This window comes from Lipotes vexillifer, unplaced genomic scaffold (genome assembly GCF_000442215.2).
Source record: "Lipotes vexillifer unplaced genomic scaffold, Lipotes_vexillifer_v1.1 scaffold583, whole genome shotgun sequence".
In the NCBI taxonomy this organism is placed as follows: Eukaryota; Metazoa; Chordata; class Mammalia; order Artiodactyla; family Lipotidae; genus Lipotes; species Lipotes vexillifer.
The window spans coordinates 1,771,820-1,835,682 of NW_006784184.1; the positions used below are offsets into that span (position 1 = coordinate 1,771,820).

The 63,863-nt window shown below is 47.3% G+C and overlaps 3 protein-coding genes across 4 annotated transcripts in view; 2 read left to right on the forward strand and 1 right to left on the reverse strand.

Annotated features, from left to right (window-relative positions):
* PRDM10 (PR/SET domain 10) overlaps positions 1–3,529 on the forward strand; it is a 36,637-nt gene extending 33,108 nt beyond the window's left edge. Inside the window, exons 16-17 of the mRNA XM_007456587.1 lie at positions 1–90; positions 3,297–3,529. The exon at positions 1–90 is cut by the window's left edge and continues 14 nt beyond it. Coding sequence (XP_007456649.1) covers positions 1–90; positions 3,297–3,494 — 288 coding nt within the window. The 3' untranslated portion in view covers positions 3,495–3,529. The remainder of the gene's footprint in view (positions 91–3,296) is intronic.
* Positions 3,530–9,657: 6,128 nt separating this feature from the next.
* NFRKB (nuclear factor related to kappaB binding protein) lies at positions 9,658–43,395 on the forward strand. Of its 2 annotated transcripts, none has more exons than XM_007456589.1 (25): positions 9,658–9,825; positions 11,767–11,968; positions 19,316–19,443; positions 20,075–20,249; positions 20,713–20,850; positions 21,605–21,678; positions 22,503–22,587; positions 22,958–23,138; positions 23,711–23,819; positions 24,022–24,148; positions 24,396–24,461; positions 27,702–27,781; positions 27,888–27,934; positions 31,763–31,823; positions 32,231–32,405; positions 34,188–34,294; positions 34,780–34,903; positions 35,083–35,162; positions 35,256–35,476; positions 35,575–35,842; positions 36,467–36,673; positions 38,646–39,413; positions 42,154–42,260; positions 43,021–43,156; positions 43,270–43,395. In XM_007456589.1, exons 1-25 carry the CDS (start codon positions 9,691–9,693, stop codon positions 43,393–43,395), a joined length of 3,927 nt encoding a protein of 1,308 aa, XP_007456651.1. In that variant the 5' UTR covers positions 9,658–9,690. The 2 variants fall into 2 exon arrangements, with proteins under 2 accessions (XP_007456651.1, XP_007456650.1); XM_007456588.1 differs by having other exon boundaries at positions 9,691–9,825; positions 20,749–20,850.
* Positions 43,396–47,949: 4,554 nt separating this feature from the next.
* TMEM45B (transmembrane protein 45B) lies at positions 47,950–53,603 on the reverse strand. Its single transcript, XM_007456590.1, has 5 exons — positions 53,423–53,603; positions 51,050–51,256; positions 49,802–49,986; positions 49,152–49,297; positions 47,950–48,061 (listed from the first exon to the last, which is right to left on the reverse strand). Exons 1-5 carry the CDS (start codon positions 53,601–53,603, stop codon positions 47,950–47,952), a joined length of 831 nt encoding a protein of 276 aa, XP_007456652.1.
* Positions 53,604–63,863: the final 10,260 nt, after the last annotated feature.

Consider the following 63,863-nt stretch of genomic DNA (forward strand, 5'->3'; position numbering starts at 1 on the left):
ATGATGACGCTCCCCCCGGGTCAGTTTGTGATTACAGACAGTGGCGTGGCAACTCCGGTCACCACTGGCCAAGTGAAGGCGGTGACTCCAGTAAGCGGTGCTGCTTGGAGGGTTTTCCTGTTCCCCACGCTGCACCACCCTCGCCCTCCCCCATCTTCTCCCAAACTCTTCCCGTCTGAGTTAGAGGCAACTCCCCTGTATTCCTATAATTTCTTGTGGTGCTATATTATAGCACCGTTTTTTTAAAAAATTTTATTTCTTTTTTACTTTTTTCTTTGAAGTGTAGTTGATATACAATGGTGTGCCAATCTCAGCTATACAGCAAAGTGACTCAATTTTACGTATATATACATTCTTTTTTACATTAAAAACTTCTGTATTTTTTAAAATATTCTTTTCCATTATGGTTTATCCCAGGAGGTTAGATATAGTTCCCTGTGCTATACAGAAGAACCTTGTTGTTTCTCCGTTCTAAATGTGATAGTTTGCATCTGCTAACCCCAAACTCTCAATCTGTCTCTCTTCCTCCCCAGCCCCCTTGGCAACCACAAGTCTGTTCTCTACGTCTGTCAGTCTGTTTCTGTTTTGTAGATAGGTTCGTTTGTGCCATATTTTCTTTAATTTTATTTATTTTTTTAACATCTTTATTGGGGTATAATTGCTTTACAATGATGTGTTAGTTTCTGCTTTATAACAAAGTGAATCAGTTATACATATACATATGTTCCCAAATCTCTTCCCTCTTGCGTCTCCCACCCTCCCACCCTCCCTATCCCACCCCTCCAGGCGGTCACAGAGCACCGAGCCGATATCCCTGTGCCATGCGGTTGCTTCCCACTAGCTATCTACCTTACGTTTGTTAGTGTATATATGTCCATGCCTCTCTCTCGCCCTGTCACAGCTCACCCTTCCCCCTCCCCATATCCTCAAGTCTGTTCTCCAGTAGGTCTGTGTCTTTATTCCTGTCTAACCCCTAGGTTCTTCATGACATTTTTGTTTTTTCTTAAATTCCATATATATGTGTTAGCATACGGTATTTGTCTTTTTCTTTCTGACTTACTTCACTTAATATGATAATCTCTAGTTGCATCCATGTTGCTGCAAATGGCATTATTTCATTCTTTTTTTATGGCTGAGTAGTATTCCATTGTATATATGTACCACACCTTCTCCATCCATTCCTCTGTCTATGGACATTTAGGTTGTTTCCATGTCTTGGCTATTGTGAATAGTGCTGCTGTGAACATAGGGGTAGCACAGTTTATTTTAATTATTGGTTTACTATCTTTTCCCAGTAGGCAATTAATTCCTTGAAACCTAGGTCTTTGTCTTTATCTCTTTGTCTTCAGTGCTGTTGCACAGGAGGCTGGGCTATAGCAAATGCTCAATAAAGATCTATTCAATTAATAACTGTAAGGAACCTCCTAGATCTATATACATATATATACATGTAGATAATCATCTTTTTAATGTGCTTCTTAGAAAGCATATGAGCCTTTGTGACTGTTGGTCCTCAATGTTGATTATATCTGCTACCTCTGTTTTTATCTTCACTGGTTTCAATGTTGAAACCAGTCAATGTTGATTATATCTGCTACCTCTGTTTTTATCTTCACTGGTTTCTTCTGGCCTGCCTCTGGAAGACAGAGTATGTAAATTAAGAAAAATACTCTTAAGTGACTAGGGATATTGAGATGTTCCCAGGGGAAGACTATTTCCCAAGAGGCCTCAAAGAGTAGCAGGGTAGTCTAGTGGCCTCAGAAACCTGAATCATTTTTCAAAGCACACTGAGAGCTCACCCATTTCTCAGAACATGAATTCACATTAACTAGACATAGGAGGGATGTATAAATCCAGAGCAACACTATTGTCAATGGAAACAATAACTAATATAAAATGGAATAGTTTCATTGGCATGATCAGTGAAATTTTTTGCTCTTTGTGGGGACTCACTGACTCTACCTTTTTTTGGCCAGGAACCCATTTGGGAAACCGATTATATAGCCAAGGATGTTCCCTTCCATCTGCCACAGTATACATACAAATTTGATGTACAGTTTTGATTATAGATTCTCTGAAGCCTACCTATGAACTGCCCAGGTGTCCATGGACCCTTGGTTGAGAACCAGCTCCCTCCTGCTGGAGAAGGACCCACACAGGAAACCAAATCCTGATCAAAGAGTGGCTTGATGAGTGTGGACTCAGAACATACAGCCCTCGATAAATCAAATGGGTATTTGGCTGTGGCTTTCTCTCTGGACAGTGCTTGGAAAGGATGCTGCCCTAGTTTTCCTCTGTGACTTCTTTTTTTCTCAGCCTGTGTAGCTGACCAATTCTCCCTCTTACAGACACATTCTTTCTTTAAAAATGTTGATGTAGGGACAGAGTTAGCTGCAGGTCTATGGAGATGTTTTTTTCATGATCAGAGGGAAAATGAAGAAAAATTAAGACAATGTATGTTTTCATAAAGTTAAATTTATTCAGTGCAAAAGACTTTTATTCTAAGATTGTGTTCTTCCTATGCTTTTGAGTGTTAAAATGTCTCTCATTTGACAGTAGCATTTAAAAAATGATTTTACTTGGCAAAATAAAATTTGGGAACATTTATTCTTTTTTTTTTTTTGCGGTACGCGGGCCTCTCACTGCTGTGGCCTCTCCCGTTGAGGAGCACAGGCTCCGGACGCGCAGGCTCAGCGGCCACGGCTCACGGGCCCAGCCGCTCCGCGGCATGTGGGATCTTCCCAGACCGGGGCACGAACCCGTGTCCCCTGCATCGGCAGGTGGACTCTCAACCACTGCGCCACCAGGGAAGCCCGGGAACATTTATTCTTACTTTAATTTTGCTGGTCTTTGAAATTCGGAAGTCCGGGAACCACTGATCTTGACTTGGGCATCATTGTGCCTCTTTAAGGAGAATTTAAATCTCTCTCCTTTGATCCATTTTGTATTAATCTTAAACATTAATTGACAGATAGTCACCTTATTTTATGAATTTCTAAATTCTCAGGGACAATACCATAGCACATTTCCTTTGCCAGGTAGGTTACCATCATGATGCAAATTTCTGTCCCTGAAGTTCCTCACTGTATCATTTGGTACGATGACCAAGGTGCTCCCTTAAGTTACCTCTGTAGTCTACTTCTCTAAAGGAATTAGGTAAAGCATCTGCCATAGGTGCCTAGTTTGGTTCCCCATGTAACATTTCTTTGCATATTCCTTCTCCCCACCGTGCCCCCATAACTCTGCCCCCCACTTTAGGCCTCAGATTTGTAAAGATCTTTTTCTTCCCACTCTAGGGTCATTATGTGCTATCAGAAAGTCAATCAGAATTGGAGGAAAAGCAAGCTTCTGCTCTCACTGGTGGAGTCCAGGTTCAGCCAACTGCACATGGTGACTTGGACCCCCAGACCACCAGCCAACAGCCCACCCAGTACATCATTACAACCACCACCAACGGGAATGGGAGCAGCGAAGTGCACATCACTAAACCTTAACTTCCATCATTGAGCCAGAATCAAACAGTCACATCATGTCTTTTCTTATTCATATGTCTGGAACATCTGGAAGCTTCTGACACTTAGAACTCTTTTTTAAGATTTGTCACTCAAGAGTTTGGAAATCACGGTTTTGATGCTTATACATACACTGGGGCTTATTTTATCAAGGTCATCTTTACCAAATGGACTCTTCAAACCCTAGGAGTTTCTGCCAAGGAATGGAGATCTTTCAGGGGAAAGTAGATTTCAAGACAGAGAAACCTTGCCTTGCTCTTGAGTTGGTTTTTTAACACATAGATAAGCCTTACTTTTCCTTTGTGGAAATATTAAGCAGTGTATTGTGTTTGTACCAAAGGTGGATAAAGGATGTGCCAAGTCCATGGCCACTGGACTTGTTGATTCCAAGCCATGGCACCAAAGGTGAAGGTGCATTTTATGGGCGTGTATTAGGTCACAATTGCTTCATCCTGTGAGTTTGCATTCTCGGTAACTTAACAGAGGGAGCCCACTGAATATGAAAATTAAAATGATGAAGCAAAGGTTTCATCAGTGATGGTGTGAAGGAAAAACTGTTACCTAAATTTTTCTTATTGCTGATTTTTAAAAAACTTGCCTCTTTTGGAAAACCGTTGTTGGGCTATTGGTAGTGCTTTCCACAGACCCTGGCCCTCAGTGGACTGGGCCAGAACCTCATGTTCTGATCGATCTTACTTTATTACTCCACAACTGTGGACTCCCTGTACAAGAAAAGGATGCTTGGTGTCAACAGAATTTAGACTCCCAGGTTACAGGTTGGCCTCCCATCCTCTGGTTGTACTTGTATGAAGAAGGAGGTATTGGAGACGACAGTATTGGTACTAAAACAACTATATAGAGCGTAAAAAGCACTGAGACCTTGTCCTGCCTTTCAGGATCCATTTACCACTCATTGGTAAAGGGTGAATCCTTGCTCGTACTAGGTGTACCTGCAACCCTCGCTCACAGCATGCAGTGTATTTTAGTACTTCTAATGCTGTCTTAAAATGAACATTCTTTCAGGTTGGATGGAAAGGTGGTCCTCCTTATTGCTTAACACTTTCCACTTTAAATGTATTGCAATCCATCTGGACCTTTTGGTAAGATGACTAACTTCACACCTAGGGGAAAAATAAAAATGTGGGGAGCACGTATAATACGTTAGAGTAATTATAAGGGATCTGGAAGGAATCCAGTCTTAATATTACATTGTCAGTTGGGAGAGGGAGAAAAACTGCCTCAGTGATAGCTTTTCTTATCATTGTTCCTGTTTGGGAGTCTTATTAGCTATGAATTCAATGGGGAAAACATTTCCCTTCTTTTTACTGTACATTCCAGTTGTGCACATGAAACACTGCAGAAATCAGTATGTACTTTAACAACTTTTTGTGACATACTAATACATTTTTAGAATAATTATGGCATGGTAGAATTTATCATTACAGAACAGAAAGACCTACCTTCAGTTTCAAATGAAGTTAAATAATTTATTTTATTGACATTTCTGGGTAAAAACTGGTTCTATAAATTAAGAAGTATATAGTAGCTTCTTTATGGTAAAGATACCTTTTTGAAAAGTAAACAATTCTGTGAAGTAACTTTACTAATATGTAGACTTTATTCTTGAGACCTCATTCATTTAGTTATCCCTGACAATTTAGGCACTAAGAGAACTTGAGAGTTACTTGGTAATTGTGTTGAAAATGAAAATGGACTCTATATCTTTGGTAACAGAGGTAATGCTGATGTTTTCAATAGAAAATATTGACTCTGTGTCACAATATAGAGATTTTTGAGTCCCAAAGTCCTACAATGCGATGATTATAAATATCCTAGTGTCCAGTCTAGAGAGACTTGCTAGGTAAAGCATATTAGACTTTCCCAAAGGTCCAGTTTAGTTTTTATAACTTAAATTTGGTCCTGTTGGTTCCTTTTAAATTTGAACCAGCAAGGTACTCCTCCCTCCCCTCAGGAATAACTTACTGATTAAAATGGAAAACTATCACTGAATGGAATGTTCATTTTATGCCAGTTATTTCAAGTTTTAAAATACACAGAAGAGAAAAAGGATTGCGGAAGACCTCTGTTTCTTTCCCATCTAAGTTCTTTTTTTTCCCTTTTGTTTTTTTGTCCTTATGTGGAATACGACTCTAAAACTAATTTGTATATTATCAACCAGAGATGCAGGTGTGGCAGTCAAGCCAAACAACATTGCTTTAAGATCAGGTATTCTGTATATTTATTCTAAGGTAATGGCTTTTCAAAAGGACTTGGATTTGAAGAGATGGCAGATTATAAGCCATCTGAAGACCCAATTTGGAAAAAATGTCTGTAGCCAATGTTTATACTGTGGCCTCGCCTAAGACACACTGGCACTGTAGACTTGGATCAGTGCAGTGTGAGCATTTTGGAGTAGGTTACATAGAGATTTTACATTTTTACTGTTTCATTTGTGCCCACATAAACAGATATTTCATCCTGTAAAATTCCTGTTATTCCGGAGAAACCTATTGTTTTGATATTCTGGAATTGTTTTCTGACTTGGAATTAGCCTTTCAAAAAACTCTTAAGATAATGTAGGTCTAAAAAGCACTTCATGAGATGCTGAAGCTGACCCACAGGTTGAAAATGTTGACCCTATCCTGTTATTTAAATGTGAACATTTACTGTACATTCAGTGAGTTATAGTGTTAATAGTCTTGTGCTACTCAGCAGGTGTAAAAATTAATAAATATTTTTTTTTAATAAACATCTTTCTTGTTTGTATGTGTACAAGTTACAAGAGCTTCTGAGATCATTACTTTTTTTTTTTTTTAATAATACAACTTACATTGTTTTGACTCTTTGGTTCACTCTGGTGTGGTCAGAGACATAAGGTCAGGGAATTTATAGATGGTAATATGGAATGATGTTCCCCTCCCCTTTTACTTGGTGGTTTCTAATTCGAGACCCCTCCCAACAATCTAACAGGAACTAGGGGCAGGCACTCAGCCAGCTCGGGAAGAGCGATTGGCTTTATTTGGAAACCACTATTTGCCAACCAGGGAGGAACACCAGCTTGACTGACATGTTTCCATTTAGTGGAGAGAACTCAGGATGCTCTCTGCACTACAGGTTGGAAGTAGCTGTGAAAGAAGTTTGAAGCGGTTCTAAGTAAAACCTAGTTTATAAGTAGAAAGCGGCCTAGATTCTTAACGAGAGGAAGATTAATAAGAAAATGTGTTTCTTCGATGTGTGTACTGTCTTTCTGGACGTCGAGGGTCCAGGGACCGGAGAGAGACGGGAGAGAGAAGTGGGGCCACGCCCGGGTGGGTTGCGGGGCACAGGCTGTGGTTCGCATTCTCCTCAACGAAACTCGAGAAATCTCAAAATGGGAACTAATAGTGCACACGGCTTTGGTACAAAGACAATGATAGAGAGTGCGCAGCCTAGTGCCTGGAGCAGGCTATGAGATATGCAAACGTTAGCTAATAAAACGGCATTCACTCACTCATGGGCTCCGGAGACTCAATTCGCGGCCAGGTGACTAGCGACACCACCCTCCGGAAGCTTCTACGCCAGGTGAGACCAACGAGACGCCTACAAACTGCAACCCAAGGCCCAGCTCGGCGGGCTCACGCCTCTCTAGGTTAGGCCCCGCGAGCCCCGCCCCGCCCTGCCCCTCTCCGCCCCCGGCACTTCCAGACCCCGCCCCATGCAGCTCAGGCCCCGCCCCTCAATCCCCGCCCCTTCCGCCGCCCGAGCCCGGAGCGTGCACGCACCGACACGCCTTGCGGGAGCGAGCGCGTCAGGGAACCCGCGGGCCGAGGAGAGCAGCGGGTTCGGAGACCAGCGCCGGCGGCGCAGGTAAGGCCGGGCTGGGGCGGTGAAAGGGTTAAAGTGTTGCCGGGGAGCGGAGGGAAGGAGCGAGCGAGAGTCTGGGTCTCCGAGGGTCGCTGCTTCTGTGGGCACGGGACAGGGGAGCGGGCGTGTCGGGAGGCGGGTGGCCCGGGTGGGTGGGGGTTAGAGTTAGGCACGGTGTTGGGGGAGGGGCTGTGGGCGCGGAGGTGCGGTTTAGCGGGGCGGGACCCGGGCCTCGGGCTTGTGAGAGGCCGGCTAGGGAGGGGTTTGCAGTTTGGAGCCGGCGGTTGCTCCGGAAGGAGTCTGGGGTTTGGCTTCTGAGTTGGGGAGGGTCCAGGAGGGAAGGTTATCCCAGGTGCAGAGGAAAGGCCGTTGGGAGAGGCCTTCCCGGTCTAGTAAAGATGGACCTCTTTGGTCCAGGACGCTGCAAGACTTAGAAGTCCTTGGCTTCCGGTTTTCAGCCCTTTGGAAGCTGCCTGCTTTTTGTGTTTTGAGATCCTCTTCAGAATAGTAGCAGGGCACAGGTTGCCACTCGAATAGCTTAAATTTAGCTACACGTTCACTAATTGAAGTGAATTGAAGTGAAGCTAATTGAAGAAACTTGTGAGCAAGTTGTGAAACAGGTGATCCTCCTGAGAGTCAGGTAAAACACTGGCTTTGCAGCTGTTACCCTCTTCTGTGCCACTTCTGGCTATAAAGAGGACTTTATTCTGAGCATCAGGTTGCATCTACACTTTTTTTCTTTTTAAAAGTTTTGTTAAATGCAAATGCCATGTGCTTTCTTACCTGCCGTCAGTTATTTAGGCACCAGGGGTGTTTCAGGATGCAGTAGTTCATCATGTGCTGAAGGGTGATGGGACACAGTTGCTTGGCGACAACGCAGCTGCTTTGAACACTAATCTTTCCACTGTACCTTTACGTAGATCTGACATCTCTTCCAGATCACTTGAAATAATTAGTGCAAACGTGCTTATTTTAGTAGTAGTATTACAAGTCTGCTCTTTATCATTTGACAGTTTCGGGATGAGAAGTCATTACGTGACTACGTGAAGTTATATAAATGCATCCACCTGGAGGTTATTCATTGCAGGATTGGAAATAACGGTAGAGAGGACCGCGCCCAGCTCTCCTTCATCTTATATAGATAAGGAAATTGACAGCCCGTGAGGTAAGATTTGCCCAAAGTCACTGAGATGAGGCTAGGAGTTTGGTGTTTAACTGTTAAATGTGTGTTTTTTTTTTTTTTCCTCCTTTCTATTTGGTAGAAATCAGAGAGAAAGAATGGTTTTAGCAAATGTTTATGGAGTGGGTGAGTTCAGCCTCCCTGTGGCCCTGTTAACTGTGGCTTCAGCTGTGCACCTGATTCCAGCCATCAGCCTTATGAGATGCTCTCTGAAAAAGTTTTCCTATGTACTTTTCTAAAGGTAGCCAGCAATGTTTAGTTGTTACAGGAAGGAGAAAAATAGCATTTCATCTACATGGTTATAAGTATCAGCTGGACCAACTAAAGTGGGTTCGCCGCTGACTTTGCTGGCTGTCCTGGTCAGGTGCTTGGATCCTCCAGGGTTTATGCGGACTGATAAAGTCATATTAAGATGCTTGCTTTTCCTGATTTAAACTGAGGGTTTATCCAGGAGGTATTGTATGTAGTGTTAAGAACATGGGTTTGCCAGTCATGCCGACTTGAGTTTCAGTCCTACCTCTGGGGTTGGGCAAGTTGCTTATCTATTTTGATCCTAGGTTTTGGTATCTGTGGAAAAGATGTCATAACCCTATCTTGCACATTTATAAGAATTAAATCAGGTGTATGAAAGGCCTGGCACTTAACAGGCCCTCATTAAATAACTTAGTGTTACTGTCTGAATTTTACTACTCTGTGGATTTTGAGTGAAATTTCTTTTGTGAAGGAACAACAAAGAATTACTTGCTAAAAAAAAAAAATTATATTAGAGTGAGAGATTATTGGCCTAGGAAGTCTAAATTATGGACCGTGATCTAGTTATTTAATCTTTGAGTCTCGTTGTGCTCCTGTGTAAAATGAAGGTATAAGAAATTCTATAGATTGGGGAGTCACTGTAGAAGTATTCTGAGTAACGAGAGACCTACTGGCTAAGATCTGAAATTCAGATGAGGGTGCAGTGGTGGAAGGGAGGGAGAAGAGCTCTTTAGCTGTCGTTAGGGTGTATGGATAAGGTAGAATAGATCTGAGATTGAATATGTTCTGGGCCAGAATATTTTGTGAAAGAGCGTTAGTATCAACAGATCCCTGGGACTTCTGCCTTTCTGTCTCGAGGTCTGACTGCATTTATTTGTCTAGGCTACCCGTGGAACATAAGCAATGGATTCCTTGGACCATATGCTGACGGATCCCTTGGAGCTGGGCCCGTGTGGAGTTGGCCACGGCACGCGGATCATGGAGGACTGCCTCCTGGGGGGCACTAGGGTTAGTCTGCCCGAGGACCTTCTGGAGGATGTGAGTAGTGACAGCGGCACCATCTTTTTCTTTCTAGCAGTTCCTCTCAGCCTTTTCCACGCTCTGCAAGTTTTCAATCTTTTGTGCTCCCTTCTTTGTGATTTTCTACATTGCAACCAGAGTGATCTTTTTTTTACGTTTAAGTCTGTTTAATAGTATGATTAAGGAAGAAAGTATAAGCTACATTCTGCGTGTTTAATAACATGTAACTCGATAATGACATATGCCATATTTTGACAAGATAATTTTCAGCAGTTAGCAAAAGTTTTATATTTAAGGGCAGAATTGTGTATACCTTTACATTAGAATGTTTACCCATGTTGTGAATCATGAAACAAAGCACAAACATATTATCTCTGTCCATAAGGTAACCAACTTGCTAGTCAGTTAATAGTACCTTCCCTGGGATAGCATTAATATTGTGCTTTTGACCACTTTTCACAGGCAGTCATCATGATTATTATGGTGGCATTTATTTAGTGCTTATTATGTGCAAGGCACCAGGTATGCTGAAACGTGTTTATCATCTTGTTTATTTTGCCATAGTTCAAACATATGGACAGGCGTAGAGTATCATATGGTGAACATCTGTGCATCATTCAGTTTGGGGAGATAATTTCATTTAGTTATATTTGGTTCAGATTTTTCTTTCATAATGTGTCAAAAATTGTAGATAAAATTAAAGCCACTGTTTTGCCATTATTCCCTCTCCTACCCGAAGTAACAGGTACTGAACTTGGTGTATTATCTTTCCCATTCATGTTTTCTTTGCATGCTCTTTCAAGTAAACCTCTTCATGTCATTCATTCAGCCAGCAAACACTTGTTTTATTGAAGTACCTACTTTATCCCAGACACTGAGCTGCCAGGAATCAAGTGGTATGCAGAAACAGGTTTGCAGGGGGAGATCTTGGCCAGGGAGCCAGAGGAGCTTTGGTGCCTGCTTGCTGAGACGCCTGGCAGGTGGCTGGTTTCTGGGTTCTCTCCTGCTTAAACCCTTCGGTGGCTCCCATTGTCCTTAGGATAAGGTCACAAGTACTTGACATGCTTATAGGTCCTTTGCTCCTTTCTCTGCTGCTTCCCTTTCCCTCCCTGTTGTTGAGCTAGCCAGACGTTGCCTGAACTCTTTTTTTTATTTCATTTATTTATTTTTTAAAATATTTATTTATTTGGCTGCATCGGGTCTTAGTGGTGGCACGCAAGACCTTCGTTTCAGCATGCAGGCTCTTCTGTTCTGGTGCGCAGGCTCTAGAATGGGCAGGCTCAGTAGTTGCAGCACGTGGGCTTAGTTGTCTTGTAGCACATGGGATCCTAGTTCCCCGACCAGGGATTGAATTTGAGCCCCGGCAGTGAAGTCGTAACCACTGGACCATCAGGGAATTCCCAACAGATCTCTCAAGTTTTTTTTTAAGTTTATTTATTTGTTTATTTTATTTTTGGCTGTGTTGGGTGTTTGTTGCTGTGCGTGGGCTTTCTCTAGCTGTAGCGAGCGGGGGCTGCTCTTCCTTATGGAGTGCGGGCTTCTCATTGCGGTGGCTTCTCTTGTTGTGGAGCACGGGCTCTAGGCACGTGGGCTCAGTAGTTGTGGCGCACAGGCTTAGCTGCTCCACGGCATGTGGGATCTTCCCGGGCCAGGGCTCGAACCCGTGTCCCCTGCATTGGCAGGCGGATTCCTCAGCACTGCGCCACCACGGAGGCCCTGACCTCTCAAGTTTTGAGAATTGAGTAAAGATCAGTGGAATTTTCGTTTGTTTAAAAAACGTAAAAACTTGGATGACGGTGATTTTTGCACAACTTTGTGATTGTACTTAATGCCACTGAGCCATACACAAAAATGGACAAAATGGTAGATTTTATGTTATGCATGTGTTATCCACTTATACACAAAAAACTTCATTTTTTTTCTTGCTCACTTTCCTCCTGCTTTTCCTGATTCTCCCAGCCCGAGATCTTCTTTGACGTAGTCAGCTTCTCAACGTGGCAGGAAGTACTGAGCGCCTCGCAGCGCGAGCACCTCCAGCAGTTTCTGCCCCGCTTTCCTGAGGACAGTACTGAGCAGCAGGATGAGCTCATCCTCGCCCTGTTCCGTGGGGAGAACTTCCGCTTCGGAAACCCTCTGCACATCGCCCAGAAGCTTTTCCGAGGTGTGTAGCTCAGCATTCTTGTTTTGAGAGGACTGGAAGGTGGGAACACACCCACTTCTGTGCGTACTCCTTTCTTCGTTTTATTTTATTTTTATGTATAGACACTGACTCCAGGTGCTTTCATGCAACACTTTGCTGCCTAGGCCATTCTTTTTTTTTTTTTTTTAAATATTTTTAACTTACATAGGAAACATATATCGTAATTATATTGCTCATTGATGTGTTATATGAACTCAGCTGTGTAACCACCACCCAGATCAAGAAGTAAAACATTATTAGCATCTTAGAGGCACCCATTATGACTGGTCTTCAAAAATTATTAAAAACAGTTTACCATTTGGTTTATCACATGGATGTATGTGTGTGTGATGCACATACACATATTTTTTCTGCAGAAAACCTGACACTTTACCACCAAGCACCTCAGCGTTTATGTACCTCTTAGCAAAGACATCCTTCCACATAATCACAGTCTTAAATTCACCCCCAAGGAACTTTACATTGAACAAGTAATAGCCTAGAATATCCCGTATTCAGATTTTCTCAGTTGTTCCCAATGTCAGATTGGCTTTTATTTATTTATTTATTTTTAACATCTTTATTGGAGTATAATTGCTTTACAATGCTGTGTTAGTTTCTGCTTTATAACAAAGTGAATCATTTATACATATACATATGTTCCCATATCTCTTCCCTCTTGCGTCTCCCTCCCTCCCACCCTCCCTATCCCACCCCTCTAGGTGGTCACAAAGCACCGAGCTGATCTCCCTGTGCTATGCGGCTGCTTCCCACTGGCTGTCTGTTTTACGTTTGGTAGTGTATATACGTCCATGCCACTCTCTCACTTTGTCACAGCTTACCCTTCCCCCTCCCCGTATCCTGAAGTCCATTCTCTAGTAGGTCTGTGTCTTTATTCCCATCTTACCCCTAGGTTCTTCATGACCTTTTTTTTCCCCTTAGATTCCATGTATATGTGTTAGCATACTGTATTTGTTTTTCTCTTTCTGACTTTCTTCACTCTGTATGACAGACTCTAGGTCCATCCACCTCACTACAAATAACTCAATTTCGTTTCTTTTTATGGCGAGTAATATTCCATTGTATATATGTGCCACATCTTCTTTATCCATTCATCTGTTGATGGACACTTAGGTTGCTTCCATGTCCTGGCTATTGTAAATAGAGCTGCAGTGAACATTTTGGTACATGACTCTTTGAATTATGGTTTTCTCAGGGTATATGCCCAGGAGTGGGATTGCTGGGTCGTATGGTAGTTCTATTTTTAGTTTTTTAAGGAACCTCCGTACTGTTCTCCATAGTGGCTGTATCAATTTACATTCCCACCAGCAGTGCAAGAGTGTTCCCTTTTCTCCACACCCTCTCCAGCATTCATTGTTTCTAGATTTTTTGATGATGGCCATTCTGACCGGTGTGAGATGATATCTCACTGTAGTTTTGATGTGCATTTCTCTAATGATTAATGATGTTGAGCATTCTTTCATGTGTTTGTTGGCAGTCTGTATATCTTCTTTGGAGAAATGTCTATTTAGGTCTTCTGCCCATTTTTGGATTGGGTTGTTTGTTTTTTTGATATTGAGCTGCATGAGCTGCTTGTAAATTTTGGAGATTAATCCTTTGTCAGTTGCTTCATTTGCAAATATTTTCTCCCATTCTGAGGGTTGTCTTTTGGTCTTGTTTATGGTTTCATTTGCTGTGCAAAAGCTTTGAAGTTTCATTAGGTCCCGTTTGTTTATTTTTGTTTTTATTTCCATTTCTCTAGGAGGTGGGTCAGAAAGGATCTTGCTGTGATTTATGTCATAGAGTGTTCTGCCTATGTTTTTTTTTCCTCTGAGAGTTTGATAGTGTCTGGCCTTACATTTAGGTCTTTAATCCATTTTGAGTTTATTTTTGTGTATGGTGTTAGGGAGTGTTCTAATTTTATACTTTTACATGTAGCTGTCTAGTTTTCCCAGCACCACTCAGTTGGCTTTTAAATCCAGGATCCACTCAAGATTCATGTGTTGTGTTTGGATCTTCTGTCTCTCAGCTCCCTGAATCTAGGGCCCTCTGCCTTTTTTTCCTTGTCTTTCAAAATACACTTGTGAAGAGCCCAGGACACTTGAATTGTAAAATGTCTTGCTTTCTGGGGAGTTGTCGTCTTGCTTCCTCATAATTAGTTTTGGGTTAAACATTTTGCCAAGAAAGGAGATGGGAAATGTCATTTCTTTCTCATCCCTCCACTCAGGATATGTGATGTCATTCTTGCGTTATTGGTAGGGAGGCTTTTGATCACTTGGCTCTGTGGTATCTGCCAGAGCTACTGACTGTAAGGGCACCTTTTTCCCCCTATAATTAAGAAGCAATCTGTAGGGTGATATTTAGGGACCATGTGATAATCTAATTTTCCGAGAGCATTTGTTTTACCCAGCGGTTTTAGCATCCACTGACCCTTGCCTGAACCGGTCATTACACTGGGGATTCCAGAATGGTTTGGGGCCACTCTTCAGTCACAGTTTGCTCTCTGTCCAGTGGAGAGGAGCAGAGGACGCTTCTTCCCTTCCCACTTTCTGGGGTGACTTTGCTTTGGCTGGAGGCCCTGAAAGATAGCCCATCTTGAGTTTGTGAAACTGGACAGCTTGACAGCTGCAAAAAGACTGGAGGGAATAAGCTTATCATTTCAACCCACATTATCTTAAGGTTTAAAATGAGCATTCCCTCCTTTGGTGGATCATTAAGGAGGATTTCCCTTCTGGTTGGCCAGTGTTTTATGTCACTGAAGCCAGGGTCTCAGGTGGGATAAGCTGGTAGGCCTGGTTGGTAGTAGAGGCCGTATCAGGGCCGTATCTGTAACGCTGGCACGTTTCCTTCCAAAGCAATGTGATGGTCAGGTAAGGATGCAAACGAGAAATGCAAGGCAGGAGTTCTGCGATGTCCGGTGTCATGTTTCAGGTCCTGCGGTGATGAGGACAGTTGCGTTACCACGGTTATTGTGGTCATGCGTCTTGACTGAGCTGGCGTTGCTTTCGGGGTGCTTTTATTTTTGCTTATCTTTTCTGGTTGTTTTAAAAACTCACCTTTTCCATAAATAAGTTCCAAGTGCTTGTTGAGCTCCCTTGACTTTTTTCCTACAGGAAAGAGTTGTCGTCCTGAGTTCCAGCTTCCCACTTCCAGCCTCCCCACAGCACACTGTAGTCGTTTCCCTCCTGACCTACTTTTACTTGTCTCGGAGGAAGGATATTTTCCGTCTGTTTAAGGTTAACCTCTGCTCTTGATCCTCTCATGTTTTATGTCCTCTGGGACCTCGTTTCTCAGTTAACCATTCTACCATGTGTACTTACTCCACTCCTTTTTCAGCCTGTAGATGTGGTCAAGGGTCTCACACTAAAAAAGTCCTTAACCATCTGTCCCCTTCGTTGTCCTCTGTCATTTTCCCTTTTCTCCAAACTTCCTGAAAGGCATCCCTAGCCGCCGTCCGCTGGTGGCTGTTCCCTATGCCTGCCAACACCTTCGACTTTCTAAATTTTAAATTTCAAACCTACAGAAAAGTTACAAGAATTTATAATTGACACCCGCATACTCCTTACCAGGTTCACCAACTATGAATATTTTGCCACATTTTTTTTCTTCTCAATATTGTACTTATTACCACTATTTTTATTTTGGCTGAACCACGTGAGAGTATTGCAGACCTAAGACTCCTAATTTTTCAGCATTCATCTTTGAAGAACAAAAACATTCTCTTAAGTAACCAGAAATGATCAAATTCAGAAATATAGAAAATACTGTATTTAATTTAAATTCTGTACTTAAATTCTGTATTTCAGTATAAAATTTAACAGTGACATATTGTTATCTAATGTGTGGTCCGTATTCCTGTTTTGCTAGTTGTTTCAGTGCTTGCATCTTCCTCTGCTCCATTTCTTTTCAGTGAATGTGTAATTTGCAAACCAGCATATGGCTTTTCTGTTCTCTCCTTAGCCTGTTTGTAGCATTTGATGCCTTGACCTCCATCATGCGACTCGCCCCCTTTGCAGCTGTGGCCCTCCCTGTCCTGGCTTCCTCCTGTGCCTCAGACGCCCTCCCCGCACCCCTCTCTCTGCTGAGCCCTCATCCGCTCGCTATTCCTGCCTCTGCTCCTGCCATTAGGCCCCCTCTCCCTCCCCGCCTGCCTGCTCTCACCCACCAGCTCTTCTCTAGGGGCTCTTGCCGGGGCTGCTCTAGCCGCCATCTCCACACAGCCACCAGCGTGAGCATCTCAAAACTTTGCTTTTCAGAGTGTTTACCAATTGCCTTCACTTGGAATAAACTTCACAGCCTACCAGGCTCTGTTGCCCCCGGTTTACCGACTTCTCTTGGTGCTGCAGTCTCTCTTGCCGCTGCTCTCTGGCCCAGTGCCGCCAATAGAAATCTTACGTGAGCCACACGTTCAATTAAAAAATTTCCAGTACCGGGGCTTCCCTGGTGGCGCAGTGGTTGAGAGTCCGCCTGTCGATGCAGGGCACGCGGGTTCGTGCCCGGTCGGGGAGGATCCCATGTGCCGCGGAGCGGCTGGGCCCATGAGCCATGGCTGCTGAGCCTGCACATCCGGAGCCTGTGCTCCGCAACGGGAGAGGCCATAGCAGTGAGAGGCCCGCGTACCCGCAAAAAAAAAAAAAAAAAAAAAAAAAAAAAAAAAAAAAAAAAAAAAAAAAAAAAAAAAAAAAAAATTTCCAGTACCCACATTAAGAATAGTAAAAGCAGTTTAATTTTAATAATATATTTTCTTTAAGTTGATGTACTCAAAATGTTATTTATTTTTTTTTAAATAAATTTATTTTTGGCTGCATTGGGTCTTCATTGCTGCACACGGGCTTTCTCTAGTTGCAGCAAACGGGAGCTACTGTTCGTTGCGGTGCATGGGCTTCTCATTGTGGTGGCTTCTCTTGTTGCAGAGCATGGGCTCTAGGCACATGGGCTTCAGTAGTTGTGGCACAAGGGCTCAGTAGTTGTGGCTCATGGGCTCTAGTGCACAGGCTCAGTAGCGTGGTGCACAGGTTTAGCTGCTCCGTGGCATGTTGGATCTTCCCGGACCAGGGCTTGAACCCATGTCCCCTGCACTGGCAGGCAGATTCTTAACCACTGCGCCACCAGGAAGTCCCTCGAAATGTTTTTTTGTGTGTGTGGTTCATGGGCCTCTCACTGCTGTGGCCTCTCCCACTGCAGAGCACAGGCTCCGGACGCGCAGGCACAGCGGCCATGGCTCATGGGCCCAGCCGCTCCGCGGCACGTGGGATCCCCCCGGACCGGGGCACGAACCCGTGTCCCCTGCATCGGCAGGTGGACCTCAACCACTGCACCACCAGGGAAGCCCTCAAAATATTATTTTAATAGAGCATTTGGCTATCTTGGTGGGGGGAACTAAAGACTGAAGGAGGGTAACTTTGGAGAAGTGCAGAGGCAAAGAAGTAGAATTTTCATCCAATTTCTATATATCAGTGTCAGTAGCATTGAACTCTTGCCTCTTTTCTTGAAGGTCAGATTCCTTATTTCCCTGCAACAGGCAGCGTAATGCGGTGGCTAGGAGCGGCTCTGGAGCTCGAATGCCCGGGTTCAGACCTGATTTCCCCTTTTATTAGCTGTGTAACCTTGCGCAAGTTATTTAGTTTCTCCATGCTTCAGGCTCTTCAGTAAAATGAGGATGCAGTAGTACCTTCTTTGTGGGGGGGTTGTGAAGATGAAGTGAGTTAATATATGCAAGGCCCTCCTTATATGGTGACAGTTCCTTGTCAGGTCCCGTTCTAAGTGTTTGCTGTTGCTCGTTACCTCGGAATCATTAAAGTGGTTGGAATTAAAAAAAAAAAAAAAAAAGGAAACACCATGTACTTCAATGCCTCATTTTAGCCTTCTGAGGTTAGCTTTTCCATCTTTCCCCTTAGTTCACTTTGTAGCAACCTGCTCAAATCTAATATTCCAAAACGGACCTCTGTCATCGCAGCTCCCGCAGTGGTACGAGTTGCTTGTGTCCAGTGATCTAGGTACCATGCTCGCCTTCCTGCCCCAGCATCCAAACTAACAGCAGGTCTAATCTTTCTCCCTCGAAATATATCTGAAATCTTTCTACTGCCATTCACATAACCACTGCCCACTGATCAGCTAATATGTTCCAGCTATTCTTCAAGGTTCTGGAGATACAGTCATGACCTTACATTCTAATAGGGGAAAACAAGGTAATAGACAAGCGTTTGTTGGTATCACGCACTGTAAAGAGTGAGGAAGGGTAATGGGACTGGAAGTGACGGGAAGGATCTGGTTCAGAGGTGGTAGTTGGGCAGGGCTTCTCTGTGGAGGTGCGTTTGGACAGAGACTCAGTGAAGGCGCGACGAGCAAGCCGTGAAGTACTGGGTGTTAGTAGGAAGCCTTGCAGGCAGAGGGGACCTGAAGGACAAAGCCTCTGCGAAAAGGCAGAGGGGACCTGAAGGACAAAGGCTTTGCGAAAAGTACGGTACTTCAGGAAACAGCGTGGGCTGCGGCGGAGTGAGCAAAAGGGAGGCTGGTGGAGGATGAGGCCGCGATACGTGGGACCCACAAGGAAGGGCCCTGCAGGCCTCCTGGCGCCTTGGCTCTACCCTGGGTATGGAGGGAGAGGTCCGACCAGGCCACTGTCGTTCCTCTCCTAGATCACTGAAGTGGTTTTCTTCTTTCTCTTTTGCTCTCGGCCTTGTTATTCTCCTGCTTTAAACCCTTCAGCTGATTTCCACTGCACTCAGGATAAAGTCCAGACTGTGCTGTGGTTTCTGTGTGGTGTGGCGTCTGCCCAGTTTCACAGGTCATCTCAGCCCCTCCTCAGCTAAGCCCCTCTGCTTTCCTCACACCAACATCTCTTCAGGGGTTGGAGTGGGCACGTTCTTCCTTGCTTCAGGGCCTGCCTTAGCGCATGCTGTTTCTTCTGCCTTTTCCTTATTTTTATTTTAAAAATTCCTACTTACTTAATTTTCCTCCCGATAAATTTTTTAAACATATAGAAAAGTTGATAACCAATACGTATGATGCACATCCATAAAACTTACCTATGTTTATCAGTTGTTGACGTTTTCCCACAGGTGCTTTGATTGGGCCTCATTTTATGTCGCCTCCTTAGGGGCTCTTTTCCTCATGTCTCTCTTCTTGCTCTCTTCGGTTGTTTTAGGTTGGTTTCCTGGCGGCACGTCAGAGAGTCGAGTACTGGCTTATGTGCTTTCTGTCTCTCCTCCTGGACCGTAGGCTCCCCTTTCCCCACACTGTCCTCCCATCGGTGCAGAGCTGGCCGCCTCTCCAGCCCTCGCTGATGGGTGGCTGACAGATGTGCATGGCTGTGCCTGTTCTTTGCAGACGGACACTTCAACCCCGAGGTGGTCAAGTATAGGCAGCTGTGCTTCCGGTCGCAGTACAAACGCTACCTCAGCTCCCAGCAGCAGTACTTCCACCGGCTGCTGAAGCAGATCCTGGCCTCGCGGAGCGTAAGTGCCCCTGGGAGCTGCGTGGGACTCACACCTGGTGACCCAAAGGGGCGGATCAGGGGCAAGAACAAAAGATACCACTGAGGAAGGAAGCTGCCCATCGAGCCCCGACACGACCAAGTGCATCCTTCCTTCTTATGATACGTTTTAAGATGCATCCTGATTTCAGATACGTTAGAACAGGAACAAAAGGATACATCTTAAAATTGATGAAATATTGTAGCTTCTGTATTTACCCAGAAAAAGAGGTAGCTTTCAGGTCCGTGGTGGGTTGTGCAGGAGAAGCAGCTTGCCCTCCAGTTCATGTTCGGATGCCTGATGGGTGCCAGGCTCAGCGGCTCTGGGTCTGGGCCAGCCTTGGGATGCCTTGGGGCAGAGTGGTTCTGGCTCTTAGTGGTTCTTTAAGCTTCGGTATGGATATTCTTAGGGGTCTGGTGTAAGTATTCGTTCTCGATGGAGCAGCGCAGCACTCAGATTGGGGATTTTCCGTCATAATCAGCACAGGCCCCTTTTATTTTGAAGGAGGGAACTGAGCTTGCTAACAAAGAAGAGAAGAAAGCGTAGGCTCGGGGAGCGTGTCAGGACAAGCTGTGGCTGAGGCCGTGCCCCCATCCCATCTGATCTCTCCCAGGACCTCCTGGAGATGGCCCGGCGGAGTGGTCCTGCCCTCCCCTCCCGGCAGAAGCGCCCCTCACCGTCCTGCACCCCCGAGGAGCGGGAGTGGCGCACCCAGCAGCGCTACCTGAAGGTCTTGCGGGAAGTGAAGGAGGAGTGTGGGGACTCGGCCCTGTCATCGGACGAGGAGGGTATGTGTCCTCCGTGCCCGCACCACCTGTATCTCATCGGTCCGCACCTGCAGCTGCTTCTCTGGTTGGAGGCCATGGTAGCCATTTCCCCGCGAGGAAGCCATCCCTGTGGTTTGTCTGGGCACGTGGTGACGCTCAGAGCCGTTGGGTGGCTGTGACTGCACACCTCACCGCCCTTGGCGTTCAGGCACACGCGGGGCCCTCCCAGCAGGTGCTCTGGTCCAGTCGGCTGCTCGAGAGAACCACTCTCCCCACAGGAGAGTAATAGTGACTGTGACCTCTGCAGGTGACCCGCCACAGTTGAAGTCTCTCCTCCTGGAAGAGCCGTTGCACTGACTCAAGTGCTGCAGTCCGTCTGGGGAAGGGTCAGGAAGCAGTGGTGGAGCCTGGCCTCCCTCTTGTTGGCTTAGCCTTCTTGAGCCCAAAGAGCCACTTACCGTGTTTGCCCTGCTGGAGTCCACAGGCAGGTTGGATTTACAAGAAAACTTTTCTTTTGCAGATCTCAGCTCATGGCTCCCGAGCTCTCCAGCACACTCTCCTAGCCCTGCAGTGCCCCTCAGGGTGGTGCCCACGCTCTCCACCACGGACATGAAGACTGCAGGTGAGTGGGGCTCGGCGTGGATCTGAGGACTGCCTCGGGGTGGGAGACTGGGTTCTGCCTGCCAGGAAAGCAGAGCGGTGTTCCTTAGAATGAGGAGACCTGGGGAAGCTTTCGTGTAGCTCCACTTCTTCGCAGGTAGGTAGGCCAGCTGGCCTTCTGTACTTTGTTTTGAAATTTTCTCTTAGGAGCTTATCAGCCGGCATTTTGGCCTCAAGAAAGCAGAGTCTTAAAATAACAGTATCAGGACTTCCCTGGCGGCCCAGTGGTTAAGACTCCATGCTTCCACTGCAGGGGGCTCGGGTTCGGTCCCTGGTTGGGGAACTAAGATCCCACATGCTGCCCAGTGCAGCCCCAAAACAAACAAAAACAACCAAAAAAAACCCCCAAGATAATACTAAGGGATAATTTAATAATAGAACAAAAGGGGTAACCAGAGGCACAGCAGTTTCTTGGCATGTCTGTGAAATTAGAGACTATTTTTAGTTGGGATAGGAGTCAAAGAAGAATGTTAAGAAACTTCTAGGTGTTTTAGGAGCAGCTGAATACCGAGGTCATTGTTATTGACGAGTGTACAGAAAAGCTGCAGAGTTGAGCCTGTGACTGTTCGAAGATTGTTGGTACTTGTAGTACACAGGTCAGAAGGGAAACTCGGAAAATAACTTACTTTCAAATATTACAAGTGACCAGAAAGATGTGAATTTGAGCATTGTGGAAATGAATGACTGTCCATGTGGTTTGGTTCCTTTTCTCTCAGATAAAATAGAACTGGGGGACAGTGACCTGAAGATAATGCTAAAGAAGCACCATGAGAAGCGGAAACACCAACCAGTAAGATTGGAGGGGGTGGTCAGTAGGTTTTCAGTCTAATTCCCCGGGTCAGCTATCCTGGGATGATACAGGGAGTCACTACGTTATTAGTCCCCTTTCTTATCCTTGTTAGGGGACAGGAGCAGCATGGGAGGCCCAGTAACACTAAAGATATGTGGAGAAGATAGATGCTTTGACTTTATAAGGCACGCTTACCGCCGTGTCTGATCCAGTCTTTAGGACGACACTGCTGTGTGAATCCTTTTGTCCGTTTAGCAGGGCTTGGAGAGGCCAGGGAGCTTGTCTGACGCCTGACGGCCAGTAAGTGTCAGAGCCAAGTGTCAGAGCCTGTGCTTTTCCCACGTTTTACGTTGCTATTCCTTTGCTCCACCAAATGGAGGTAACGCTGAGCCAGAGATCATGGTGGAGGAAGGAAAGTCAGTTCATCAAGGCAGAGTGATGAGATGGGAAGAGTCTCATGTTGGGGTTAGAACCGAGTTCTGTCTCTCTCTTTTCCACTTACTGTGATGTCGGGCAAATCCCTTAACTTCTCTGAATCCCGTTTTCAGTCTTTGTAAAATACCACTTAGCAAGACTGTTTGAAGAGCATATAAGATAAGGAACGCAAAAGAGCTTTATAAACTAAATGCCACACATGAAGGATTGGAACTCAGTTCTCCCCTGCCCCATTATGAAGAGCAATAGTTTTTATCTCTGTACGTTTTAAATTCAACACAATTTCCTCAAGTACACGTAACATCTAGTTTTATCTGTAAATTGAGAAAATCAACAGTTTGAGCTCCTCTTTCAGACCTCCATAACAAATCTCTGAATATCACGTCTAGGATCACCCAGACCTTTTGACGGGGGACCTGACTCTCAATGACATCATGACTCGAGTAAATGCCGGCAGGAAGGGCTCTCTAGCAGGTAAGTGACGTCCTCTGTAGGTGGCCATCGACTGTGGTGTTAGATTACACAGGCCTCTCTACGTATTGCAAAAGGAAAGGAAACCACAGCATCCTCACAGCATCCTTCTTGCTGATAGCCTTTATATCGTTATTGCCTCATGGATTTGTAGGTGGAGAGTGAATATAAAATCAGTACGATGGATCATTGACTCTTTAAAGCACTCATTGAGTTTGGTTTAAAAAAAAATCAAAATGAAACTATATGCCTTATTACTGAGACTTTTCTTTCTTTTGCTGGTGGGCCTTGGGAAAATAATATACAGATAAGACTCCTCATTTCCTGATGTAGAAATTGCAGTTCTATGACTTGAGTTGCTTTTTTTCCCCAGCCCTATATGACTTGGCTGTCCTTAAAAAAAAGGTTAAGGAAAAAGAGGAAAGGAAGAAGAAGAAAATAAAAATGATCAAATCAGAGGCAGAGGATCTGGCGGAACCCCTAAGCGGTACTGAAGGTCTGCCACCCCTCTCACAGGCACCGTCTCCACTGGCTATACCTGCTATCAAGGAGGAGTAAGTGAGCAACAGGGGTCATGGCTCAGGGCTGTCCCCAGAGCTGGTGCTTCTTGAGAGCCCTAGGTCCCAGGGGTCCTGCTGGGGAACGTGTATGGTGTGGGCTTTCACTGAGCTTTTTTACGACGGCTAGGAGGCTTGGAGGACCTAAAGCAACCTAGGCATGTGTTCTTGGTCTTTTGGGTGGTTCTTTTTTTTTTTTTTAATTTATTTTTGGCTGTGTTGGGTCTTCGTTGCTGCGTGTGGGCTTTCTCTAGTTGCGGTGAGCGGGGGCTACTCTTCCTTGCAGTGCACGGGCTTCTCATTGCGGTGGCTTCTCTTGTTGCGCAGCACGGGCTCTAGGTGCGCAGGCTTCAGTAGTTGTGGCGCACGGGCTCAGTAGTTGTGGCTTGCGGGCTCTAGAGCACAGGCTCAGTAGCTGTGGCGCACGGGCTTAGTTGCTCCACGGCATGTGGGATCTTCCAGGACCAGGGCTTGAACCCGTGTCCCCTGCATTGGCAGATGGATTCTTAACCACTGCACCACCAGGGAAGCCCTTTTTGGTGGTTCTTATATTTTTCTTCCCTCATTAGGCCTCTCGAAGACCTCAAGCCTTGCCTTGGAATCAATGAAATATCTTCCAGCTTCTTCTCTCTTCTCTTGGAGATCTTGTTGCTGGAGGGGCAGGCTAGCCTTCCTATGGTAAGAATTTTGGAAAAGCCAAGTGTGTAGCAGTTTCAGATTGTAGAAATCTTCAGCTCTGGGTTCCCTGCGAAGCTCCACAGCTGACTTGCTTTGTGACTTGAGCAGACTGGATAGACATAGCCAGTTCGTTCTGGCACAGCCTTGGAATTGCTGGCGTGGAATAGAAATCTAACCGGGTTTTGCCTTTACTCTCCCTCAGCTAGAGGAGCGAGTTTTGGACTGGCAGTCATCTCCAGCCAGCTCCCTCAATAGCTGGTTCTCTGCGGCCCCCAACTGGGCAGAGTTGGTGTTACCAGCCCTGCAGTATCTTGCTGGAGAAAGCCGTGGTAAGGTACTTTGTTTTGTAGGGCCCAGTATTTACCCCGCTTTGTCTAATTCTCATAGTAGACTGCAACTTTACTGGTTACATCCGTTGTGGCTTTGCATGATGCGATGCCGTGCCTTGGAGGTCTCTGCTGTCCTGATACACCATTAACATACAGAAGTTATCTCGGAGCTCAGGGGTGTCAGTTATTCTGAGTTTAGCAATCGCTCTGACCTGTGTGGCTTGTTCATGGGATCCATTTCTTGCAGCTGTACCTTCCAGCTTCTCTCCATTTGTTGGCTTCAAAGAGAAAACCCAGCAGTGGAAGTTGCTTGGTGAGTAATGCACGTCACCTACCTGTCATAGTAGGTTCTCTTTCTCTCGTTTTCTCCCCGAGCTGCTTGTGCCTTCCAGTCAGTGTGTGCCAGGAGAATGTTGAAAAAGGCAATATTAAACCTTATTTTGCTCAGTAAAAGAGTCCTTCAAGAAATTCTCAGGGTCTGAGTTCACCCCCGTTGGAGTTGGCTGAGGTGGCATTGCCCTTCAGTTCTGCTGCACTCTGGGGCTGGCTGAATTGAAATCTGTGGGATGTTTTACAGTAGCACCTACATTTATGTCAACCATATCTGTGGTTTTAGGTTAATTTGTAGTAATATGATTGTTTTTCTTTCCTAAAATGGGTTTTGCTATTGAGGATAATGTGTTGGGCAGCCCTCAGTAAGCTACTTCTAAAGAACAGGTTCTTTTTCTTATAAATTTGTGAAGTTCCACTTACTGTGTAAGTTGTAGTAACATATGTACCTGAAATAACTTGGTGATGAGAGGAAGGTTCAGTGTTGATTTCCTGTGGAAATGGACAAACCTTTTTCCACTCTGTCCAGTGGTCTATGAAGAGAAACATGGAGAGAAGGTTGTGGAAGTGATGGATGCGTTCATTGCTTACAACATGGATTAACCTTCTAGGTGTCAGGCACTGTTAGGTGCCAGGGGTGTAATGGTTTGTGAGGTAGACAGCGTGCTCCCCTCGTGGAGTTTGTTTGGGGAACAAATACTCATTCGAATGAAATGACAAACTTAGCCATTCTGTAAGGGAAAAGTGCCAGTAGGGGTGGGCGTTTGTAAGGAGGCATTGGTGTGGCATGCCTGTGGAGTCCAGGAGGGCCTTCCTGGGGAAGGTCGTTTGAGCAGCGGTCTTAACAACGACTAGAGATGAGCCAGGCAGGCGGAGGGGAGGCGGCTCCCCACGGGGGGAGCCGTGTGGGTCAGTGACTCAGGGATGGTTCCCGCGGAGATCACACAGGCCTGCGCAGAGAGGATGTTGCACCTGGGTAGAGAGGATGCATGAATTTGGGAGCTTTAGGTGGTAAAAGCCGGAGGATGTGGTTGTGGATTGGGTGTGGCGAGTGAAGGAAGAGGGCAGTCAGGTGTCACTTCTGCTAGATTTGTACCTGGCGGATGGGGGTCTGCCATCGACGTAGGCAGCTGGGGAGGGCGTCCAGGCCTGGGTGAGGGTGAGGCGCGTGAGTGTAGTTGTGCACATGCTGCCTTGAGCTGCCTTTGGGGTGTTGAAGTGGACATGTTAAGTAGGCAGTGGGTTTAGAGTCCAGACCCACAGTCAGGGTAGAAAGCTGTGGGCACATGTACAGTAAGCGAAGTCAAAGGCATGGGGAGAATGAGGAGGAAAGAGGGCCTGGGACTAAGCCTCGATAAGCTCCGAGGTGGCAGAGGCTGAGTGGGGACACTGGAGAGGCAGTGACCGCAGAGTCAGGTGGAAGCTGTGAGGTCTGAGAGTCAGGAGGTGGGGAGTGGTCATTAACCTTCATTGTTCCTAAGGTTCAGGAAGGTCAAGACTGGATTTGTGGACATGGAAGAAATGATGGCTCCCTTAGAGGAGTGATTCCTTAGTGGGGTGATGCCGGTTGCAGGCAGAGGTGAGGTGAGGCCGCTCGTGAGCTGTCTGCAGCTCTTCCCACCTGTCCGGCTGGTGGCGGAGAATCGGCCACGGGAGGCTGCCCTAATAGGACCAGGTAATAAGTGTCTCAAGCCTGTGGGCCAGATGCTTTCCGCTGCGACTACTCAACTCTGCCCTGTGCACAGCAGCCAGAGACAGGGTGTAAACAAATGGCCACAAAACTTTGTTTCCAGAAGTGGTTTGCTGACCTTCACGTACACCGCAGAGGTCTGCACGTGCTACCGATCAGGCCCCCTTTCCTGCAGGCAGGAAAACGTTTCCCAGTCCCCCTGGTTAAAGAGACAGTGAGTGTGGACAGTGCTTTCTAGAGGTTTGGTGGCAGAGGGGAGCAGAGGAAGCAGGGCTTGTGTCCAGGAGAGGACTTAAGGGACAGGAGAGGAGGGGACACCTGTCACAGGGTGAATTCCTGGGGGCAGGGGCTGGCCTCAGGTGGCAGGAGGCAGCACATCTGTCCGGGTGGAGGAGGAGCCGTGGCTGCTGGGTTGCGCCTTGGGGAGTTGAGGGGGTGTGTCTGTGGCTTTCTGTGGGAGGTGGGAGGCCTACTGTGCGCGGGAAGGGCGGTGGAGAAGTGGGGGGCAGTTGCTGTCCAGCGGGCAGGGAGGCCGGCTGGCGCGGGGCTCGCCGGCAGATTGAGGGCCAGTGACGGTGGCTGTCCGCTCATTGGTAGAGGTGTTCTCTGCCTGTCTGTGGGCCTTGTCTTTGGCAGCCGGCAGCTGCCCGAGTGGAGAATATGGCTGGTTTAGGATGTGAGCTTTGCTCGACAGAAGTGATGCAGAGACGACAGAAGTGATGCAGAGACGGAAGGGACAGGTGTTAGGTATTGCTGTGTTGCTCGGCATGTCGTTGAAGTGACAGGCGTGGGCCCTCGCCGAGTGGGGGGAGTGTGAAGGGAGGGGCTGAGGGGGCCGGAAAGTGGGGTGTCTGGACCAGCAGTGCGGTGGAGTCCAGGTAACGTTTTGGTGGGCGAGGGTAGACAGCGGGGAGAGGAGGGGAGGCTGCTGCGGCCAGAGAGGGGGATGCGCGGTTAGTTGAAGGTTCCCAGTCCTGGCCGTGTGCTGCCGCCAGTTGGGTAGCTTTTTAAAAACGCTGGTGCCTGGGCCTTACCCACAGGGGTTCTGATTGATTGGTTGAGTGGGGCCCGAGCCTTGGCATTTTTAAAAGTTTCCAGGTGATTCTTAGGCATAGCCAGGGTTGAGAAACTGGATTAGGCATTTTGAAGAGTCCCATTTGGGGGAATGACAAGGTCCAGTTGTGATAGTGGGAGTGAGAGTCTGGAGTGGGGGCAGGAGGCCCCTGAGGTCACGCGACTGAGGAGTTAGGGTGCTGGCTGGACTGTCCATCCGGATGTCCATCCGGACCCTTCAAGTTAATCCAGCAAGGTGAGTGTTTAGTCCCTTCCAGTTAATTTCAAGTTAATTTCTGTGAGTGGTGTCAGACAGGGGTCCAGTTTCATTCTGCCTGTGGATGTCCAGGCAGAGGGGTATTGTGTGTACAGGACCATCGCTACAGGTCCAGGTGTAGATAGTGTAAGTAAGGAGGAAGTGGCATCCTCAGGTCATATCCTTAGATCATATTATTATTTTTTGCCTTTTTGTTCTAATAGGCCAGTCCCAAGATAATGAAAAGGAGTTAGCTGCACTCTTCCAGCTGTGGCTGGAAACTAAAGACCAGACCTTCTGTAAGGTATGGTTGTTGAGAACTACTAGCTTTCTCATTCTGGGCTTCCAGAACCCTGAGTTAGCCAAAATCCTTCAGTCCATTTACCTGTTACTGCTTTCCTTTTCTCCAGCAAGAAAATGAAGACAGCTCAGATGCCACAACGCCTGTTCCTCGGGTGTGAGTATAGTACTCTTAACGGAGGATGGTGCCCCAAGAAAGCATCTAAGTACTGCCCTGGTTGTGCTGACACATCCTTGTATGTTAGAGCCAGAGTGGGCTTGAGATGCCGGGATCCACTGGTCCTTATCTGCCTCAGCCTCCCTAAGAGGCAGCACGCTCCCAGCAGTAGAAGTGTTTTCCCCATGAGTCTCTGAGGAGGTGGGATCCACCTGTAGGTGCATGCTTTTCCCCAGTGCCCCCTTCAGTTCCTGCTGGAGAATGGGTTATGCAGCCCATTTTCCTCATTTTACCTACAAAGAAAGGGAAGTGTGAGGGTAAGTGACAGGACCCAGGCTGGGATTTAGGTCTCGACCTCGTCCTGAGCCTTTGTATCATCTTATGTGACTGTTTCCAGTCTGTCATGGTCCCTTTCTCCCCAGCTTTGTGGAGATATAATTGACAAAGCATTTTATAAGTTTAAGGGGTACGGTGTATTGATTTTATTTATATCTATATCTATATATATATATATATATATATATAAACACACACACATATATGTACATATACATATAGTGAAGTGATTACCACAGTAAGGGTAGTTAACCCATCCGTCACCTTACATAATTACCAGTTCTTTTTTTGTAGTGAAAACATTTAAGATCTTTCTTAGCAACATTCAAGTATATGATGCAGTATTGTTGACTGTAATCACCGTGCTCTTTGTTAGATCCCTAGAACTTTCTATAACTTTAACCAGTGTTTCCCCATTTCACCCATCCCCTGGTAACTACCATTCTAGGCTCTGTTTCTGTGAGTTGCGCTTCTTTTAGGTTCCACGTGTGAGATCATACAGTGTTTGTCTTTCACTGACTTATTTCACTAAGCATAATACCCTCTAGATCCATCCGTGTTCTTGCAAATGGCAGAATTTCCTACTTTTTTTTTTTTTTTGCGGTACGCGGGCCTCTCACTGTCGTGGCCTCTCCCGTTGCGGAGCACAGGCTCCGGACATGCGGGCTCAGCGGCCATGGCTCACGGGCCCAGCCGCTGCGCGGCATGTGGGATCTTCCCGGACCGGGGCACGAACACGCGTCCCCTGCATCGGCAGGCGGACTCTCAACCACTGCGCCACCAGGGAAGCCCTCCTACGTTTTTTAATGACTGAATAACATTCCGCTGTGTGTGTGTGTGTGTGTGTGTGTGTGTGTGTGTGTGTGTGTGTACATACATATTTTCTTTATCCATTCATCTGTTGGTAGACACTTATCTATCACAGTTGTTTCCATGTCTTGGCTATTGTAAATAATGCAGTGAACATGGGGGTACAGATAGCTGTTTGAGATAGTGGTTTCATTTCCTTTGGAAATATTCCCAGAGGTAGGATTGCTGGATCATGTGGTAGTTCTGTTTTCAGTTTTCTGAGGAACGTCCATGCTGCTTTCCCTAACAGCTGCACCAGGTTGCATTCCCACCGTAGTGCACAAGGGTTTCCTTTTCTCTGCATCCTCACCAGCACTTGTTATTTCTTGTCTTTCTGGTCATAGGTACTCTAATGGATGTGAAGTGATATTTCATTGTGGTTTTGATTTGTATTTCCTTGATGATTAGTGATGTTGAGCACCTTTTTGTGTACCTGTTGGTCATTCGTGTATCTTTAGAAAAATGTCTGTTCCGGTCCTTTGCCTGTTTTTTAATTGGATTATTTGGGTATTTTGCTTTTGAGTTGTAGGAGTTCCTTAAATATTTTGGTTATTAACCTCTTACACATGTATGATTTGCAAATATTTTCTGCCATTCTGTAGGTTGCCTTTTCATTTTGTTGATGGTTTTCTTTGCATAGAAGCTTTTTTTTTAAAATAAATTTATTTTATTTTTGGCTGCATTGGGTCTTCATTGCTGTGCATGGGCTTTCTTTAGTTGCGGCGAGCAGGGGCTACTCTTTGTTGCGGTGCACAGGCTTCTCGTTGCGGTGGCTTCTCTTGTTGCGGAGCACGGGCTCTAGGCACATGGGCTTCAGTAGTTGTGGCACACAGGCTCAGTGTTGTGGCTTGCGGGCTCTAGAGCTCAGGCTCAGTAGTTGTGGTGCACGGGCTTAGCTGCCCCGAGGCATGTGGGATCTTCTTGGACCAGGGCTTGAATCCATGTCCCCTGCATTGGCAGGTGAATTCTTAACCACTGTGCCACCAGGAAGACCCCTGTACAGAAGCTTTTCTTTAAGGTAGTTCTACTTGTTTATTTTTGCTTTTGTTGCTTGTGCTTTTGGTGTCATCTCCAAAAAATCATTGCCAAGATCATTGTGCAGGAGCTTCTTCCCGATATTTTCTTCTAGGAGGTTTAGTTTCAGGTGTTAAGTTGAAGTGTAATCCATTTCAAGATAATTTTTGTGAACGGTTTAAGGTAGGGGCCCAGTTTCATTCTTTCGCTTGTGGTTGTCCAGTTTTCCCAGCATTGTTTATTGAAGAGGCTGTTCTTTCCTCATTGAGTATTCTTGGCTCCATTTGCCAAGTATTAGTTGACCATATATGCAGTGGTTTATTTCTTGGCTCTCAGTTCTGTCCCACTGGTTTATGTGTCTATTTTTATGAGAGTATCATACTATTTTGATTACTGTAACTTTGTAACATAGTTTGAAATCAGCAAGTGTGATGTTTCCAGCTTTGTTCTTTCTCAGGATTGCTTTGGCTGTTCGGGGTCTTTTGTGGTTCCATACAGATTTTAGGATTGTTTTCTTCTATTTCTGTGAAAAATGTCATTGGAATTTTCATAGGGATTTCATTAATCTATAGATAACTTTGGGTGATATGGGCATTTTAACAGTATTCTTCCAATCCTTGAACATAGAGTATCTTTTTTTTTTTTTTTTTTTTTTTTTTTTTTTTCTTGCGTTATGCGGGCCTCTCACTGTTGTGGCCTCTCCCATTTGCGGAGCACAGGCTCCGGACGCGCAGGCTCAGTGGCCATGGCTCACGGGCCCAGCCGCTCCGCGGCATGTGGGATCTTCCCGAAACGGGGCACGAACCCGCGTCTCCTGCATCGGCAGGCGGACTCTCAAGCACTGCGCCACCAGGGAAGCCCCATAGAGTATCTTTTTACTTGTGTCTTCTTCAATTTCTTTAACCAAAGTCTTGTAGTTTTCAGTGTAGAGATTTTCCACCTCCTTGGTTAAATGTATTCTAAGAGTTTTATTGCTTTGATGCTGTTGTATAGCTCTTTAGTTAGATTCCTGAACACCAGCACTCAGGACCAACCTGAAAGTGACAGCACCATTGCCTTACATAATAGAGCTCAATTTCTTTTCTTTTCTTTTTCTTTTTTTTTTTTTTGGCTGTACTGCGTGGCTTGTGGGAGCTTCGTTCGCCAACCAGGGATCGAACCCGGGCCCCGGCATTGAAAATGCGGAGTCCTAACCACTGAACTGCCAGGGAATTCCCTGATCTCACTTACTTGGTACTTTTGCCTAGGTAGCAGAAAAACCACCCTTGTCATCGTACAAATTTGAAGTCCTTTGTTCCTCTAAAGCTGAATTCTTTGTTGCCTTTAGATTAGGCTTACTTAGCAACAGTACTGAAAACAGTAGGTAAAACACGACGTCACTTTCTTTCCCACCTACCCAATACCTTTCTGGATTCCTAAGAATCAAGTAACTTGGCAAATACCAACAGGAGCTACTTGGCAGGATTTGGAAAGTGGACTTCTGACCTTTGCAAGATAAGAGCACTAATGAACAAGTGGAGCACTCATGTTGCAAAGGATGTGGTTCTGGGTGCTGGAGAGGGGGCGATGGACCCAGTGGTTTGGGGTGCTGGAGAAGGGGTGATGGACCCAAACGTCTTTGTGTTCCAGAAGAACTGACTATGTGGTGCGGCCCAGCACGGGAGAGGAGAAGCGAGTTTTTCAGGAGCAGGTAAGAAAAAGCTGGAACACAGTGTAAATCTGTGTATCTGTGAGGCCATGAGGTGAGAAGCTCTGAGCCTGACTGTCCTTGAATCCAAATTCTTGGAAGCAACTCACACCTTGCTATTCTGTGGGTTGGGATTGCTTTTGGGGGGCAGAGATGGTGTGAGGAAGGGAATGAAAAATGGTCTGATGGTTTTTCTTCTAGATACAAAACAGCACATTTACCTCTTAATCCGTTTGCTAGTGACTGGCTTTTAGGGACCATCCTTTTCCCGCTGTGGTCGGCTCAGTGTTCCTAGTGGAATAGCCTGTTTGCTTTTTGCTTTAATGTCTCCGGGCCGACCCCTTCCTGTACGGGGTGACTAGAGAGAGCCCCCGTGACTGACTCAGGAGCTTCGTCCCTTCTTTTGGCAGGAGCGTTACCGGTACAGCCAGCCCCACAAGGCATTCACCTTCCGCATGCATGGCTTCGAGTCCGTGGTGGGGCCCGTGAAGGGCGTGTTCGACAAGGAGACGTCGCTCAACAAGGCGCGGGAACACTCCCTGCTGCGCTCCGACCGGCCTGCCTACGTCACCATCCTGTCCCTGGGTGCGTGCCTCCTCCTGCTTTCCCCACTGCCCCCATTGCAAAGGCTGGAGGGTCAGCGTAGCTTCAGGAAGCTTTGCAGTTTGGGACGCGGAAGGAGGGATTCTGCCCCAGAGATCTACACAGAATCCGTGTTTCCTCCCTGGGGTCTGGGCTCATGTTTACCTTGCTTCAGGAACTGTTCACAGGCTGCTAAGAAGTTAGCTTAGGTGTCGGAATTTGCTTCCTCCAGGTGTCGGAATTTGCTTCCTCCAGGCTAGGATTCCTTCAAAGGTGAGGTTTTTAACCTTATTTGTGCCACAGATCACTGGCAGTCTGGTAAACTCTGGACCCCTTCTCAGAATTAAGTTTTTAAATGCCTAAAATAAGATGCACAGAGTTATAAAAGAAACCAGTCATATTGAAATTGTTAGCAGAATATTAAAACAGATTTATGGTGCAGAAAAGTATGTTTTTGGGCTTCCCTGGTGGCGCAGTGGTTGAGAGTCCGCCTGCCGATGCAGGGGACACGGGAGGAGGAGTGACTACACCCAGAGGAGCGTTAAAGGAAAGTCATGATCCCACTATGAAGAACAATATGAAGGTTCCTTAAAAGACTAAAACTAGAGTCACCATATGAGCCAGCAATCCCACTCCTGAGCATGTACCTGAAGAAAATCATAATTCAAAAAGATACATGCACCCCAGTGTTCAAAGCAGCACTATTTTACAATATCCAAGACATGGAAGCAAACTAAATGTCCATCAACAGATGAATGGATAAAAAAAGATGTGAGATATATATGTGTATGTATATATATGTGTGTGTGTGTGTGTGTGTGTGTGTGTGTGTATACATATATATACACATACATATATGGGCAGTGGAATATTACTCAGCTGTAAAAAAGAATGAAATAATGACATTTGCAGCAATACAGATGGACCTAAAGATTATCATACTAAGCGAAGTAAGCCAGACAGAGAAAGACAAATATCATAGGATATCACTTGTAAGTGTAATCCAGAAAAAAATGATACAAATGAACCTATATATAAAACAGAAATAGACCCACAGACATAGAAAACAAACTTATGGTTACCAAAGGGGAAAGGGGGTGAGGGATAAATTAGGAGTTTGGGATTAACATATACACACTACTATATATAAAATAGATGACCAACAAGGACCTACTGCTGTTTAGCACAGAGAACTATTCTCAATATTTTTTAATAACCTATAAGGGAAAAGAATCTGAAAAATAATATATATATATAACATAATATATATGTTATATATATATGTATAACTGAATTACTTTGCTCTACACCTGAAACTAACAGAACACTGTAAATCAACCATACTTAAAAAAAAAAAAAAAAAAAGACAAGATCTAGGGGCAGGTCTTCTAACTCCTCTAGTTCCCAGCTAGTGATGAGTGGAAATGATATTTTGGGTTGTCCGCAGCAGCTGTGCTGTGATAAGAAAATGTCTGATTTCCATTACAGCATCACGGCACTGCCATCATATGGTTGGCAACATATGCCAACAAAGGTTATGCCAACCTTGGTTCACAATGGAAGGAAATGCTGTATTTCAGTTAAAGTTGTAACTTTTTTCTGCCTGAGTTCCTGAACGCACTGAACTCTCAGGGGTCCTGGGGTCTTCAGCCTTGGCTGAAAGTGTGAAGGGTGTGGAAGAAGCTGCCCGCAGAGGCCATGTCCACCTGCTGCTGGTCAGCAGGTGGGGGACAGCTCCCCCGGGGAGCCCTGCTGACGCTCGGACTTTGCTGTTTCTGGTGTCAGTTCGCGATGCCGCGGCCCGGCTGCCCAACGGGGAGGGCACGCGGGCGGAGATCTGTGAGCTGCTCAAGGACTCCCAGTTCCTGGCTCCAGACGTCACCAGCACTCAGGTAGGAGGGGAAGGGCTGCTCGTGTTTTGTTCCAGGATGGATTTAAGGGAGCTTACAAGGAGATACAAGATAGAATAATGTAAAATTAAAAAAAAAAACTAATGGGGAATTCCTTGGTGGTCCAGTGGTTAGGACCCGGCACTTTCACTACTGAGGGTCCAGGTTCAGTCCCTGATCGGGGACCTAAGATCCTGCAAGCCATGCAGCGCAGCCAAAAAAAACTGATGGAGACGAAAGGATGCCGTCTTGAGAAAGGAGAGCAGTGCTGCCCCTCGACCTTGCCATTGGCGAGGCTCTCCTTCTCTCAGCTCACCATCTTAGGGCACAGCACCTCCATCTCTCAGGACTCGTAGTTTCTTGTTTTGCCGAGTGATGGGGTTAGCCATTGGGAGGTAGGATCTTTGTGTTGGCTGTGCCTCTCATCCAGGGATTTTCCCCGAGTCTGAGCCTGCGTGGTCCTTCCTCCTCTTTGTCCTGTGTCTCAGGTGAATACAGTGGTGAGTGGTGCCCTGGATCGGCTGCATTACGAGAAGGACCCGTGTGTGAAGTACGACATCGGACGGAAGTTGTGGATCTACCTGCATCGGGACCGGAGCGAGGAAGAGTTCGGTGTGTGCCCAGCCAGCTGAGGGCTGCCTCTGCCCTCCCGCCCCAGCTCCACTCTTCTCATTGGCGTGCGGGCAGGACAGAGTTGTAGAGGCGGGTTAGCGCCCTGGCTCTTGGTGAGACCACCCTCCATACAGTGCTGAGGTTAAGCTGTTGCTGAAGCTTCCCACTCTTGTCCACAGAGCGGATCCACCAGGCCCAAGCAGCTGCAGCTAAAGCCAGGAAAGCCCTTCAGCAAAAACCCAAGCCCCCATCCAAGGTGGTAAGTGACCTCGCGGGACAGCGGAAGAGGGGCTGTGGCATCCCCGCGGGCCTTGCTCACTCCCGCGTCCGTGTGCTCCCCGTCCTTGTGCAGAAGTCCAGCAGCAAGGAGGGTTCGGTGAAGGTCCTCGGCACTGGCCCTTCTGAGCAGAGCCAGCTGAGCCTCAGCGACTCTAGCATGCCCCCAACCCCGGTCACGCCTGTGACCCCCACCACTCCTGCTCTGCCTGCCACGCCCATCTCCCCCCCGCCTGTGCCGTCAGTGAACAAAAGTGGCCCCACGACTGTCTCGGAACCGGTGAAATCCACTTCGGGGTGAGCGCTTCCATTTCCTCTCCAGCTTTCTCCCTCCAGGGTTCTTTTGAATCCGTGTCCTAAGTTGTCTGTGTTGTTTCCCTGTGTGTTCTTTATAGTGTTCTTCTCGTGTCTTCGCCAACGATGCCGCAGCTGGGAACCATGCTCTCCCCGGCGTCCAGCCAGACTCCACCGAGTTCTCAGGCTGCTGCCCGTGTCGTGAGCCACTCCGGCTCAGCTGGACTCCCCCAAGTGCGGGTGGTGGCCCAGCCCAACCTTCCTGCTGTGACTCAGTCAGCAGGGCCGGCACCGACGCTGCCGCAGATGACAGCAGGACCGCAGATTCGCGTGCCAGGCACGGCCGTGCCGACCAAAGGCGGGCCCCAGGTAAGGAGGGACGGGGCCCAGGGGCTGGGGTGATGAGTCTGCCAGGCAGTCTGGGTCAGGACCCAGGACCCAGGTTACTGCTGCTGACGATGATGTTTATCACAACAGCTCATTTAATGTCCAAAGCCTGGTAAGCAAGTTATAAGTTGTGTTTTATTGAATACCTGTTGGGAATCAGAACTTTGGCAAGTTTAGCGATTTACGCAGGATTGTGACATCAGGACCCTGGTAGATAGAGGTGGGATGTAAATCCAGGCCTGTGATTCTAGGTCTCAGGCTCCTTCCCTCATGCCTCTAGGCTTAGCCAGGCCACTAACTGCTGTGCTTTAGACAAGGGTCTCCTGCCTCAGGTCCCTCTGCTGTAAAAGGGGTATAACGTTTGCCCTCAGTGTGTAGGGGTGAAATGAGATGTTAAATGAGAAAGTATTCCTGAAAGTTAAGATGTTCTACCTGAGGGTAAGTACTCCGCACTGTTCATTTTAGAGGGTAGTGCACCCTCAGCATTGTTAGATTAGAAGCCCTCTTACAGGAACGCTTCCTGGGTGGTGACAGGTGGAGACCACTCCACGTGCTGGTCTGCAGCTTAGTGTCTAATTAAGCTCTTGCCCTCCTGCCCTGAACTAGACAGTAATGGCCACCGTTCCAGTCAAAGCTCAGACTGCGGCGGCCACCGTGCAGCGACCGGGGCCGACGGGGCTCACGGTGACAAGTCTCCCTGCCGCAGCCAACCCTGCGAGCAAGCCGGCCACCGGTTCTCCTGGGGGCTCTGCTCCAAGCACCCCCGCGGCTGCCGTCATTCAGAACGTCACAGGACAGAACATTATCAAGCAGGTAGGTGCATGGCTGTCGGGGTGGGTCTGACTCCTTTGTCCAGAATCAAAGGATAGTTGGAGATCTTAGTGGCTTGTGACCTTTGATCCTTAGTTCGTAGGTATTTCAAGCGTGAGTTTCCAGCAAGGGCAGTGCAAGCTTGGTAGGTGCCAAAGAGGTTGTTTTTTTTTTTTTTTTTCCTATCTCTTTCCATGTAATTCAGCATTAAGTAGCTGAGTTTCTTGATTTGGAGTAGACTCTTCATGAATTTACTTAGCTAAAACCCTATAGAATAACTTGAATGTCACTCTCATAACACCACAGGGCAGGCACTTTTGTTATCCCTATTTTACTGTTGAAGAAATGGGACCACTAATGATGAAGTAATGTTATTTTTTTCATCAGATGTTTATTGGGTGCTTTTTGTGTGCCGGCCACTGTGCAGGGTGTTGGGGGCTGAGTCTGTGCATCACCCAGACCAGGCCCCTGCCTTCCTGAGGCTCCTAGTGTCATAGAGAACACCTCTCTGGGGAGAAGGCTTGTGAGAGCAGTGAGCGAGGCTGGAGAGTGTGCGGAACCGTGCTTATCCGGGGTCAAGCGTCCCAGGCATGGGAACAGCATGTGAAAAGGCCTCGAGTTGGGAACGTTTGAGGAACGACAGGAACGCTGTTGGAAGCTCCATGAGCAAGTGCGCAGGTGTTAGAAGGCGGGGCTGCCAGTGGTTAAGTCACGTCAGACTTTGCTTTTAATTTAAATGTGATGGGAGCCATCGGAAGATTGTGAGCCAGGATGACTTGACCTAGTTTACATTTAAAGAAATCTAAAGTCCATTCCACTGCTTTTGCGTGGAATGGACTTTAGGGGCCAAGGGCGTAAGCAGGGAAGCCAGTTGGGAGGGAGCTGCAGCCGTGCAGGTGGGCGGTGGGCTGGGCTTCAAGCCAAGGGCCTGGCGGTAGACCAGTGTGATTTCCTGGTGGTTTGAGGACAGGGTCAGGAATGACCCTGTGGCTCTTGGCTTGAGTGACTGGGTGTGCGGTACTGTCGTTCACTGAGACAGAAGGAAACACTGTGGTGTGGAGACTGAGACAGGCTGAGAGGAAAGTGTGCTCACGAAGTCCGTAGCAGCACCAGGCGTGTGAAGGGCAGTGAAACGAGGCCTGAGAAGTGACCACTCAGTGGACATGGATAGTGAGTGAACTCGACTGATGGCATGAGTGGTCCAGTAGAGGGGGGATGGCTCACGAGACAGAGTCCCCCGCCTAGAAGGATCGCACCTGTTGCACGTGGACATTGGCCGTAGGTAGGAGTTGGTATGTGAACTCAGGAAGTCTGGCCCCGGGGCTCATGCCCTTTAGTGCCGGGCCCTGCTGCTGCCTCAGAGTGGAGGTCGGCACAGCAGTGAGGCGTTTTTGAGACTGTAGGGGAAATGCTAGTGTGTGTTATAATATCTACAGGTGATTATGTGGTGATGATAGGGGATTACTTTTACATTTAGAAGTCCTCTTCTAGGTTAGAGACATGTAGAAGTCCAGTCGGCCCTCTCTTTCCTTGGGTTCCGCCTCCACGGGTTCAACCAACCAGTGACCGAATTTTGCTTTTGAACCCGCAGGTACGGAGGGCCGACTGTCCTGTGCCATTTTATGTCAGGGACTTGAGCAGCCCTGGATATCCAGGGATGAATGTGTTGATCAGCAAAATGATACTTATTGGTTTACTTTAAAATATTCCAACTCCTCCCTCCCCCCACCCCAGCTCCCTGAAGAGTGGGGAAAGATAGATAAAATTGGCCAAGTGATAACTTTTGAAATTATGTGATGGGTGCATGGATTTGTTAGACTGTTTTCTGCTTTGGCAAATGTCTTCCATTTTTCAAAATAGAAAGTTAGAAAAATACATGAGACCCACATTTCCCACAGTGTAGGTTCCCCCAGTCACGCTCTGGAAGCAGCTCAGCCTCGCGAACGCCTTTGTCAGTGCTGTTCTTCCCTTCCAGGTGGCAATCACTGGGCAGCTCGGCGTGAAGCCCCAGACGGGCAGCGGCATCCCACTCACAGCCACTAACTTCCGTATCCAGGGCAAGGACGTGCTGCGGCTACCGCCCTCCTCTATCACCACGGACGCCAAAGGCCAGACTGTTCTGCGGATCACTCCAGACATGATGGCCACGTTGGCCAAGTCCCAGGTCACCACAGTCAAACTGACCCAGGACCTCTTTGGGACAGGCAGCGGCCCCACAGGCAAAGGCATCTCTGCTACCTTACATGTCACTTCCAACCCAGTCCACGCAGCTGACAGCCCTGCCAAGGCCAGTCCAGCCAGTGCCCCCTCATCCACTCCACCAGGGACCACCGTGGTCAAAGTGACTCCTGACCTCAAGCCAACAGAAGCCTCAAGTTCAGCTTTTCGCTTGATGCCAGCGCTTGGCGTGAGTGTGGCTGACCAGAAGGGGAAAAACACAGTGGCCTCATCTGAAGCCAAACCAGCCGCCACCATCCGCATCGTGCAGGGCCTGGGGGTGATGCCCCCCAAAGCAGGCCCGACCATCACAGTCGCAGCCCATGCCAAGCAAGGGCCCTCCGTGGCCAGTGGGTCTGGAACTGTCCATACGTCTGCGGTGTCCTTGCCCAGTGTGAATGCTGCCGTGTCCAAGACTGTGGCCGTGGCTTCTGGGGCTTCCAGCACCCCCATCAGCATCGGGACGGGAGCCCCTGCCGTGCGGCAGGTCCCCGTCAGCACCACGGTTGTTTCCACGTCCCAGGCTGTGAGTAACATTGGTGGTGGAGACCAGCCCTTCTGCTTGGGAAGCTTCTCTTGTTGGGAGTGCAGACTAGAAGCCCTGTCTGTCTCCTCCTTTGACCCAAACAGGCTTATTTACTAAAATACTTTGCTGTTTAATTCTGAGACAAATTTACGAAAGTGTAGCACGGGCATGCGTTCTCATAAAACAGTGCAGGGGATATACGTATGCATAAAGCTGATTCACTTTGTTATGTAGCAGAAACTAACACAACGTTGTGAAGCAACTCTACTCCAATAAAGATGTTATAAAAAAAAAAAAGTAAAACAGTGCAGAGGTACACGGTGTAAGTATGAAGTTCCTCTTACCACCTCTGATTCGTCTTTTGTGAGGCTCATCACTCGTCGTGTTTTGGCATTATCCTCCTAGTTCTTTTTCTGAGCATTTTCGTATATATTTACGTGGTTTTAAAATCCCTGTGAGAGACCTCAATCTGTGATTTGCTTTATTTAAATATCTAAAAATGTGTCTTGGGCCTCATTCCAGATCCTACGATACTTAGTATCTTGTTAAAAACCATTGCTACAGTGCATGTTTGTGTATGTGAACATGTATCAGTATTTCAGGAGCAGAGGTTCCTGGCATGGCTCGGGGAGGTACTCGTTGAAAGTTCTGATACTCCAGTTGTATTAGCAAAAAGGCCACACCAGCCTACACTCCCCCCATCAGCTAGTTTCCTGTTTCCCTCGTACCCTAACCTCGTGCTGGATATCCTGTTTTTTTAAGCTTTATGTCCCTATCTTACTGGTAAAAAGAGAGTTCTTTTTCTGTTCCCTGGATCTTTAGTGAGGATGGGCAGCCATTCGTCCAGAGGTTGGCGTGGGCTCTCCAGGGGTGAATCCATCTTTGCCAGTTTTCTTCTGGGGTATTTGGCCTTTTCGTATTGTGTGAGCTGTGGCCCCAGCCTTTGTATCTTCTGCTTGTTAGTTCTTGTACGTGTAGAAAATATTTTTTTCCAGTCTGTCAATTTTTAACCTTGCACGTGAAGCCTTTTGCTCTGTAGGTATTTTATCTGATGAGATCCATCAACATTTTCTTTTACGGCTCCTAGGTTTCGTGTCTTGTGCCTTTCTTACTCCAGGGTTATAAAGATGTCAGCCCTCATTTTCATAAAATATTTTTAGAGTTTAAAAAAAGTAATTGAGGAACCCATTTGAAATATATTTTTGTGAATGGCATGTGGTATAGATCTCATATTTTTCAAATTATTCCAACATCATTGACTAGTATATGTCATCCCCACTAACTTGAGGTACTACCTTTATCATAAACCAAATTTCCATATCAACAGGTGTGTTTCTGGGTGCATGTGTTTATTCTTTGACCTCTAGATAAGGGGCACTGTTCTGTATGGTGGGTGCATCTGGACAGTATAAAATACAGTTTACTTTTCTAAGCAGGCAATATAGTAAAACGTTACTAATTTGGATAAAATCCAGAGGATTAGTGGGAGGAAGGAGGACCTACACGGTAGTAAAGCCAACCAGCCAACCCTGAAGTGCAGTGTCGCTTTAAAGGAAATGTTTGTTTAGGTTCTCTTATCAGAGAAGTTAAAATAAGAAAGCAAGGAGACGTGCTTACTTGATCCACTTTTGTTTCTCTTGAGTCTTTCTGAAGCAGAAAGGTGAATCCAGCGGTATCTACCCTGTTGTCATCAATCAGGGTCACTGTAACCGGAGAGCATTTGGTGGGGCAGGAAGTACTGAGTGGTGCTGCCTGTCTGTCTAGGCAGCTGGTAGGCTAGTTCATGGAGGGACACAAGTTGGTGGACGGCTCGTCTGAAGCGGTCTTGTTCTCAACACTAGGGATTTTTAGGACGACAATACAACCCTAGTAGGTTCCCTTGGAGGCCCCATCTGGCCATGTTCTCTTGTCCACTGACATCTTTCCATGCTTTCTAAGGGGCTACAGTTGAGCTCAGCTGTGGAGATCAGTGTGGTGCCCTGGTATACAGTTTTCCTCCTGAATGCCTGGCTTCTTTAGAACCAGCTTGCCTGTGGGAAATGTTGATTCCTTTTCTTTGCATCTTGTTAGCTGCCCCTCTTGAATCATTTTTTAAAGTTGTATGTATATAGGATCCTACTGTATATAAATTTTATCATCAACCAAGGGTTAAAAACCAGGCAACCTAAAAATAGGCTAGTGTAGTGGCCGAACCCCAGCCATCATGAAATCCCGAAGATACCAGGTCTTTCCAGCTCCTTTTGTGTTCCTCTGGGCCTTATTAGCTGTGACTTGGACTTTTCATGTGGTTGAGTTTATTACTAGTGTCCATTGACTAACCTCCCTTACCTCTGGGAGAAACAGAGCATTCAGGGAATGTGTCCTGCTGTGTGCTCCCCAGCAGTGCGCCTGCTCGAGGGGAGCAGCAGTTATGCACCTGCTGTATTCACTCCTGAGTGCCTCTGTCCTTGCTCAGTTCCTCCGCCTGGCTGTGTCCCCAGTGTTGGGGGTACGTGGATGAGTAAGACCCTCCCCTCTGTCAGCTCAGGCTCATACTGTGCCTAAGTGGACACACTCTTTCCTTGGTGGTTCAGGCACATGTCTTGCCCTGATGACGGCAGGTGCGTGCGGCTGCTCTGCTTTCTGAGGCAGGAGAGAGGGGGCTCATAGCAGCTGGGTGGCCCTGGGTGATGCTGGGTGACGCTGCGTGGCGGTCTTTCTCTCCTTGCATTCCGTAAACCCAGTTGCTTTGTCTTTCTAGGGGAAGCTGCCTACGCGGATCACAGTTCCACTCTCTGTCATTAGCCAGCCCATGAAGGGCAAGGGTGTGGTCACAGCCCCCATCATCAAAGGCAACCTTGGAGCCAAGTAAGTGCTGTAGAGGGTTGGGCGGGCGGCGGTGGGGGGATGCCTAGACACGGAGGGGAAGGCGGCTGGTGTCCCGGGCTCCTTCGTTGTGCTCAGCAGTGAGTCTCGAGCTCCCCGCGTTGTTTTAGGTGCTGTGGATACAGCAGTGATTAAAACAGACAGAAGTTGGTGCTGCCTTCAGGCTTATACTGTAGAGTGAGTGGGGAGAGGAATAGTGAGTTAAAAGTACTGTGTGGCCGGTGATGTGCTCTAGGGAAAGCAGGGGAGGGCACAGGTGGAGCTGGATGGGGGGTGGGCGTGACACAGCTGGGGGCAGTCCCCGGCATGGGCGTTAGGGAAGGCCTCGCCGTGATGTCTGAGCCCTGGGCTCTGATGGCTCAGAGGTGAGGGCCTCCTGGGGGCCTGGGCGTCTCGTGGCTCTGACTTAGTTGGGGATGGAGGGCATGAGGAGATGAGTCTGCTGCTCTCAGGGCAGCTGCCTTGGCAGGGCTGGGTTTCTGGTCAGGAGTGCATACCTGCTGGGGCCCCGTCCGTTACTCCTGCTGGTCGTGGAGCGGTTACGGGGCCATCTCATCCAAAGCACCGGGAGCCTTTGGCCTTGCTCTCTTCTCTGACACGGGAAGCATAGAAGCTGGAAGAAAGGTGGTCTTGGCAGCCGGTTTCCATTTCAGTCCAGAGTGCCGGGGTTTTCCGCTGGCCCCAGACTTGGCCTCATGCTGGCCTGGCCGGGCCGTGCCTCACTCCCGCTTCCCCTCCGCAGCCTTGGCGGGCTGGGCCGCAACATCATCCTCACCACCATGCCAGCAGGCACGAAGCTCATTGCTGGCAACAAGCCGGTTAGTTTCCTCACCGCCCAGCAGTTGCAGCAGCTCCAGCAGCAGGGTCAGGCCACACAGGTGAGGTCCGGGCACCCGTTGCGCGTGTCGGGCTGCCCTCCTGCCCCGTGCTGCTCGTCCTCAGCTGACGGGCCATGGGCAGTCTGCCGACCAGTCACTCTTTCTGCAAACAGGTGCGCATCCAGACGGTCCCCGCGTCCCACCTTCAACAAGGAACAGCTTCTGGTTCCTCCAAAGCCGTCTCCACGGTCGTCGTGACCACAGCCCCATCTCCTAAACAGGCACCTGAACAGCAGTGATTCTCAGGGAGGAAGACGGTGGCCGCAAAAGCCACACCCGGTCGGCCTTTTGGCTGAAAGGGAGGAGCCGGTGGTGCATCGCCCCCCGGGCACGTCTGTCTGAGAAAGGCTAGCGGAGGGACCATGGTGGCCCGGCTGCCACTCGGCGGGGAGTGCGCTGCGCCAGGTGCGCTGGGGTTCTGAGGTCTATTCTGTCTGGTCCAGGAGAAGCTTCTCTGGTGGGGTCGTGTGAGCGCGCCGTGGCCACACAAGCCCAGCTGTCTCCTGGAGCGAGGCTCTGAGGATGGGCGGACGGTGAGAAGGTGTGCAGACGGCAGACGAGGCTCGTGCTGTGCGGGGTTTATTTAGCTCTCGTCTTTTCTGTGGCTGGTGGTCTAGTTAGGAGCTCTCTGTCCAGACGTTTTTATGTAACTTATTTTTTTAAAGAACATCTTTTACATCCTTATCAAGTAGAAACCTGGGCTTAGCTCGCCCCCTCCCCCTCAACTGATTATTTATTCTTTTGACCAGAATTAGAGAAGAGCAAGATTCTTAGTAAGTTGGAGGCTGACTTGATCTCTGCATGGTAACAGAGAGGCCATGAGGTGGGGGAGAAACATGGGAAGTGAGGTCACGTGGGCCCCCTGAAATGGGATTAGTTTGGCAGCCCCTCTTAAAGACAGGCTGTCAGGATCTTGACTGTGGTCCATACCTTCACCTGCAGACTTAGACCCCCTTATCGAGCCTGTTCACACGCAAGTCCAGGGCCAGTGGACAGAGCAGACAGACGCCAGCAGAGGTGCTGCTTTTGCAGCACAAGCTTTATTGCAGTTCAGAAATGATACATTTTGCTTTGTTCTAGAGCAAGAGTCAGCAAACCATGCCCCTCGGGCTGGCTACCCAGTTTTGTAAATAAAGCTTTATTGAAACACAGCCCGTGCCCATTCATTTATGTACTGCCTATGGCTGCTTTCAGTTAGAAGGCAGAACTGAGTAGTTGTCATAGAGACCACATGGCCTCAAGCCTGAAATGTCACCTATTAAGTAGAACTTTGCTCGCTTCTGCTCCAGAGTAGAGGTGGGGAGAAGGGGTAGGGGGTGGGTGCAGCCACGAGGCAGCACCAGCCACAGAGGAGGTGGGTCTGGGTTTACAGTCATTTGCTCCTGGCTGCTTCACGGTTCTCAGCCTCCATCGAGCTATAGGCAGAACTCAGAATGATATTTTAAAATGTAATTAAAAGCACTGATTATTGACAGTATATGCCTCTTTCGTATTGGAGCAGGGGTTGGGTGGTGAAGCTTTTCTGTAACGACAGGGCTTCCCTGTCTTTTTTGAAAGTATCCAGATTATTAGAAATGTATCCCTAACTCCTGGAAATTTAGTGATGTTCTCTGACGGGGTCTCTGTGAGGAAGTGGAGTTGGAGGGCAAAGAATTGGAATGGCCTCCTTTGGAGGGGTTGCTGGGTGGAAGCTGAGTGATCAGGCAAGTTGCAGTAGTGCAGAGAAAGAGTGGCTCACTGGGTACACAGACATTTGATTTGTAAAGCAGTTCTGTAAAATAGACATGACCATCCCTGTTCTAACTGTGAGAAAATCCAAGCCTGAGTTGAAGTTAAAGAGAACCAAGCTGCGAGTGCAGTCTTTTAATTCAGGTGCCCTTTCTGCTGCCTTCCTGTGGGGACGTGGCTGTGATGTGTCCTGGTGAGACGTGGGGACCGTCCGGAGCTGGGAGTGGTAAGCCTGGATTATACAGAGCAGAGGTGAATTGGGGGGGTGAGATTGAGCTTTCAGTGGGTGGTAGAAGGCTGGCGCAGAAATAAGATTGGTGATGGGAGCGGCAGAGGCTGCGGGGAGGCCGAGACTGGGTTTGGCCCGAGCAGAGGAGAGCGCGTCCGCGTGGCGTTGTCTCCTGGAGCGCGCGCCGCGCGAGAAGCCCGCGTGCCGCTTTCCGGGCGAGAAAGAGGTAGCGACTTGAGGGATCCTGGCTCTGGCATTCACTGCTGGTTAAAACAAACCCCTTTTGAATTTACTTAACAAATGATCTCATCATGTGTTCAGCCTCAACCCTAAGCTCCACTCTTATTTGCTGAAGTCACTTGACAGCCTGTCTCCTTGGTGCCCGCAGACATTTACGTCCTAGCCCGCGGGTTAGTTTCAGGATGCCGGTGGTAAGTGTGACCCGGTGCTTCCTGCCCAGCCTGCCCTTGGGTCCCAGAGGATGGCACCCCCTGCCAGAGCTGCTTGGGTGACACCACCGGCATTTGCACCAGGCATGGTTCCTTGCGTGCAGACCTCAGGGGTCTTGTAGAGACATGGTAGCTGGTGGGTGTTTTGTGGGGAACAATTCCAGAAGAACCTGGTTCAGAGGCTCAGAGGCTGGTGAAATTATTCACACCATGTATCTGAGACTAGATTTGGTGAATGGCGTTGTGATCGGTTTGTACTTTTGTCACCACGTCTAAGAATATTTATGCAGGTTGATCACTTCCATGAAGGTATACCAAACAGTGCTGTGTCAGGTGCATCAGAACAAACTGTAATATTTTGTATCTGACCGTCACACCTCAGCCCCTCACTGTCTAGAAAATGCTGCATTTCCTTAAAGTGTTCTGTCCCCTCCCCACTTTTAAAATCTAGAATGGAGGGCTTCCCTGGTGGCACAGTGGTTGAGAGTCCGCCTGCCGATGCAGGGGACACGGGTTCATGCCCCGGTCCGGGGGGATCCCACGTGCCGTGGAGCGGCTGGGCCCGTGAGCCATGGCCGCTGGGCCTGTGCATCTGGAGCCCGTGCTCCGCAACAGGAGAGGCCACAGCAGTGAGAGGCCCGCGTACCGCAAAAAAAAAAAAAAAAATGGAGATCTTTACTGTGAAAGTAAACCTGCGACTGTGTTCCTCCTTCCCACCTCCAGTCCCTGAGGCAAGAACATGTTTTACATTAACGGCCAACAGTAGAACTTGCTGGATAGAACATGCTTCATTCAGGACTTGCTAAATGAACATTTGGGTTCCTACTCAGGCAGGCCAAAGTGGGTCCTGAAAGGGGGCTCCTGGGTTCTCATCTCAAAATTCAGTGTCTTCAGGTAGCTCATTCTTAATCCCTAAGATGTGGCTTCGACCCTGAGATGCTGCCTGACTGTGGGAGGTTGCCCTTCATGTAAGTACAGCGTTCCTTCCAAAGAGCATACGTGCTTCACACAGCTGATCGCTGCCGTGTTGGTGTTAAGTAGCGGAGGGCATAGCGGGAGAGAAGCTGGCCTCTGAGTCCTACTTGAAGGCTGGCTTTAGGACTTTGTGGTTGTGTGGCCTTAGGCTGATCTGGTTCTCTGAAGAGCCCTGATGTTCTTGCAGTACAGGTGGTTGTGAGAGTCAGACGAGATAGAATGCAGTTTAAGGTCTGGGAAATACTGTACAAATGAATGGCACTGTGGGTCCCTATGACCTTTCAGATTTGTCCTAACCCACTTTTATCAGTTTACAGAGCTTGATTAACTGTCCGCATTCTTTCATACTCTCACTGTCTTTGTGCCTGGATTCTCTGTTCCTGGAATGTGCTTTTCTGTAGGGCAACCCCCAAACACACACCTTCTCCCCTCCTTCATCTCCCATGGTATCTGTTCTTACCCCTTAGGGCACCAGTCACCCTGCACATAACTGCTTATACCTCTCCCTTTAGACAGTGAATTCTTTGCTGGACACATATTTCGTTAATCCTTACAACCATTTCAGTGCTGGTGCAAAGTAGATGATTAATAAATCTTTGTTGAAGGAAATGTAAAGAAAAAAAAGAACAGGTCCGGAACCAATATTCGAGTATCAAGACTTTATGTCACTAGTTCAAGATTCACATCCTTTGCAGGATTCTTATCTTTCGCTTTCAGCTATGCTGAAATTCAAGGCCTTCCATAACCTGACATTTTTCTCTCCACCTCATGATAGAGGTTTCCTGTCAGCACCCTCTTACTAGGGTACTTTTGAGAAGTCAGAATATCTGGGTTCCAGCTCTCAGCTGGACCACTCACTGGCTTCCTGATTTAACCGAAAAAATCACCTTTGGCCCAACTTCATCACTTATCAACAGTGAGTGGTATTGCAGTACTCCGGAACATTATGATTAGTTAGGAGATGCTTAGCAAGTAATGTTTAAAAATACCAAAGCTCGTGAATTATTTTACTTTAAAAAATACGGATTAGAATTATATCTCTAAAATAAAGGCTCTGTCTTTCACTTTCTGATAAGAAAGTACTTGAGGGAAAAAGGGCTAAATTATCAAAAGCAGTAAATTCTGCTGGATTCATATTCTGAATTCACCCATGAGGTCACTTCCTGTTCTGAAACTTTCAGAGTCTGAGTTCTCTTCACACTGAGACACAAATAAAGGCTGGCTTCGTTTTTCTCTACAAGGTATTACCACACCAGCAGAGACTTCAGTTGGTTAAATGAGCAGATGCAAATATACAGACTCTTGAGAGTGGATCACAGTGGGGGTTTCAGTGAAGGAAGGGAGCTGCCCCACTGACCACCAGCTGTGCCCGCAGAGGACACTCCGTCCTCCGTTGGTGACCGATGGCCGCCCTAGTCCTCATCAGAGCCGCTCAGGAGGGCCTTCTGGTAGTTGTGATCTGACTTCAGCTTCTGAATCTCAATGATTTCTCTGTCTCCAGGCCTCTTTACCCGTGTCAGGAAGCTGTAATGGGGAGACAATAATTGCAGATGGAGTGAGCCCCAAGTTGCCTTATTCCCTCACCCAAGGATGCGAAGGCATCCGCCGGCCCTCAGAGCATGTTTTTTATGTCTCTGTCAAATACTGTGGTGACTCATCTGCATCTCCGATTTCTTAGACAGCTCTCTTTGGTGGTGAAAGGACTCACAGTCACTTAAAGGTCAGTGATGTAACTGAGACTCAACTTAGTTCCCCCGCCCCACAATTTGTTGATTCACTGACCGGGCAGTAGAACTCAGAGAAACTATGGCCTGCTTTCCCTTCTGTTTGGTCTGTGTGGAACTCTCTCTGGGTGAACTCTCTCTTTGGGTAGGGAAATCGGGAAGTAGGAAAGAACAGAGGCGGCTCTGACGACACAGAACCAGCAGGACTGGGTGTGCAGTGGTTAAAGAGCCGGGCTCTGCCCTTTACCCCTTGGGTGACCTTGATCCAGTTACTCAGTCTTTGGAAGCCTTGGTTTCCCTGTCTATAAACATCACGTGCATCCTTTATAAAGTGAGCATTAAGTGGGGTAATTTACAGACTTTAAGTGCTGACTACAGTGCTGGGACACAGTCAGTGCCTAGGAATTACTAGCTACTCTGGTAACCTCGGGAGAGCGAGCGCTGACGTGAGCGCTTGCTGCTGTGGTGTCTTACCTGACTGTCACATGTCCCTGGGAAGTAGGGCAAATCCAGGAATAAGGTGTTGGGCTCTGAATGAACCAGGGACACAGCAGGGACTGCGGTTCAGTACTGATGCCTAATGCAGAGTTTTTCCTCTCAAACTGCGGACTTAAAATCCATCAGAACTGCATTCGAAACCTGGGTCTGTGAGGTCGCCGTGACCAGACAGACGGTCCTTTAACTTCTCAGACTTCATCACCCTCACGTGCAGACATAGAGTGCCTTGCACAGAGCTTGGCATATAGTTGGCCCTCATTAAGTGGTAGACATTAGCACTGCTTAGTTATGAAGGGTGGGGCGTGGAGGTAAGAAGGATGCAGTGTAATACATTTCAGGGACGGGGGCGGGTTAGGACAAACTTGGCAAAAGTCATCTTCTCTTGGACATACCAGTAAACCAGCGAGTAGCTGATGGCCACAATGCAGAGGGCGGCCAAGTAGTGCCAGCAGAAGCACATGGTGATGAACATGATGTTGGCGTCATCTTTCTGGTCCCATTCGGGTGCTCCAAAAGGCGGGAACAGCACAAACCCGATCTGGTGGATTATACAGAGAAGCCAGCCTTGTCATTAGGTGGGCCTGAGAAGCCCCCTAGCTTCCTGTGGCTGCCAGAGTGTCTGTAGTTGCCCAGACAACTCATTCCCCATGCCTCTGTTAGCATTGAACGGCCTCTGCACAGGAAATTGCTCTGTTAGCTCTGGTTTTAGTGTAGCCTTACTTAAAATTTCAGGGAGGGCCCACATTTCAGATGAACAGTTTTTAGCAAGTAGAGGCTGTAAGTGGTGTCAGTATCTCTGCTGGGAAGGGCAGGCAGGTAAATAAATCCTCAGCCTGCTCGCTACCTGTGCTCTGTTGATGACGCTTGTTTATGTGTCAGCAGGATATCGATGGCTAAAGTCACGTAGGTCAGGGGTGGGCGTGGGCAGAGAAGTGGCTTCTGACCCCCTTCGAGTGGTGTGTCAGTGCTGCATCTCCTGGATGCGCTCGGCGGGCCTGCTTCGTCCTTGCACCAGGTGAGGAGCATGGTTTTGAATAATTACCTGCCAGAACCAGGTGCCCTGAAGGATAACGAGGCTGGTACGGAAGAGTTCCAGCACGATGTTGTCCCGGAGGATCACTTCCAAGGTGAGGCTGACAGCCCCTGCGAACACGGCACTCAGCAGGAGGGAGTGGATGTGCTGGTCCAGCGGTGGCCGGTGGTGGACATGGTAGTACAAGAGGAAGCCTGTGTGGAGCAGGGGATGCTGTCGGGCCCGCCCCCGCCGCGGGGGATCCGTTCCCAGCTTCAGCCTGACTAGGAAGTCTCTGTCTGGCACTTAGGAAGTCAGTTTATGTGACAGTCTAGGGTAACAAACCGATGCAGGTTAGTGTGTGTGTGTGTGTGTGTGTGTGTGTGTGTGTGTGTGTGTGTGTGTGTGTGTGTGTCAAAAACAAAGAACCATTTTGCTGTGATTTTTTAGCTCATTTGGGTGTGTGTGTGTGTGTGTGTGTGTGTGTGTGTGTGTGTGTGTGTGTGTGTGTGTGTGTGTGTGTGTATGTTTATGTGTAAGCAGGTATAAGCAGCAGAGGATGAATCTTGATAATCTAGGGTAACAAACCGATGCAGGTTAGTGTGTGTGTGTGTGTGTGTGTGTGTGTGTGTGTGTGTGTTTTCATGTGTAAGCAGTTATAAGCAGCAGAGGATGAATCTTAACATCTCTTTACCGAATCTGTGGTAGGTGGGGTTCAGTCCAGGATGGGAAAGTGAGATATTGCTGATTTGTGACCAGTTGTGTGTTTGTACTTGACATTCAGTTTTACCCTCATTCAACCTTTTTTCAGTTCTTCCCGAGGTTCAGAAATCAATGAGGGGGTTGGATTACAACATGCTTTCCTCTCGTTCAGTTAACATGAGTTGCGTTGGGAGATGTGTCCTAGCCACTGGGTGCGAGTCTGGACAGTTGGGGTAGGGCACGGAGAACCTCTCCCCTAACCAGAGGGTCACCCCCTTGCGTGATGGCACCCCGCCAGTACTTTGTGCGGAGGGTGGAGGGCGGGGCGGGGGCGGACGCTGGGCGGGCAGGGGGAGCTGGTGCCCTGTCAGCCAGAGCTCTGGCTAAAAGCCTCGTGCTTTCCTGTGCTGCTTTATGGAATGTGCCACCTGTACCATCCAGAGCACAGGATCAAGTCCTGTGTAGGATTCTGAAGCTCAGAGACTAGGGTTTTCTGGGGAAGATGATTAAATTTGCAATATTTCTGATCTGCTGTGCTCCAGTCCCTCTAAGTCTCCGTCCACACCACCCAGTCACCTTCATTGGAAACTGCCACAGCCATGACCAGTCTGTCCAGCCCCAAGGGGATGTGGGTGATGAGGTAGGTCAGCATGTCCACGAGTCCTGAGACCCCAAAGAACAGGTACATGGTGCTGTGCTGCCAGTTCATGAGCTTTACCCAGTGGTCCTCATGGGACAGGTGGAGGTGGGGCCCGTCCGGAACAAACTGCTCTGCCAGCATGCCTGCAGGGAAACGGGAGTGGAGGTTAGGGAGGGAAGAACAGCTCCAAGACAAATAGACGGCAAAGTGACCCCAAGTCATGGCGAAGGTGGCCCACGGCTCTGTGGACCTACTCTGCTGCCTCAGATGCAGCTGTTTCAGGATAAAATACGTGTTTGCTGAGGAACCTGTGCAGACATGTTGCCTTTGTTGCCGTTCCTTTGGGGGAGGGGGGAGAAACGGCGATAGGAACGCAGCCACACAGGTCCCCAGGACATTTGTCCAGCAGTTGAAATGACAGCAAGGCATTGTCTCTTAAGCGAGAGTGTGGCTGATGCATTCTCTGGGGGTCCCCTCTGCCAAGCGAGCCGTGAGATAAACCTGGAAAGGAACAATTAGGTGGAAAATGATAGAATGCCAGCGAGACACACTGCAGGTGAAGATAGCCGTGGCAAGCCCAGCGACTCCCGGGTGTGTGCTTTTCCTGCGCCCGGGGCGAGCTCGGAGTTGAGGGTCCCTCCCATGGTGCTCAGCCTCTGTCCCAGACGCTGGGAGAACAAGGCCAAGACCACACCTTGGTGATCCTGGCCACCCTGTAGCTCAGGAGGCGGGGCCGGCACACAGGTGGAGCAGTGCCACAGTACTTGGGAGCAAAAGATTCGCCTTTGGCCTGGTGCGCAGAATGTTCCCGCAGCCTTGAATAAGTCCTCCGTGACAACGTTATGGGCCCTGTTTCCCAAACATTTCTTTCTCAACCCAGATCCCTCCTTTTTTTTTAATATTTATTATTTATTTACTTATTTGGCGGCACCGGGTCTTTGTTGCCACGTGCGGGCTCTTGGTTGCGGCATGGGGGATCTAGTTCCCCGACCAGGGGTCAGACGCAGACCCCGTGCATCGGGAGTGCAGAGCCTTAACCGCTGGACCACCAGGGAAGTCCCCAGCCCCTTTCTGAATTCATGTACAAAGGATGAAGGTGCTGGTGGAAGCAACCCAGGAAAAGGATGTCCCAGTGACAGGAGAGCAGAAGGCCTCCGAGAGCAGAAGGCCTCCGAGAGCAGGGACTGTGTCTGTTCCCCCCTGCCCCCTCCGGCACCCAGACAGCGAGTTCCCGGCATGTGGCAGAGGCCCCAAGAGACCGTTCTTGGATGAGTATTAGTTTCACATAGCAAGGAGGCTAAATATCATTTTTCTAGCTTTTCTAAGGCCAAGTTGATGCTGTCCTTTACCGTTTAAGCCACATGGGCCCTATCACTTTGCAGCTTCAGAGAGACGACAAAGCCTTTCTGATGCCTGGGTGACTGGTGAAGGGGACATTCAGCTAGACTGTGACCTTTGCTCACTCCACGGGGAGCTACTTCACTTGCTTCTGTTCCTTGGAGAAACTGTAGGCCAAAGGGGACAGGTGGCAGAATGTAGCTGCAGGGTGAGCTCCCTCCTCACTCACGTGATGGGCTGGTCCTGACGAGGAATTCCGTCTGCTCTTGACACCACTTGTTCTGCGAGGGCCACCAGTGGGCTGGATGGCTGTCAGGTGGCCATGGAAGTGGGTGGGTTTGTTGGAATGGGGCGCAGTGAAGGAAAGTCCCCCTCACACAGCTGTCTGTTGGCTTTTCTCACTCTCTTCCACTGCCTCTCTGACTAGCCTTCCGGCATGAATCCCCATCTCTAAGCGCTTGAGATTTGGGGATGGAGGGTATGAGTTGGGTGTTAACCACTCCTGAGATTCTAGTGGAGGGAGACAGCTGAGGGGAAAAAAGATGACTTTTCTAAAACTAAGCTCTGTTTAGTACCTTCTTATAACTCACGTACATGAGCTTAACTCTAATTTGTTCTTATTTTCTCTTTTTCTGTTTCGTCTTTTTCATAAAGTATGTCTTCTATTTCTACAACTTATGCCTGTGTTCCTACAAATTATATCTGTATCCTTCTAGGGCAAAGAATGCTGCAGTCTATGTGGTAGTTTTTCATAGTGTGAAACTTAGAACTATGATGTAAGGTGCTATTAAACTGTCAGTGTTACTAAGCTCGGTACACAATAGATGCTATGGTAAAATATTTAGCGCCCCAAATTCTTGTTCTGTTATCCCTGCCAGTGGAGACATCCATTTTCCACAGGGTCCAGGAAGTGGGTTACGGGTTCTGGGTATGACAAGGAGATCCCTGGGCCGAATGACCCCCTTCCTTACCGATGACTGAAAATAAAGTTCTGATGGCGGCTTCAGTGACCTCAAGACGCTGATAGTGGCGAGTCAGTCGGCTGCTCTTCCCCTTTTGGTGAAAGAACTTCAGTGGGTACTTCACTGACCACCACAGTCCAACTATCAAGAAGAAGCTCCCCGGGAGAGCGTGGCCCTTGAAATTTGCCATCGGGGTCCCAGGACACCTAAACAATAAAGGGACAGCTGTTAGGTGGCTGAATGGGGAAGACATAAATGGATAATTTGGCAGGAAACAATCCATGACCGGGGATTCCGAGCTGTGAGCCATACTGAGAAGGAGCCCCTTATTCTCACAGAATAAGCCTGTGTTATGTCACTGAAGTCTTGTCCGCTCAGTGAGTTGCAGGCCCAGGAGAATACCACTGGCCCTGAGGCTTTAGAAACGTGGGTAAAATAGGAGGGAGGAGGAGGAGGATGGGTAAATACTTCCTGATCTTAGAGTAGAAAAGCCTTTCTAAACAGAGAGGTAAAGGAGGGAACTAGAAAAGAGAAAGTCATCTGCATAAGCATTTTTTTTTTTTCTTTTTTTTTTTTTTGCGGTACGCGGGCCTCTCACTGTTGTGGCCCCTCCCATTGCGGAGCACAGGCTCCGGACGTGCAGGCTCAGCGGCCATGGCTCACGGGCCCAGCCGCTCCGCGGCACGTGGGATCCTCCCAGACCGGGGCACGAACCCGTGTCCCCTGCATCGCCAGGCGGACTCTCAACCACTGCGCCACCAGGGAAGCCCTGCATAAGCATTTTACATATAAAACACATTAAGAGGCGCACCATTTGGGAAAACGTTCGCAATGGCTGTGATACATGGATATTCCACTACAGAGCCTTTACAAGTTAATAAGAAAAAGACCGCAGAAGAATGGGCAGAAGACACACACCACATAATGCACAAACTAACACAAATTGATCATCTCACTGTAAAGATAACGCAAATGAAAAAATACTTTTCACCTAATTTGAAAAATTGAGGGTTTTTATGCAGCCCTCTAAGTGTAAATGAATATGGTCATTCAAATTTGGTAAAATGACAGGCTATTCAGCCAGAGATGTGTGGAGAGCTTGTATCAGCCCTTCCATGACTCATTTCTAGGGTTTTCCCTGTTAAATTCCCAGTTGGCCTGCTGCTCACCCCAGCTGTGCATTTCCCCGCTCATTCCCGAGTGTTCATTTCCATGCTTAGCTTGTGAAGCCAAGCGTTTCTGACCCCCCATCACCGCCCTGAGCTGTGTCTGTTTCCTGGCAGCTGAGCAACTTGTTTTCATGGCCAATACCAGCATATTTAAAAGTCGTTGAGTGAGGGGGACTCTTGTTAGGGTGTGGCCACAAAACCCACAGCCTTCCACTGTTGAGCTGAACTACTCCATAATATTGCCGCCTCAGCATCCTTTTGTGTGGCCAGTGGCCTGGAGGGGCCTTGAACTGACACCGGCCCCTCCTGTGAGCACGCCCTTGAAACAGCTGCAGAGTCACAGTGATAAACAGTCTCTTCCACGTCCCAGGGCCTTCCCCCTGGTGGACCCCTTGGATGAGCCTCCTGCAAAACTTACCAGAACCCTGGTTTTTTTGGTTTGAATTGTCCAGTCTGGTTTCCCTGGGAACCCTGAAGCACTCCATCTGTGGACCTTAATAAAGGCGTATGTCCCAGTCTGGCCTCCCTCTGCCTGCACCCTGCCTTGACCTCCCACCCTGTACTCCTCCAGGGCTGTGAGTAGTCAGCTTCTCTATTTCGGTTCTCTTGTGGGCTTTTGTCGGACTGAGGCTCACGATGGGACATCCAACATTCCAGGACCCTTATTTAACAAGTAATTTAACAATCACCACAGCTCAATTTGTTGTCTACCTTTGGTCAATTTCCAGTTCCCTGCAATTGCTGGTTTTGATAATTTTGTCTAGTGCTGTGCTTATATTTTTGCGGGGGGGCGGGGTGTGGGTGTTTTGCAGAAAGGAACTGCCTGTCTCTTTATGCTGCCGTAACTGGAAGGCCTTCTCATTCTTTTTTAATCCTCTACTGAAAAACATTGAAAAAAAAAAAAAGCTCCACTTTTCATTTAATGTTTAACACAGGTCCCTTTCCAGGTCAAGCCTGTTACACTCCTTTGTTTTCCTAGTCAGAAGTGCAGAAAAACCAGCTTTACAAATCCTCCCTGCCCTTCCCTATTTTCCTGAGAGGCAGAACCCTAAATGGAGGCACAGTCCTTGTCTGCTTGTGTGGCGTCCATACCAATTTGTCAAGCCTCACCCTTCCCTTTTACCTGGTTTAAAATTCATGCCAGTGGATCGTAGGGCCTGCAGCATGTCTGAAGAAACTCCTTTTAACTTTCTGGAAGGCTGAGGACGTTGATTTGATGGGGAAGAGGAGCAGGGGAGGTAGATTTCTTCCATTAACAAATGGTTAGATTAGGTACATTATAGAACGTCTAGAGAGAGAGGACGGGTCCAGTTTTAAAAAAGGAACAAGACAGTAACTTCAAGCAGAACAATAAAAATTTAGACTTCCAATAATTTGGATAATACCGTTCAGATAAAGTCCCTGAGAAGTCTAGCTTAAAAAATAATTTAAAAATATTAAATAAGAAAGCAAACATTTAAGGGGTGAGTGCCCTTGAATATACAGAATGGTGTGGCCATTGCACAGTAGAATACGTCGATCTACAGAAAAGCTACAGATAGGAAAACATTAGAAAGTGCTTCCACAAAGACAAATTCCCTTATTTTTTAATATGTTTACTCTCTTTTAATATTACATGAGATGGAATGGGAGTATGAAGGGAGGATTAAATGTTTTGAGGGGTAGTAGCTTTGAGTTAAAGCTGGAAACCGAGAAGGCTAGAGGTTTAGGCAACTTTCCATTTCACGTCTGGGGAGATCACTGGAGAAGGAACATTGTCTGAGTAAGGTTTCACCAGCTCTCCTTGTACTCCTAGTTTTTAACCATTTTCCCCAGTCTGCATTCCCTTTTTTTCATTTAAAGTAATTGAAATGGAAGACAAGGTAGGAGGTGTCAGAGAAAAAGGAGGTGAGAGTGGGGAAGAGGGGAGCACGGAAAGAGGAGGGAGGGAGAATTGTAGGAGTAGCGGGTGATGGTGCAGAGGAGAGGAGAAACCGTGGTCGGTGCCATTTGCCTGTAGTTAAAAATAAAACGATGTGGTGTCTTTTCTTTTTTAATAAATCCAACATTTCTCGCTATTTTAGATGGGGAAAGTAGGAATTGTGAAGGAAAGGGTGTATGTAGATGAGTGACAGGATCAGAAAAAGCAAGAAGAGAGAATTTTGTTCCTCATGTGCTTCGTCTTTGCAACCTCCAAAATTAGCAGGATCGAGGGCTTGGCATTCATGGCAGGGGAAGAGTTAAAGCCAATTTCCTCAAATTCGTGAGGACAGGATACAGATACATAGACTGCCAACTACACAGCCTGGACCTCTGCTTAGTTCCAGCCACACCTGTGACTTACGTTATCTTCACCGTGGAATGTTACGTAACCACTAACAAGAATGAATTAGCACTATACCTGCTGTTCTGGGAGGTTTTGCACGAGTTACTGTTGGGGGAGACATGAAAGGTGGAAGAGACTGCTTATAACGCGACCGTTTTGTGCAGCAGTGAACGTTCCGCATATCTGTATACACCTGTGTACAGGTGTATGATTTGCATGAACAGGGAAAGCAGTATGGAAGATAATTCGAGGGTATTTCGTGTTCCTTGAGCATTTCTGGCTCTGTCTTCTAGGCATGTGGTATGGTTGCACTTTCTGGCCCTCTTGCAGTTGGGTGGGGTCTTGTGAGTTGTGAGCGTAGGTGACAGTGTTACTTCTGGGCTGACATGTGTAATTGCCAGTTCAAGACCCCCAGAACAGTCACCTCTCCCTCGTCACTATCAGTATTCATGACGGTAGCTCCTCGGTCAGCCTAGATCCCAGAGTGAGGAGACACGGAGCAGAGCCCCAAATCAGCTGCGATGAACACATGGCAGGAGAAGTAAACGGGAAAGCATCACTGAGCTCTGTGGACCGTTATTATCCAGCAGAACCTAGCCTGTTCTGAATCATACAGCTGTATACTAGGCTAACATTAACAGGTGGGACACTCAGGCTTTTGTTGTTTTGTTTTTTTTTTTAAATATTGAAAATCTTTATTAAATCCAGGGAAGAAGTAGATGTGGTGCCATAAGAATGGCAGAAATTGTACCAAAAAGGTGCCAAAGACAATTGTGGTAAATTCTCTCTGAGCTGCCCTGACTCGTCACCTCCTTTCCTACCTGATATCACATAGATGCATTTTCTCTCTTGAAATGGTTCTTCCAGCCCGACCTTACTGTCCTGCCTAAAAAGATAACCTAATTCGAATTCAGGCACCCAGGGGTCTGTTACATTGCAGGGCAAGCCTGGAGGTCCATTTCTCGAGTCCAGTAGTTCTCTGTGGGGGACCGTTTGTCTGAAGATTGATTGATTGATTGATTGATTGATTGATTGATTGATGGCTGCGTTGGGTCTTCGCTGCTGTGAGCGGGCTTCCTCTAGTTGCGGCGAGCGGGGGCTACTCTCCGTGGCGGTGCGCAGGCTTCTCGTTGCAGTGGCTTCTCTTGTTGCATAGCACGGACTCTAGGCACGCGGGCTCAGTAGTTGTGGCTCACGGGCTTAGCTGCTCCGCGGCATGTGGGATCTTCCCGGGCCAGGGCTCGCACCCGTGTCCCCTGCATTGGCAGGCGGACTCTTAACCACTGCGCCACCTGGGGAGCCCTGCTGACGTTTTTGACGGTTACCAAGCGGCTGGTGGTGGTGTTACTGGCATCTGGTGGGCAGAGACCAGCCACTAGACATGACATCTTACAGCGCACAGGACAGTCCCCCACAGCAACAGATGTGCAGCCCCGAGCTCCTAGTGATGGGGTTGTGAGGCCCTGCTGTATTCGAGGTCAGCTTCCTATTCTGCTTTTTTTCTGGAAGGAAATAGAAGTTAGGCTGCCTGCCTTTCTTTGTTATTTACGCCAGGGTGTATTTTTCCCTTCAGAACTTTACGGAGTATAAGCCCACTACCCTGACAGTTTTTTTTCTTGGCTGTCCATATCCTTTTGTTTTTTGTTTTTGTTTTTCTTTTTTAAATAACAGCTTTATTGAGATATAATTCACATATCATACAATTTACCTAAAGTGGAAAATTCAGTGACTTTTGAGTATGTTCACTGAGTTGTGCAACCATCACCACAGTCAATTTTATAATATTTTCATCACCCCCAAAAGAAACCTTTCACCCATCAGTCACTCTGTTTCCCCCAATCCTCCCTCCTGTCCCCCACAGCCCGAGGCAGCCACTAATCTACTTTATAGATTTGCCTATTCTGGACATTTCATATAAATTGAATCATACAGTATGTGGTCTTTTGTGTTGGCCTCTTTCACTTAGCATGTTTTCAAGGTTCATCCCTGTTTTCCAAAGTGGCTGCACCACTTTACAATCCCACCAACAATGTATGAAGGTTCCAGTTTTTCTACATCCTTACCAACACTTAATTATGTCCATCTTTTTTAGTTCAGCCATCCTAGTGGGTGTGAAGTGGTAGCTCATTGTTTTGTTCCGTTTTGCTTCCCTAATGATTAGTGATGTGGAGCATCTTTTCATGCACTTATTGGGCATTTGTATATCTTCTTTGGAGAAATGCCTATTCACATTTATTGCTCATCTTAAGTTGGGTTATTTGTCTTTTTATTGTTGGGTTGTAGTAGTTCTTTATATATTATAGATACAAGTCCTGTATCAGATACATGATTTGGAAATATTTTCTCCCTTTCTGTGGGTTGTCTTTCTTGATTGTGTCCTTTGAAGCACAGAAGCTTTGAATTTTGATGAAATCCAGTTTATCTTTTTTTTTTCTTGTTTGTACTTTCTGTGTCATATCTAGGAAACCACTGCTTAACTCACCATCATGAAGATTCACTCCTATGTTTTCTTCTAATATTTTTATAATTTTTGCTCTTATGTTTATGTCTTTGATCCATTTTAATTAACTTTTTAGGTACGGATCCAACTTTATCCTTTCGCATATCTAGTCATCCCAGCCATTTGTCGAAAAGTTTCTTCCTTCCCCCATTGAATTGTCTTGGTGGCCTTGTCTCCCCTTTTACTCTTGAAAATGGATTTCATCAATCTTCAGGGGAGGGCTTTGCCTATAATAATGTCAAACTGTGGTGAAGAAAAAATAATTTAGCTATTGTGACACATATATTAACTATTTTAATAGAGTGTTGGGACAGTAAAGGGAGGACTCCAGTTCAGCCTGAGGGCAAGAGGAGGAAGATTACAGAGGGAAGTGTCACTGAAGCTTCCTTGAAAAACAGGTAAACAGAGGTAGTATGTGTGGAGTTCTAGGCAGAGCAGACAGCACATGCAAAGGCTGAGAGGCAGCTGCAGCTAATCATCTCTGTGGCTGGGTGGAGCTGCTCACTGTTTCTGCCCTGCCATCCCCACCGTCTTTACCGAAAAGACCAGGTGGCTTTCTCTTCCATGGGGGGAATGCATTAAGCCTCGAAATTCGATTGGGAATGGAAAAAGACAGTCTACTTAAAAAAGTCAAAGACCTTGGCTGAGTCCTATAAACACTCTGAATCTCAGTACCCCTCCTTCTAAAAGGGGACATTAATGTCTGCCTCACAGGGATCTTGTGAGGGTTAACTGAAAATGTCCAGCAGCTAACTAGAACAAGTGTGTAATGTCAGTTTCCTCTCTTCTCTGGTGCTCTTATACCCATTCCCGCAATCCATGGGGGAGAAACCTGGGCTTCTCTCTCAGGAGAAGTAAATGATTGAACCAAAGCTGCTGTCCTTTGCTTTGAGTGGCTGACCCTAAGGTGGGGAAATCACTGTTGAACCTTTACCTCACCTTGGAGAGGGTGGTGGTTGAGTGTATTTTTTTTTTTTTTAATGGGAACAGGAAGTGTGTTTGGTCAGTAGGGAACAGGTTATGGGAAGAATATGGCATATTCTTTTACTGCAGAACATGGTTTTTATACTTTCTGAATCTGTCCTTGCCAACGGAAACACTCAGATGGTTTCTGGTCTGCGTTTACTTTGGAATACAAGCAACCTTGCCTGACTCAGCTTTCTGTTCCTCTGCAAATAACAAGGTTGATACCCCTCGTTGTTCTATGAGCTGCTTATTAATAGAATGTGGAAGAAGCACAGGGTGCAGTGTTGAAAGTTCCAACAGGTCCTGAACTTCAGGCACGGTGTATCCCTGCTCTACACTAGCCTGAGAGGCCTTAAGCAACTCTGAAGTCCATCACTCGTCTTCAGATTTTGACAGCTACCGTGTCATTGTTATTTTCTCTGTGGGGCGGGTCCTTGAACAGCATGGTCAGAAGGAGTAAGACCGGAATGAGTCTGAACCTTGTTCTGGCATGAATTCATGATGATATGGAAAAGATCACCATGAACAAGAGCTCAGTGACCTCCCAGCTCGGTTGGGTTCCTAAACGAAAGATGTTCTCATTTCTGCTTCCGCTCCCCCCCACCCCCCGCCACGTGCACCTATGAAATACAAGAGTCAATGCTGCGTGCTGAGTAAATAATCAAATGAATAAGAAGGGATCCCTCCCGTCAGGGAGTTTATAATCCAGCAGGGAGCTATATACTTGTGAAAAATTGAATGTCATGAGATATACTGACAGCAGTGCTTGGGGACATGAGTAGAAAGTGAATGACTTTCACCGGTGAATCTGAGGAGGCTTCACGGAGGGGGCTGGCGTTGGAGCTGGGCATTTCTCGATTGCCTCTTTCAAACTCTTGAGAACTAGGCGATCTTACTGGAATCTTGAATTAAGGACTGAAGAACAAATCTAGGCTAAGTTCCATTATTTCTCAATCTCTAATAAAGAACTTGGGCCTCTGAGTCAGAAGACCTGGGTTCTAGTCCAGGTTTTGCTGTGAACTTACTCTGTGATCTTGAGCACGATACGTAAGCTCTCAGGATCAGAATTTCCTTGTTTGTTAAATGGGTATAATTTGGAAGAGGTAACCTCCGTGGCCCTTCCTAGTTCTAAAATCCCTCTTCTGAAATGAAAAATGGAAAGGAATTAGAGCAGGTTGAGTCATGGCAAGGGAAAATGGAACTCAGGTTATGGATGTCAACAACAGAGAGGCAGTTACCAGTTGTCGCTTCACCATACGTTAGAGTGAAAGGGGAATCTCTGGACTTGAATGGTTGGCTTATTTTCCAAGCAACAAGCAAACAAATTTAGTATATTTCCCTTCGTTCCCTACTTTCTGCTTCACTAGCAGCCCTTCTTGCCATGTGCAAGTCTTCCTCCCGTCTCCCGTAGACTAGTCTCTGAAAACGCATAGCTTCCCTCAAACCGGAGTTCAGCCAACTCCAGGTTAACCTTTTCTCTCATTCTGTTAACACTGAGAAATGGAATGTTTCCTGCCAGGTCGGTAAACAAAGGATGTCACCGTGGTCAGCGATTGCAGCCACCACCAGACAGTGAGCTGGTGAGCCCTGAGGGGACTCAGGATGAGAAAACACAGGATACCGGCCCCAGATAGCTGAGGTGCACATCAAAGGAATGATTTCAGTGAGCCCAGACTCCTGCATCTTCCCATCCATAGAAAAGTGCTAAATTCCTTAACTTGGGATATCTGGTTTTCTTTAATTTACAATAATTGTTTGATGTTCAGACTACCTGCCATTTGTTGCAAAACTCCTATATATCCTAGCTCCCCCCTCACCTCCTTGGAGCACTTGTCTCAGGGTTACTTGAGATGCTGCCTCGTGGGCTTGAAGTGCTAAAAATTCCCCCCAAATAAAACATAACTCGCAACTTCTAGGTTGTGAATATTTTTTAAATTGACAACATCATTGAGACTAAGGCATCATCACTTCCGTTTCCTCTCCTTCACCTACAAATTCATACATACCCACACCCGTTCTTTTCCTCAGACCCACCCCTCCTCTCATGGACCATCCTCCATCTGCGCTTCCGATTTCATCCTCACCTGTGCCCTCTGGGCCTCGTTCCGTCGATGTGAACTTCTCTCACCCTTTATAGCCTTTTCCCCTTCGACTATGACCAGGCCCAAGACTTTTTCACACAAAATAATAACAGAAAAAGGAAAAAGAACAACCGTGTGTGCTTCTTCCTATTTACTATTTCAATCATAAGAATAATACATCTAATGTATATGAAAGGTACAAAGAATAATTTAACAGCTGTGTCCCACGAGCCAACTTAAGAAATAAAACATTCCTAACATCCTTGGGGCTTCCTGTTCGTTGACCCCTCCACCCCTCCTTTTTTTTTGGCCGTGCCATGTGGCATGTGGGATCTTAGTTCCCTGACCAGGGATTGAACCCGTGCCCCCTGCAGTGGAAGCGTGGAGTCTTAACCACTGGACTGCCAGAGAAATCCCCCATTGACCCCTCCTTGACCATCTCCCCCTACTTCCCCCTGAGAAGCAACCATCATCATGAATTGTGCGTTTAGCATTTACTTCTTTCTGCTTTACTATATACTGCATACGTTTACTATGTACATTATCTCCAAGCAGCATATAATTTTGCAAAATTTTACGCTTTATATATATTGTCAAAATATGTGGATCTTTGGGGAGAGGGATGAATTGGGAGATTGGGATTGACATATACACACTACTGCATAGAACATAGATAACTAATAAGGACCTGCTGTATAGCACAGGGAACTCTACCCAATGCTCTGTAATGACCTATATGGGAAAAGAATCTAAAAAAAGAGTGGATATATGTATATGTATAACTGATTCACTTTGCTGTACACCTGAAACTAACACAACATTGTGAATCAACTATACTCCAATAACAAAAAACAGAAAACATGTAGATCTTTTCCTCATCATCTCACCCAGTTAGTAGCCAATAAATATCTTTGATAATTATTTATAGATAATTAAAAACGATCTTTAATATTAAAAATTACTTGAGAAGTCATTAATTATTGAACTCAGTTACCACTTGAATGACATTTTCTTTGGATAGAAAGGAATTTGGGTGGTTTTGTGTAATGCAATCAGATATTGTCAACATCAGTTAAGTTTCTTGAAAAAAACCTGGAAAGACAATTGCTGACTCCATTTGGTCTTCCCTCTTCACCACCACACTGAAATTGTATTCAGATGCCCTCTGTATTGTTTCATGCAATGGAAATCTCTTAAAATAGTATCTAATAGACCTCTCTTCTGTTCCTGAGGCTACTCTGTCTCTCTGTTCATCCATAACCTGCTTCCTCTCCTTTAACACAAGCAGCCTCGGGTCCATTTTGTGTGTCTTCTTGTCTCAAGAACTCACACCTACCCACGGTTCCCCTTCCACGTGCACGCTGATGACGCCGGGACTCTGGCCCTGACCGCTGAAATTTCAGACTCACATATCTACCCACCTGCTGAA

Excerpts from the sequence above, each read along its gene's own strand:
- TMEM45B (XM_007456590.1), bottom strand. The coding sequence starts at position 53,603 with ATGGCAAATTTCAAGGGCCACGCTCTCCCGGGGAGCTTCTTCTTGATA. Across the intron at positions 51,257-53,422 it reads AACTTTATTTTCAGTCATCG|GCATGCTGGCAGAGCAGTTT; the intron begins GTAAGGAAGGGG and ends GTTTCCCTGCAG. Across the intron at positions 48,062-49,151 it reads AGCTACTCGCTGGTTTACTG|CTTCCTGACACGGGTAAAGA; the intron begins GTATGTCCAAGA and ends TCCCCATTACAG.
- NFRKB (XM_007456589.1), top strand. The coding sequence starts at position 9,691 with ATGGATTCCTTGGACCATATGCTGACGGATCCCTTGGAGCTGGGCCCG. Across the intron at positions 19,444-20,074 it reads AGATCCTGGCCTCGCGGAGC|GACCTCCTGGAGATGGCCCG; the intron begins GTAAGTGCCCCT and ends GATCTCTCCCAG. Across the intron at positions 43,157-43,269 it reads AGCAGGGTCAGGCCACACAG|GTGCGCATCCAGACGGTCCC; the intron begins GTGAGGTCCGGG and ends TTCTGCAAACAG.